At 38.1% G+C, this 71,745-nt stretch overlaps 6 protein-coding genes and 2 pseudogenes across 7 annotated transcripts in view; 7 read left to right on the top strand and 1 right to left on the bottom strand.

Moving 5' to 3' along the window:
- LOC149015534 (SKP1-like protein 1B) overlaps positions 1-195 on the top strand; it is a 3,366-nt gene extending 3,171 nt beyond the window's left edge. Inside the window, exon 2 of the mRNA XM_089156109.1 lies at positions 22-195. Coding sequence (XP_089012235.1) covers positions 22-195 — 174 coding nt within the window. The remainder of the gene's footprint in view (positions 1-21) is intronic.
- Positions 196-3,442: 3,247 nt separating this feature from the next.
- LOC149015533 (SKP1-like protein 1B) lies at positions 3,443-4,048 on the top strand. Its single transcript, XM_089156197.1, has 2 exons — positions 3,443-3,736; positions 3,875-4,048. The coding sequence occupies exons 1-2, from the start codon at positions 3,443-3,445 to the stop codon at positions 4,046-4,048; spliced, it is 468 nt and encodes a 155-aa protein (XP_089012323.1).
- Positions 4,049-28,574: 24,526 nt separating this feature from the next.
- LOC149015532 (SKP1-like protein 1B) lies at positions 28,575-29,183 on the top strand. The gene is made up of 2 exons (XM_089156107.1): positions 28,575-28,868; positions 29,010-29,183. Exons 1-2 carry the CDS (start codon positions 28,575-28,577, stop codon positions 29,181-29,183), a joined length of 468 nt encoding a protein of 155 aa, XP_089012233.1.
- Positions 29,184-31,465: 2,282 nt separating this feature from the next.
- On the top strand, positions 31,466-32,670 carry LOC149015531 (peroxidase 12 pseudogene; annotated as a pseudogene).
- A 2,309-nt stretch (positions 32,671-34,979) lies between these two features.
- On the top strand, positions 34,980-38,748 carry PUB15 (Plant U-Box 15). Its single transcript, XM_089157191.1, has 4 exons — positions 34,980-35,228; positions 35,340-35,456; positions 35,980-36,399; positions 37,696-38,748. Exons 1-4 carry the CDS (start codon positions 34,995-34,997, stop codon positions 38,746-38,748), a joined length of 1,824 nt encoding a protein of 607 aa, XP_089013317.1. The 5' UTR covers positions 34,980-34,994.
- A 7,557-nt stretch (positions 38,749-46,305) lies between these two features.
- On the top strand, positions 46,306-57,063 carry LOC149015529 (small nuclear ribonucleoprotein SmD3b-like). Its single transcript, XM_089157072.1, has 5 exons — positions 46,306-46,696; positions 53,524-53,576; positions 53,718-53,784; positions 53,875-53,931; positions 56,400-57,063. Exons 1-5 carry the CDS (start codon positions 46,538-46,540, stop codon positions 56,460-56,462), a joined length of 399 nt encoding a protein of 132 aa, XP_089013198.1. The 5' UTR covers positions 46,306-46,537; the 3' UTR covers positions 56,463-57,063.
- Positions 57,064-58,676: 1,613 nt separating this feature from the next.
- On the bottom strand, positions 58,677-59,396 carry LOC149015528 (uncharacterized). Its single transcript, XM_089156548.1, has one exon. The coding sequence runs from the start codon at positions 59,394-59,396 to the stop codon at positions 58,677-58,679; it is 720 nt and encodes a 239-aa protein (XP_089012674.1).
- An 85-nt stretch (positions 59,397-59,481) lies between these two features.
- LOC149015527 (small nuclear ribonucleoprotein SmD3b-like) lies at positions 59,482-71,455 on the top strand (annotated as a pseudogene). Its single transcript, XR_016173567.1, has 6 exons — positions 59,482-59,497; positions 60,653-60,747; positions 65,460-65,512; positions 65,673-65,739; positions 65,830-65,886; positions 68,600-71,455. The product of XR_016173567.1 is annotated as a small nuclear ribonucleoprotein SmD3b-like (transcript).
- The last annotated feature ends 290 nt before the right edge of the window (positions 71,456-71,745 follow it).

Below are 71,745 nucleotides of genomic sequence, written 5' to 3'. Positions count from 1 at the left end.
GATTATAATCTTCGATTGCAGGCAGCCAACTATTTGGAAATCCCGAGCCTGTTTGATCTAGCATGCCAGACAATTGTGGATATGATTATAGGTAAAAGTCCAAAAGAGATTCGGACAATATTCAACATCAAAAATGACTTCACACCTAAGGAAGAGGAGCAGGTCCGAAATGAGAACAGGTGGGCCTTTGAATGAGATTCTTCGAAGGATGCTGGATATGAAGTAGGATTTTGTTAAAACGGCTACTAAACCGAGAGTTGTCCTTTTTCTTTTTTTTCCCTGTTGCAGCTGCTGCTGATCGTCTGGGTTTACTAGTTATCAGCCGCAAGTATAGTTAGAAAGACTTGGAACTTTTTTTTCATTAAGTGTACATATAACAGTTTAATTAAACTGTTCTGAGTTTTGGTTCTTATTAACAGTTTAATGTCTGCTTCTGTTCATTAACCAGTTTTAAGCGTGTTGTTAAACCTCTATATCTGACTTAGACCACTGCCGTCCTTGCCAAAAAGATTACGCTATGCACTGAGAGAGTTACTTCTCAATGATGGGCATTGATGGTCAGCATCTACTGTAATTTTATGATATCAAACAGTCTTCCCTCTTCTTTCTTTCTTTTGGTACAAAACGGGGCCAAGTGCCCAAGAAAAGAAATCTTAACTACTTAAAAAAAATCTCTAAATCTGTCTTAAGCAGATCTTCCAATTCTGGTGGGGAAACTTGATAAAATGCCCATAGTTGATGCCCACAGTTGAGATGAAGACATCTTGATCTTAACCATAGAATCAGCTACTTTATTGGCTTCCCTTCCAACATGTTGGAACCGAATCTGAATATTTTCACCTACGAGAGTCCGGATCTCTTCAACATATCGCATGAAACGACCCACCTCGCAGTAAGGAATCAAAAGGTCAATGAACTTTTTTGAGTCTAATTCTATGAGCACCGGCCAGCTTGACACCTTCAAGAATTGCTGCAAGCTCTGCTTCCATCAACTGGCAGGTGGATGCGACGCACAAAACCTCCCTTATATCTCCCCTCATCATCTCTAAAGACACCGCCCACCTGTACCAAATCCCCTCCTTTACGCACCACTTCATCAACATTGCATTTCATATAATTCCCTCAAACCTTTTAACTTAAAAATTAAAAAATTAAAAAAAATTAAAAAAATAAAAGAAGAAGAAGAAGAAGAGTAATCCTGATTTTTGAAGTATTTTTTTTCAATTTCCTCACTTATAAGAAGATTAGCATGTTTAATTAAGTCTTTTTTATATTTATAACTAATAATAATGGTGTTAGGCATGGGAGATATTTTTAATATAATAAATCTCAGGAGCGTAAATGTAATAGCTTACAAATTTAGGATTATGTATGTAATTTTCTCTATAATCAATAATAAGAATATAAAATTTGAGATGCAATTCAAGCAAGAGCAACAACCCTAATCCTAGACAACCCCAACTTACTTGGTGTAGTATGAATTACAAAAATCAAGCTCTATATCAATGTCAAGTGAAAAGTATCTAGAACATCAAAACTAGGGTTTAACAAAATTAATTTACCTCTGAAAGAGTAATCCAACTATCATGCCTTCGTACACATATTATTCTTTGTTTGGAAACGAATGTTTGATACACTCATTTTGCAAGTATTTCCAATTCACCCACAATATGAAATTCTTGTTTTTGAGCACGCATACAATGAATGAGAGGAAGTTAAAAAAGTTGCAAGTCAGACAACGGGCAAGATCTTGAGATTTTCACCGATAAGACCATTTTATCAAGTTTTTGTTTCCCCTAAACCTAAAGTAAAACACATTCTTCGGGCTTGTTTTCTTTACGCACTCCTCTCTAATACAATTGTTCATGCATAGTTCCCCATTTAATATTGTTCATCCAATAGTTCCTTAAATTTGACGTGATAAAATCTCTACCAGTGACTCTTTCACTTCTCCATTCTTTTATTCCCAAAAGCCGAAGAGAAATTCACTTCTCTTAAAATAAACTCTCTCAAGGATTGCACTTGATCATCTACTTAATGTACGTGGACACCATTAATATTGGTTTATCACTTCAAGAGCAGTTGAAGAACTCAGAGATCTTTCTTAGTTGTGTACGACTATGAAATAAAGAAATAAAGGTTCTCCACCACTTTCTTTAAACTTTTTGATACGATCTGTATCTTCAAGGAATCTTCACTTTCTGTGTAACACATTCACTAATTTGATACCGATTCCTGCAGGTATTAATGCCTCAACTTTCAATTTCTCTCAAGAATTAAATGCGTTCACAGTCTAGACAATATTCTATAACACCGTGCTGCATTTACCTCCAGTGGACCAGTGCTATCAATATCCCTGTGTTAGCTGGGCTGCGAACACTTAACCGAGATTTTGATCCTGCTTATACATTTCTCAAAAGTGTAAAAATATAGTTTTCAAAAATAAACCCTCGATCTCGATCGTTTGTTGCAAGTGTTGCGCATTAATTATACAATACCCAAGCAATTTCCGTGTAAGCTCCTCGACAAGCATCACTCCTCTAATTTAAAAAGTCAAGTTCATTCAAGGGTAGTCACAATGTGTCAAATTCTCTGTTATAAATGTGGATAGATAACCTTATTACTATAACAACATAGAAATTAAATATAAATGGTTATGTGCAGTTCCATCGTTGGTTGAAGAATATTTACTCTCCAACAGATCTATTTAGACCTGTAAACGAATTAGATTAGGCTCGAATTAATACACCAGTATTCAAATCCGAATCCTGATCAAAATTGCAGTTCAGTTGTTGGTTGAAGAATATTTACTCTCCAACGATCTATTTAGACTTGTAACGGATCGGATGCGGCTCGATACACCAAGTATCTAAATCCAAATCCGATTAGCAAAACTGCTATCCGAATCAGACAGAAATTTAGAAAAGTATCTGAATTCAAAGTCGGAACTTTATCGGATATTCAACAATAATCTGATCCAATAAACTATGTGATTATTGATTGGTGACTATCATTTTTTTATTATTTTTCTTTTTCGATTTTCCATAATATGTTTTGGTAAAAATTGGAAAGTAATTATGAGATGAATATATTTTAATCGCAGGATATTTTTTTTTTTTATTATTTTTTTCCCTTCAAGAAAAAAAAAACTAAAATCGTAGGAATTGAAGAAAATTTAGACCTCTTTAAGAAAAAGGACTTTGTTTGAGATGGGGAGGTGTTTTAATTCGAAAATAACTCTAGTGCTAAAAGGTTTAGAAAATGCAAAAGAATCCTAAACCTACTGTGAAAAGGTCTGTGCAGCCGGCAAGGAGATTTATAAATAAGGAATTAACTTGCCTTCTTTTCAATCCCAATATCTTACTTACGTTGTTTTGCTTTCCTTCCTTCCTTCCTTCCCTATTTGTCTGAGATATTGGTTAATAATAATTCATTGATCATCATGTCTTCGAACGTTAATCTGATGAGTTCCGATGGAAAATCCTTTGAGGTCGATAGTGCTGTAGCTTGTCAGTCGGAGACCCTTAGACACATGATCGAAGATGATGGGCCCAACGGTGTGTTTCCTTTGCCCAATGTCACCAGTCAGATACTATCGAAGGTGATTGAATACTGTAAGAGGCACGTTGCCGCCGCTGACAATTCTAACGATCCCAATCTTGACGAACAACTCAAGAGCTTCGACGATGACTTTGTTAAAGTTGATCATCCAGAACAACTCTTCGAACTCATCCTGGTAACATTTTGCAGATTGTTTTCCATGCTGTCCATCGTTCTCATTACCTATTTAATTAGGTTTTTTTTTTTTTTTTGTTATTTTAGTCATTGATTGTTTTTCATAGTAACAATCGTTTGATTGTGTTCCCTTTTACAGGCATCCAACTATTTGGATATCAAGAGCCTGCTTGATTTGACATGCCGACAAACTGCAGATATGATTAAGAATTATAGCGTAGAACAGGTCAGGAAGACATTCAACATCGTGAATGACTTCACCCCTGAAGAAGAGGAGGAAATTCGGAAGGAGCACCAGTGGGCCTTTCAATAAGACTCTTCAAAGGGCACTGGATATGAACTAGTGCTTTCTAAAAACGGCTCTCAGTTTAGTAGATTTTTCTTTTGTTTAACAGTTATAGTTTAGTAGTTAGCAAATGCTTGGAACTTTCTTTCAGAGACTGTACATATAACAGTTGATTAAATTGTTATAGTTTTGGTTTTTATAATGATGTTTAACTTTTAATAGTGTCTGCTTCTATTCCTTCATCGTCTTTGTCTTTTAAGCGTGTTGTTAAACTTCAGCTCTTATATCATACCATGGCAGCCGCTGCCAAGTAGAAAACTCTAAGCAAGGAGAGAGTATTGATGCAGCCTTTCTCTACCTTCAAACCTGTTTTTACTTCAAAAACAAAATGAGGTTTTACTTGAAAAAGAGAGAGAGAGAGTGAAGAGCAACGTAACTGAAATTTTTATTATTATTATTATTATGTCTTTTTTTTATTAAAAACCAACAGTGTTAGGCATGGCTGGCTTAATATAATAAATCTTAATGGAATCACAAATTCATATTGTTATTGTAATTCCTCATAAAGTAAATTTGTATTGCGTTCCTGCTTGTGCGTATCTATTTTTCGTGAGGCGTCTTCTTTTTAACATTGGCAACACATCAATATTAGTTTGGCGTTTGATATTTCAGACACAATTTTGTAAATTTGAAATCTTAAAATCCTTGAATATAAAATAAAAAAATTATAATTATAATTATATCAACAAAATCTGTATCAACAATTAAGCTAATAAAAATAAAAATCTGTATCAACAATTAAGCTAATGCTATTGATACTATATTGTTTAATGTGCAACAGTACCTGCTCCAATATCGTGAACTAAAACCATGTCTCTCATAATTGGAAATACATTTCTAAAATTTAACAAGTCAACTTACATATTGTATTTAAGATACTCTAGGGAGGGTAATCTTGTGACCCAATGCCCTAACCAAGGAGGCCCAACCCTATCCGTTTCAAGCAGGATAGTTTGCCAATTAACCACGTCTTGGGTTTCTAATCTAGTTTTTGTGGATCCTTGTTGTTTGCTTGCGTCAATAATTAAGAAGTCCTAAAAAAAATTTGAAATAAATTCAAATTTTCTTTAACAAAAAAATATGTAGCTTAATACAACTACATCCCTAAGACTCAATGATACAAAAGAAAATGATCATCTTGTGCCCTGCATTGGGATTTTCATGCAAAGTATATAAAATAGTTTTTGTTAAAGGAGTCATATTCCTCCTTTTGAGGTTTTAAAGAATCGTTCAAAAGGGGAGAAGATTGAAATGCATGTATCTATAGTATGCCCTTCCCTCTCCCTTTCTATGTTTTATTGGGATAATAATTTAGCTTGAAATCCAAGAGTTGGTAAAGTTTTCAAACTTAGAAATAGAAAGCTTTTATTGTTATAAATAATATTGATTATGGATATCCATCACCCCCCAATAGACAATACTTCCAATTGAAGATCTCAACCACCTCAGCATACAATCTTGGTGATTCACATTCCCATCTTAATTGAAGATTACAATGATCTCAACACACAATGTTGGCAGTCAATATTTCCATTCCATGCACCTTCTATCTTGGGCGGTGATACGGAGAGATTATGATCAGACCGGGTTCATACCTGGTCCGACTCTCGACCCCGGTCGAGACGGAGAGAACGGACTCGCTCCCGAGTGAATCGGATCCAGAAGATGGCTTGCTGAAGAAGAAAGCTTATTCGGCTGCAAGCGCGCCCTAATCCTACTTATGGATTAGGGTAATCACCCTAATGATGGCCGACTCGAATTGACGGCTGCGGATAATCATCACATAACCTAAAGGTTATCTCAGGAGTCCTCTACTAATCCAAACTAGTAGAAGTCTATTGCTCAACGGATCTAACTGTTAAGATCCAACGACTACCCGAAGAAGGCTCAAGTGCATCCAATGAAGGAGATTCGAAGGTACACTCTATATATACCTCACTACCATACAAGGTGAGGGGATCGAAAAGAATACTATCTGACACTCAGGCTCAGATACATACTGATAGACCTAAACTATCAGCGATCTGCTATCTAGATCACCTTTCCCAGTTCTTCATTCCTTAGCTCTGCGCTTCTAGCGAGCCGTTTTGTGATTAAGTTCATCAACTGACTTAGCCTTCGGAGGTGGACTCCCGACCCCAGCGGTCGAGCCACATCTGACGCTTTCGTTTTGCAGGACATCACGAGGAGATCTAAGGGCTGAGTAGATTTTGGACGCATCAATTGGCGTCGTCTGTGGGAAACAACTTGAAAAGCCATGGTGACTAGATCAGCAGCCGCTGCACAACGCAATTCCGGTGTTCAGATCCCTGGAGTGAATAATCCAGATATTCCCCAGGAAAGCCAAAATCCTATCGAGGTAGATGGTGGCCAGGGAGGACGTAATCCTCCTCTTGATACACTCCAAGATCAATTGGATCAGGTAAAGATTCAACTCTTGGAGGTAAGCCAAGCACTCCGCGTGCTCACCAGACGAGTGGTTTTACCACAAGAACCTGATCAGCGCGATTCAGGGAGACGTGCATTACCACATGACCAGAGATTGGCTGAAGACCGGAATATCGGTCAGAATTTTCGTGAAGGAGACCGAGGACTTAGGAGGATCGATGATCAACCGAGGCGAGACGATCGGTTCGACAGACCGCAAGAGAGTACAACTGATTCAAACACAAGGTTGGATACAGGGGTAAGAACTCACTCACCCACTGTCAGAAGAACCGTTCGTGACGATCGAGCAGTTCGCGACGAGCGGAATGCTCGGGAAGGACGGGCTGTTCGTGATGATCGAGTAGCACGAGATGATCATGTTAATCGAGGTCGTGATCATATTGCTGAAGATCACCCGACCCAGATTGGTCAGGAATTGGCCAACATCAATGAGAAATTAGGGCAGTTGGCTAAGGGAAGAATAACTGAGGATATTTACTCAGTCATTCGGAAGACTCCCTTTGCCGAGCCAATTGAGGGATATCAGTTTCCCCGTAACTTCCGTTTGCCTACCTTTTCAACATTTGATGGCTCCGGAGATCCTACAGCTCACATCGGCTATTACCAATAGACCATGGCAGTTTCAGGTAATTCTGATGAAATTTTATGCATGGTTTTTGGTTCATCTCTCACTGAGCAAAGACACAAAGTGGTTTTCGAACCTCCCCTCTGGAAGGATCGTAAACTTTGATGAATTGGCGCGCCAATTCATAGGGCGATTCCAAAGTGGAATACAGGTCAAGAAAACGGAAGAAACCTTGTTTACTGTCAAACAAGGAAAGAGCGAATCAATCAGAGAGTTTCTGAAAAGATTAAACAAAATGACGATGGAGATAGAAAATTTGGATGAACAAGTAGCCAAAACTGCTCTATTCACGGGACTCACTAATCGGAAACTCCTGGAGTTATTACTACAGGATATGCCTGCGACTTATGTTGAGTTGGTACAGAGATGCCGACGGCTGAAGTCATGGAGATTCTAGATGCGCGCCAAGGAGATAATAAAGTCTCCAATAAGGAACATAAGGCTCCTGAACAGAAGCAGAAGCCAAAGAAAAATGTCCGTGATCGGGTTGGAAAATCTCAGGCTTGGCGCCAAAGGTCCCCCGGTAAAAGTGAGTACACTCCATTGAATGCTCCTCGGGCTGATATTTTAAATATCCTCAAAAGAAAAAATATTTTAAAGTGGCCGCCTAAAATTCTTTTGAAACCCGGAGAGCAACAGGATCGAGAAAAGTATTGCCGATTCCACAAGGACTATGGTCATTATACTAATGACTGTCGTCATCTGAAGGCAGATATTGAGAGATTAATATCTCAGGGACATCTGTCCAGTTTCTTTAGCAGAAGAAGGGAGGAGCCACGTGCGGCTGCTCCTAAAAGGGATCGTTCGGTTAGTTCGGAACGATCAAGGGAGGCCCCGAAATCTAAGAAGGGCAAGGAGGTGATTGAAGCTACTCGGTCACCAATCCTTACCATCTTCGGGGGACCAAAGCCCGAATCACTCCGTAGTCTGAAAACAAAATCCAAATTTGTTGGAACCGGAGAGACGCAGAAGCGAAAGAAGCTGAATGGTGAAGATTCTATCACCTTTAGCGAGGAAGATGAAAGAGATGTTTGTTTACCTCATGATGATGCTATAGTCATCAAGGTAGAGATTGCACGACGGGAAGTGCATAGAGTTTTGATTGATACGGGGGTCTGCAGCTGACCTAATTTCCTACGAAGTGTATCAAAAATTGAAGGTGGATCAGAACTTGATGAAACCTTCATCCACACATCTATATGGTTTTGCAGGGTCATCTGCAATGGCGGAAGGATAGGTCCAATTGGATTTATCCATTGGAAGTTTTCCTAAGGAAACAACTGTCCGAATCAATTTTGGTGGTTCGGGAACTGCCAGCTTATAATATGATCCTCGGGCGACCATCTTTATCCAAGATAGGTGCTATTGTTTCGACAAAGCACACGAAGATAAAATTCCCGACTGATATGGGAATTGGTCAAGTCTCCTCCGACCCGGAAGATCTCTCGGCGGTGTTATGTTGCCTATTTAAAAGACAAGGAGGGCCCGAGGAAGGTGACTGCCCTCCCCATAGAAGTTCGAGATGATCGGGAAGAGACAGAGATGCAAAGACCCGAACCAGTGGAGAAGCTGGAACAAATCCAGCTGTGTACCGAGGATGAGAAAAAGATTACTTATATCGGGTCCGAACAATTGGAAGAATTTAAAGATGAGTTGAAGTTATTTCTTCAACGAGAATAAAGATGTATTTGCATGGTCTGCTCGAGGACATGCCCGGAATCGATCGGGCCATTGCAGAGCACAAACTCGGGATAGATCCTAAGGCAAAACCAAGTGAAACAAAAAGAAGAAATTTCTCCATTGAAAAATATGAAGCCGTTCGAAGCGAAGTTGAAAAACTTAAGAATTCTGGTTTCATAGAACCAATTGAGTGCCCAACTTGGTTGGCCAACGTGGTAATGGTAAAAAAGGCGAATGGGAAGTGGAGGATGTGTACGGACTACACAGATCTTAACAAAGCTTGCCCAAAAGATTGCTACCCGTTGCCTCGGATTGACCTCTTGATAGATGCGATCTGCAGGATATGAAACTTTAAGTTTCATGGATGCCTACTCGTAGTATAATCAGATCCTTATGAATAAGGAGGATGAGAAGTATACGGCTTTCATGACTGATCGTGAAAGCTATTATTACAAGGTCATGCCTTTTGGCCTCAAGAATGCAGGAGCAACATATCGAGGGCCGTCAACAAGATTTTCAAAGAGCTGATAGGAAAGAATGTTGAAGCTTATGTTGACGACATGCTAGTGAAAAGCTTTACAAAAGCAAATCATATTACAGATTTGACCGAGGTATTCTCGATCTTGCGGAAACATCAAATGAAGCTAAACCCGGAAAAATGTGCCTTTGGAGTCTCCTCGGGAAAATTCTTGGGCTTCATGGTATCATAAAGGGGAATTGAGGCTAATCCCGCCAAAATACAAGCTCGATTGATATGGAGGCTCCCAAAACCGTTCGGGATGTGCGGTGTTTAACAGGGAGAGTTGCTTGCTTTAAATCGATTCATCTCCAAGTCCGGAGAAAAATGTTTGCCTTTCTTCAAGGCACTTAAAGACCTAAAGGGCAGTAAGGAAGCGAAATGGACCGAAGAGTGCCGAAAAGCTTTCGAGGAATTAAAAGAAGCACTTGGACAACCACCGATCCTGTCCGGACCGGAGAAGGGGGAAATATTACAGCTATATCTAGCGACGTCCCTTTCGGCGGTCGGTGCGGTACTTGTTCGGGAAAAGATAAAAAACAATGGCCAATTTACTATGTAAGCCACGTGTTGCTAGATGCGGAGACAAGATATTCACGATTGAGAAGCGGAGCTCGGGCTCTCATGATGGCCGCCGGAAGCTAAGGCCATATTTTCGGGCTCATCCAATTGAGGTATTTACAACTTTTCCTCTTAGTAAAGTTCTTAACAAACCTGATTTGTCCGGAAGGATGGTGTCCTGGTCGGTTGAACTCAAAGCAAGTTCCAAGTGAGCTTTAAGCCTAGAACTGCAATCAAGGCTCAGGCATTAGCCGACTTTGTAGTAGAAACTACAGCACCGGTGGAACCCACCATTGAGGATCCCATTATACCAACCACTTGGGAGGTATATGTGGATGGTTCGAGTAATAAAGATGGAGCAGGAGCTGGAATTCTATTAAAGAGTCCAGCAAGATTTATTATTCGATATGCTTTGAGATTCGCATTTGAAGCAAGTAATAACGAAGCGAGAATATGAGGCTCGATAGCGGGACTTCGGTTGTCAAAAGCATTATCTATTGCAGATGTTACTATTTATAGTGACTCTCAACTTATAGTCAACCAAGTCCAGGGGGGAGTATGGTATTAAAGAACCACGCTTGCAGAAATATCAAGAGATAGTGCAGGCATTTCAAAACCAATTTCGGAATTTGAAGATATCTCAGATTTCAAGGAATGAAAATTCAGTGGTAGATGAGCTATCCCGACTAGCCAATGCCAAGGAAAAGAATCTAGACCCTTCGGTCTACATTGAAGAGATAACTTTTCCAAGTTATCATGAGAAAGAAATTTCTTATATTGAAGCAGAACGTTGCTGGATGGATCCGATAATCGAGTATCTAAGGGATGACAAATTACCTGAGGATCCAATAGAGGCAAGGTTGATCAAGATTCGATCAGCTAGATTTGTCATTCAGAATGGGAGACTATACAAAAGATCTTATGCTGGACCCCTTATGAGATGTATAGGCCCCGAAGGAGAAAAATCAGCTTTGGCTGAGGTTCATGAAGGAATTTGTGGAGCTCACATGGGTGGACGGGCCCTGGCTCACAAAATTTTGAGACTTGGGTTATATTGGCCTAAGGTCCAAGAGGCTGCTATGGAATACGTTCGTCGATGTGGTAACTGTCAAATTCATGCTACAGTATCGAAGCGCCCGGCGGAAACTATGACTTCAATTCTAAATCCCATTCCCTTTGCGATGTGGGGAATTGATATCATGGGCAAATTCACCAAGGCATCAGGCGGACGGGAATATCTAATAGTAGCAATTGATTACTTCACAAAATGGGTAGAAGCCAGTGCACTGGCGGCAATTACTGAGAAAAAAAGTGGAGAAATTCGTGCTTGAATCAATCATATATCGCTTTGGGATTCCAAAGATAATCGTCACTGACCATGGTACTCAGTTCGACTGTCCACAATTTGAGCAATTCTGTGGAACATATATGATCAAGCATCGTATGTCCTCAGTGGCATACCCCCAAAGCAATGGACAGGTAGAGGTTACTAACCGAACGCTACTGGAAGGAATAAAGAGAAGACTCAAAGCCGACAAAGCTTCTTGGGTCGAAGAACTTCATAATGTCTTGTGGGCTTATAGAACTACGGTTCGAACACCCACAGGAGAAACTCCATTCAGAGTTGGCATATGGATCCGAAGCATTGACACCAGTGGAGATAATGGCGAGGACATTACGGGATCGTGAGTTCGAGGAAAAAGCAAATGAACAAGGACTGCTTGATAGTCTTGATTTGTTGGACGAAGTTCGGGCAAAGGCAATAGCACAAACTCAACATTATCAAAGAAGGATAGCGTCTCATTATAATACTCGAGTGAAGAATCGTCGGTACTTAGCCGGAGATTTGGTGTTGAGAAACACCCTAGCTTCCGACCCGCGTCACCAAAGAAAATTGGACCCTTCCTGGGAAGGACCTTATATGGTTGTGAAACCGGTCGGTTCAGGAGCTTACAGGCTGAAGAACATCAACACCCAGAAAGAGTTGGATCGTTCGTGGAATGCTAGGCATCTCAAAAAGTTTTATCCTTGAGGATGATTTCAATTTTGTTCGTGATGTAATCATTTTCAACTCAATTAATGCAATTTTTTGGCTTTCAACAAACTATCTTTTGATTGGGGGGCATCATACACCACATTCAAGAACAAGATCCAACTATAAGGCATCGGATGAAAATTCGTGTGGGTCCTTCAACACTTATGGAAATTTTTCGGACTTTCTTAAGTTGAGGCATCGGATGAAAATCCGAGTGAGTTCCTTTTGCAAGGCGTCGGTTTGAAACCCGAGTAAGTTCCTTCAAGACTTATTGAATTTTTGAATTATCCTTAAGTAAAGGCATCGGTTTAAAACCCGAGTGAGTTCCTTCTCAGACTTATTGTATTTCTCCGGAAATCCTTAAGTAAAGGCATTGTTTCAAACAACTAAGACCTAATGCAACAGCGATTCGAGTGGCTAGCAAAGTTCAAGATAAAGTTAATTTCTTATTTCTTCAAAAGATCCAAAGAGGCCAGTATCAAAACAATTACAAGAGCTGGATACAATCTTTGGTCAAAAAAGAAAGTCATCATAGGTGACTGTTAAGAAGTTATACAAGATCGACGCGACTTTGCTAAGAACAAACATATGAGTCAACCATTGGTGGGGGTTCAAGGAAAAGAAGAGCAGAAGTGAGGATTACAAAAAATATTTCGGTATGCATAAAATCCTCCGCAATTTCATACTCTTTGTCCAGCTTGTCCAGGAGAAGCATGGTCCTCGACCAAGCTCGCATTCAGGACAAGCTCGTCATAATTGACTTCTTCCAGGGGAGAATAAACAGGAGAATCTTCCAGATAATGCATAATATCTGGATCGGAAGGTGGAGGATCAATCTTATCCTTGGTCCAGTCGGGAGGAGGAATACCCGGTGTCGGTAAATACTTCAGGATGGCAAACAAGACTGTAGGGAGTCGTATCAAAATGAGGATCCTTCCTTAATATTGATTCCCATACTTCGTTCTCACCATCCCGATGCGCCTGCAAGTTATAAGCATTCAGCATATCAACAAGAGGCTTACTTGTGTAAATACTTGAAGACGCAGGCTCTGCGAACATCGGTTGGAAGGGATTCGGGCAAAGGAACGACAGCTTGCCTTTCGGTAACGTTTCAGATCCTTTGGCTCCTGACTTTCCAACTGTTCGCTCTAGTCGCCAGATCTTCTCCCTGGCATCATCCAAGTCCGACCGAAGACGACCAATCATCGAATTTTTTTTCTCCTGCCACCTCCCAAGCTAGATTCCGAAGGCGAGCAATCTCAACATCTTTAGCTTCGGAGATTTCCCGAAGCCTAGAAACTTCATTGCTCAACCTACTGAGCCTAGTAATTGCTTCCACTTGGTTGTGGAAGTTACCAGCAAGACTCCTGCAAACAACTTCCGAGTTAACGAGGAGCAGAAAAGTAATTTTTCAGAATCAAAGGATAATGAAGAAAGACTTACATCACCAGTGACTTCGTAAAGACTTCATCTCGTAAAGACTTCATCTGGAAGTTTGGAAAGAACTGCGCTCTCAGAAGTCATTCGAGCAGCAGTACACCATTCCAACACTCTGTCAAACTCGTTTGACACTAATTCAGGCGAAGGATGAGAAGGATGAGCTACACCAAGAGAAGGATGAGCTGCATCACTTGTCAACCGACGGCGCTTCCTAGTGGCAAAATCCTCCAACTCGGAAGGAGAGGAGGAGGATGCCAAACAAGCACTGGAGTTGGAAATAGGAGCAGCACCTGCTGGGACCACTCCTTCATCAAACGCCAACATAGTTGCCTCAGATGCCCGAAGAGTCTCTTTCGGGGGTGCACCAACAATCTCACCAGCAGGGGCGTCGGCAGCACCATCGGCAACGGAGTGATCAAGATCTTCTTGGGAAAGACGAGCGATCACTTTGGGCAAAGGAGGCGCAGGGACGGCATCAATAGAAATTGTGGGAATCTGACTTGAAGATTCACCGGCAGCAGCCGCCTTATGCTTGGAGGATTCACTAGCTGAAACCACCGCACTGGCCCCAACCACCACCGACGGAACGATTTTCTTGCAAGATTTTGCTCTGATAAAGTTCGGGTTGATCTTGGGAGCCACTACGCAAACAAACAAGCCGTATCAGTACAGAAATTAAATGACAACAACAAGAGGGAAAACCCTAGTTTTTTATCACTTCCAACAAAACCAGATAACTAAACCCCAAGTATAATTACTGTGCAGTTTACTCAGGGGGGAAGTGGGGAAAGAGATGAGTAATCAAGAAACTCACTTGTTCAGAAGTTGATAGAGCTATTGTTGGAGTACGAGGAATACGGAAGCAGGCCGAAGGACGAAAGGTCGCTTTAACACTTTAGCAAATCTAACTTGCGAAGCGGCGATAGATGGAGAGTACCCATGAAGGCTTTAAATAGCCTCAGGTATTAAGACGACGGTTGAAGGCTAAGGACAACCGACGACCTAGATCGAAATGACGCTTCGAAATCAGCAAAAAGCAAGATCAAAGGTCGGGGGGATGCCACATGGAAACATGTGGAAACGAGCACCTGATGCAGAGATACCTCCAATCGTCGCACCGCCATTAAAATAATGGATGTATTTTCAATTCATTGGAAACAGTGAATGGTATACAAAAGCAAGAAAACGTTTGAACTTCGCGAGAGGGAAACGTGCGGACTTTGCAATAAATGAAGTAGCGGAGAAGATTAATGCATCTTCCCGAAACGCATCTTCACAATATTTCTACAAGATTATTATTCGGCGAGGAATGTAAAGTTAAGTGATGAGTTTTATCATTAATACTTTGATATTCAAGGCAAGATTTCGGCAGGAGACGGGGAAATATAAAGGCCAACATGAAAAAGAAATGTCTATTCATTAAATAGAGGGTAAATCTTTACAAAAAGATAACTCCCTAAGCCTTTTCTTCATTGTTGCCCGAGGGACCCTGGTCGGGAGGACTTTTCTCAGGATCATGAGAAGAGCCTTCCTCAAGAATGGCATCGGCTGAGTCCTCTACAGCAGCAACTTGAGACTCGGCTTGTGATTTCTCCTCTGGAAGTGCCGGCTCGTCAGCCAGGTATGCCTCATATTGAGGGTCAGCTGGAAAAGGATCATCTTCTTCCTGAGCCCAGTCCGGGAGATCCATACCAACTTTCCCGAAGACCTCTTTGTGGCACACCTCACGAAAGGGAGCAGTGTCGAAGGCAGGGATTGATCCGAGGATTCGCTCCCAAACGTCATTCTGCCCCAAGCGATAAGCTTGAAGGTTGTAGATACCTAGCAGCTCGGAGAAAGGTACGCTGTTCAGGTATTTCCGAACACACTCCTTCCGCAGCTCTGGCTTTATATGCTCGGGCTTGCTAGGGATCGCCAACTTCAGATGTTCTTCGAGCTCCCTACTTTTGAATTCAAGCCTGTCACCAAACAACGTGGCAGCTGCTTTTTGCTTCCTGGCCTCGCGCTCGGCAGCAGCGGCACGAATCTTCGAAGCTTCGAGGGCCTCCTTGAGGGAGATCACTTCTTCCTCATGCTTTTTCTCGCAGCTCCACGGCAGCTGCGGTCAGGTGGTCTATTTCGGAATTGGCTTTGGCCAAATTCTCTTCACGGGTTTTGCGACAAGGAGCTGGTGCGACCAACCCGGCTCAATGCTTCCATGTGTTGATAAAAGCTCAACACAGCATTCCTGGGAAGGCGGAAAATATCAGAAGAAGTCATAAGAAATTATGAAAAAATAAGTAAGCAAGAAGACCGGTACCTTGTTGATTGACTAACAAGGGAGGTGTCATCCAGGGCTTCAAATTCCTGGCGATCAGAAGGAGCAAGACTGAGGGAGCTCCATTCTGCAGCTTTCTCAGGGTCCCGAGTCACCCTGTCGGTCAGCTTCAGGGTCCACTGGGGGGTGAAGACCTCCTCACCATCCGTTGAAGCTTTGGATTTTTTATTGGAGGGACCATCAATTGTGTCATGCCTCCTCTTGGTTCGGGCGGAGGAAGAGACATTAGACCTCTCTACCATCAGTTTCTTCCCTTTACCCGAAGCATCAGCCACGGGCCTGATATTCCTGATACCCCTATAAGAGGGGTCGGGAGAGGGAATAGAAGCCTCTTGATCTACGGTCAAGGCTCTGGGCGATCGTTGCTCGGCTGTCACAACGGCCCTAGCGGCCTTCACCCGCAGCTTTCGGGGTTCATTCTTGGAGGCACCGCAAAGAAGAATGACAAGAGTCGAATTAAAGACATATCACTTCAGTCAAATGAAAGGATGGTGGTTAGAAGCTCACAATGAGCCAAGCCCCAGTACTGAAGGATGGAGTTATACTCCACTTCAAGTCCATGTATCTCTTGATACCATGGAATGGATTTGATCTTCCTGACGGCCGCCTCGTCTTCTCTGGATAAGGGAAGGCCTCGGTTATTCTCGGAAGAAGAAGTACACCTCCTCCAGGTGGTTGGGAAGTTAAGATCCGATGGAGGCGCTCGACGGAGAAAAGTATCGTTCGCGCCATCTTTTGTGGTTAGAAGGGCAAGTTCCTTTGACAAGGATGCTGCCCCTCCAATCAAGTTCAGCCTTATTGCGTTTGGACAAAAAAACCCATCGGAGGATGGGAGATAGAAAGAACATGAAAATGTACAAAGAGAGAAAGAGATGGCGTAATGCCAAGTTCAAAGCACAAACCCAAGAAGCCGACGATGAGACGCCAGCTATTGGGGAGGAGCATTCCGGGACAAATGCCCCAATGATTCAGAACTGCGGAGAACAAAGGATTAAAAAAGGGAAAGCGAACCCCGCTTTCCAGTGCATCTATATACAGAGAAAATTCACCCGAAAGGGATGAATCAACCTTCTCATCAGGGTGGGGAGCCCTAACCTGATAAGAGGAAGGAAAATCAAAATCTTGGACAGCTGAAAGAAGGGTTTCCTCATTATAAATGGAGGGAATAGAGCCAGGTCCACCATCGGACCCGGAAGTTTGAGGCTGCCTAGAAGACTCGACAATCTTGGAAGATCCAGACTCGAGAAGGACAGGAGAAGTTTCGGTTTTTCTTTCTAAACCTTTTTGAGAAACTTCAGCGAACTCGCGCCAGAGGACAGTTAGGGTTTTGTTATCACTATCCGACTGTTCGGGAGCAGGAGAAGCAAAAGCCTCATTGTTACTACCAACACTGGGTACCAGAGAAGCCCTATCGTCCGCCATTACTTGTTTCAGTAAACTACAAAAAGAAAAAGACCAATAAACTTACTGATTCAATGAGGCGGAAGCTTGAGAGCAAGAAGGCGCGAAGCAGACAACAAAGGTTCAAATTCCAGACAGGAAGAATGAAACCTATGAAGACAACGAACCGCTTTTAAAACTCCTGCACGAGTTTTCGGGAATCTGAACGATCGAGATTGATTCAAAATCAGCGATCAAGATTGAAAGACGTTTTGAAAGTTTGAACTCACGAATCCGAAATAGGCATTCGGAAACCGTCGCTTGGATGACGTGAGCCACGAAAGATCAACTGCAAGGAGATATGTGGCCTTACACTCACAACGCTCGAGGAAAAGTGACCACCGCATTAAATGTGATATGACATTTAATGAAGCACGCAGAGATTATCACCTAATGACGAACCCAGTTAAAAACCAAGCCCTCGGGATCGACCGAACGCTTGGTCTGGGGGGCTCGTGATACGGAGAGATTATGATCAGACCGGGTTCATACCTGGTCCGACTCTCGACCCCGGTCGAGACGGAGAGAACCAACTCGCTCCGGAGCGAACCGGATCCAGAAGATGGCTTGCTGAAGAAGAAAGCTTATTCGGCTGCAAGCGCGCCCTAATCCTACTTATGGATTAGGGTAATCACCCTAATGATGGCCGACTCGAATTGACGGCTGCGGATAATCATTATCGAAGGGATAATCATCACATAACCTAAAGGTTATCTCAGGAGTCCTCTACTAGTCCAAACTAGTAGAAGTCTATTGCTCAACGGATCTAACTGTTAAGATCCAATGACTACCCGAAGAAGGCTCAAGTGCATCCAACGAAGGAGATTCGAAGGTACACTCTATATAAACCTCACTACCATACAAGGTGAGGGGATCGAAAAGAATACTATTTGACACTCAGGCTCAGATACATACTGATAGACCTAAACTATCAGCGATCTGCTATCTAGATCACCTTTCCCAGTTCTTCATTCCTTAGCTCTGCGCTTCTAGCAGAGCCGTTTGTGATTAAGTTCATCAACTGACTTAGCATTCGGAGGTGGACTCCCGACCCCAGCGGTCAGGCCACATCTGACGCTTTCGTTTTGCAGGACATCACGAGGAGATCTAAGGGCTGAAAGCAGATTTTGGACGCATCAGGCGGCAATCTATCTTTCCATATCAAGAATATCTTATTGTGTGCAAGAATCATATATTGTATTTCCATATCAGAGTAGATGCTCCTTCTACTATAAATATGTAATGCACTCAACTGAATGAATCACTTCTGATTGATCTTGTTCTAGTTTTCTTCTTTGTCTCTGATATATTCTCTTTATTTTATAACACGTTATCAAGACGATTGCGCTCGAAGAACGAATCCGCTCGAAGTATTGCGTTTTGAGAAGAAAGGCAACAGACTATGTATCATTATGTTTTCTATTCCAAAGTGAAAAGAATGATCGACCTCCTCGCACGTTTTTGTAAACAATGGAGTTTACCTTGTCCATCTTGAAATGTAAGTGCATCATGATAAAAAGGTATGTGTTTTATTGAATCTAAGAATCAATCAAATAATAAGATATTATGTTGCTTTAACGATTGTGGTTTTATTTATTGTATATAGTGGTTGCTAGCTTTGCACCACAAATATTGTTAAATGCACCTGAAGTTGCAAGATTTGAAATTGTAAATGAATACAGTTTTACAGATGCACATGAAGTTGCAAGATTTGAAACTGTAAATAAGTATAGTTCTGCAGATGCACATGAAGTTGCAAGATTTGAAACTGTAAATGAATACAGTTCTGCAGATGCACATGAAGTTGCAAGATTTGAAACTGTAAATGAATAAAGTTCTGCAGATGCACATGAAGTTGCAAGATTTGAAACTGTAAATAAATACAATTCTGTAGTTTTTGAAATTAATTCTCTTTTGAAATTATAAGGAGAAAATATTATTCATGAAAATATCCCAACAAATTTTCAAGTTTCAGATTTGTTGTTACAATAGTAATATTGTAAAATGAGTTTTAAGAAATACTCTGAATGATATCATGCCTATTTGTGACTGAGTAAAATAATGGACTATTAATGAAAAGTCATGAAGTTCATCATATTGGTTCTGTTCCATTCCCTGAAGTGAATGCAACAATTCATGATATGCTTGAAAGAAGGCAAAATTAAAATTATGGTCATGACTGTGGAAGAGGATGAGACAAAAGACGGAATAATTACCGTCATTATTATGGAAATAAATAAGAGAATAATAAGGATTCTCAATATAACAATTCAAGGAGTGAAGATAATATTTGTTACCAATGTGGTATGAAAGCCATTAGACATGTATCTGTCATACTCCACAATATTTAATTAAGCTTTGTCAAGCCTTAATTAAAGAAATAAAAATAATGTGGAGATAAATTAGATTTTCCAAAATCATGATACTTGAGCAATTTTTGCCTATAAAAGGAATGATTTTGATGGCCTCACATATACTACATATCTAGATGCTGCAAACTTCTTTGAAGATAATAGTTGAAGATTTGATTATGTAATTCTTTTCTCTTCAAATCTCATCTCATATGTTAGTTTATCTTAAATTTAATCTTTTTCTTCTATAATTTTTTTTATTGATTTTCTATATATCTTTTAATATATTTTGTTTCATTTTGATGAAAAATGTGAATATTCTCTTATATGCTGTGACGCATATTATACTGAGAGAAAAATATACATATTTCTCTTATTTGATGATGCAGAAGCCAATGTTCATATAAAATCGGTAGTACAACATTGATTGAAAGCTCCGAAAGAGCTAATCTATTATTATCTGGGAGATAAAATTGGTTATAAATAATTCATTATTTTGTAGTAAGTCTCAAAAAACTTATTAAGTTTCAAAGCTATTTGCCAAAATTATTATCAGATTAAGACTACAAATAATGGTATAAGTAAATATCTATACAAAGTTATTAGATATTTCTCCCAATTTGTACTACACGAATATCGCATGGTTGAAACACATGCTTGGGTAAATCAAATGAACATTGATTCCAATAATTTTATTATTTGGCATGACCGGTTGGACCATACCGGATCAAGTATGATGCGAAAAATTATTGAAAATTCAATTGTCATCCATTGAAGAACCAGAAGATTCTTCAATTAAGTGGATTTTCTTGTATTGTTTGTTCTCAAGAAATATTTATTATTAAATATTCACCAGCTAAAGTTGAGATTGAACATTCTACGTTTTTGAAACGTATAGAGGGTGAAATGTATGGGCCCATTCACCCATCATGTGGACCATTCAGATAATATATGATTTTAATAGATGCATCTATAAAGTGGTCACATGTATGTTCATTATGAACTCGCAATTTGGTGTTTGCGAGATTGTTTGCTCAAATAATGAGATTAAGAGCATAATTTATGAATTATAAGATAAAGACAGTTTGTCTTGATAATGCTGATGAATTTACATCTCAGGCTTTATAATTATTGTATAACAACTGAGATCACAGTTGAATAGCATGTTACTCATGTTTATATCCAAAATGGTTTGGTAAAATTATTTATTAATTGTCTCCAATTAATTGCTAAACCATTGTTTATGAGAACAAAGCATCATTTGTACGCATCAGGCCAAAAGGTTGTCATAAATTCTCCCTATTACAATTGGCTTATGGTTAGAAGCCAAATATTTCTCATCTTAAAATTTTTGGATGTTCGGCTTACGTTCCAATTGCTCCACCACAGCGCACAAAGATGAGTCCCAAAATAAAGTTGGGAATATATGTTGGATATAAATCTCCTTATATAATTCAATATATTGCTAAGGATAGGAGATTTATTTAATGTAATACTTGCTGAGTATTATTTTGATGAATTAGTTTTTCCAACATGAGGGGGAGAGAATAAACAGTTGGAAAAAGAGATTGATTGTATGCATTATCATTATCTCATTAGATCCTCGCACTGAGCACTGTGAACTTGAAGTTCAAAGGATAATGCAATAAATATTATAAATCAACTGCCAGATTTGCTAACCTGCTAAGAGTTACTAAATCTCATATTCCAGCTGTAAATGCTCCAATTAGAATTGATGTCCCAGCAGGACAATCTATCAGTGTAAATGAAATTAAACCACGTTTAAAACGTGGAAGATCAATCAGTTCCAAGAATAAAATCCTAGAAAAAGAAAGGAGCAAATGATCAAGATGGTCATAAAATGGAGACAATTGATTATGAAAATCCTGAAGACATAACTTTCTATGAAACCCCAGAAGAGGTTCAGGTACCTGAAAATAATGAAGAGATCTCGATTAGTTATGTCATTGCAGGAAAAAGATGGAACCGAAAATATAAAGTTGTCGACAACAATTTTTGCATATAATGTTTTTTGTTGAAATAATGCAACAAAACAAGGATCTTGAATATAAATTTGTTGATGAATATAAATCAAGAAATGATTGGCCAAAATGTAGAGACGCAATTCAAGCAGAATTGAATTCACTTGAAAAATAAAGTTTTTGGACCTATAGTCCAATATCTGAAGGTATAAAGCTAGTGGGGTACAATTGAGTTTTCTCCGAATAATGAAATGAGAAAAGGAATGAAATCGTGATATATAAAGCATGAATTATGGCACAAGAATTTTTGCAGATGCCTGGCATTGATTATATGGAAACATGTTCTCTTGTGGTGGATGCAATCACCTTCAGATATCTTATTAATCTGGCAGTATATGAAAATTTTGACATGCGTCTAATGGATATTATTACAACCTATGGCTCACTCAAGTGTGAAATATATATGAAAATCCCTGAAGGATTCAAAATGCCTGAAGCACATAAAAATTCCTAGGAAGTTTGTTCAATAAGGCTTCAGAGATGATTATGACATATATGATATAATCTCATTAGTGGATATTTACCAAATGAAAAGTATAAAAATGATCCAATTTATTACTGTGCTTTTATTAAGGATATGGATCTAATTTTAGTAAATATATATGATGATGATTTAAATATCATTGAAACTCTTGAAGAGTTTCCAAAAGCAGTAGATTATTTGAAGAAATTTGAAATGAAAATCTTGAAAAGATAATGTTTTGTCTTGACTTGTAAGTTGAGCATTTGACGAATGAAATATTCGTTCATCAATCAACTTATATAGAGAATATTTTGAAGAGATTTTATCTAGATAAAATATATCCATTGAGTACCCCAATGGTTGTGAGATCACTCAATATAAAGAAAGATTCATTTCGACCCTAAGAAAATAGTGAAAAATTTCTTGGTCATAAAGTACCATACTTAGTGCAATTGGGGCATTAATGTATTTTGCTAATAGTATAAGACCCGATATAGCATTTTCTATAAGTGTATTAACAAGATTTATCTCTCCAATACGAAGACACTGAAATGTTATAAATCATATATTTCAGTATATTTGAGAAATGATTGACATGATATTATTTTATGAATGTGGACATCAACTTACTTGTTATGCAGATGCAAGATTTTTATCTGATCTATATACAACTAGATCTTAAACAAGCTATTTATTCACAAGTGAATGTTAGCTATTTTATATTTGGTTTAGACCAATGATACAACACATTCTGGAAGCATGAGTCTTCTAATAGAAAAAAGGGGTTTGAACAATATTATATGAAGATTATGCTGCATGCATAGCTCAATTGAAGCGATGATACATCAAAGGAAATGGAACGATACATATTTCACTGAAATTCTTCTTCATTCATGGTCTTCAATGAAATGGTGAAATCGATGTTCAACAAACTCGTTTAAGTGATAATTTGACAGATATATTTACTGAGAAGTTGCATACTTCAAATTTTGAGAAGTTGGTATATGATATTGGAATGTAAGTACTTAAAGATACTCAATGATGTTATCATCAGGGGGAGTAAAATACGTGATGCACTCTTTTTCCCTTAACCAAGGTTTTGTCCCACTGGGTTTTTCTGGTAAGATTTTTAATGAGGCAGCTACCAATACGTATTATTTAGATATGTATACTCTTTTTCCTTCACTAAGATTTATTCCCACAGGGTTTTTTCTTAGTAAGGTTTTAACGAGGTACATTATCTATTGATGGACATCCAAGGGGGAGTGTTATAAATAATATTGATTATGGATATCCATCACCCCCCAATAGACAATACTTCCAATTGAAGATCTCAACCACTTCAGCATACAATCTTGGTGATTCACATTCCTATCTTAATTGAAGATTACAATGATCTCAACACACAATGTTGGCAGTCAATATTTCCATTCCATGCACCTTCTATCTTGGGCGGCAATCTATCTTTCCATATCAAGAATATCTTATTGTGTGCAAGAATCATATATTGTATTTCCATATTAGAGTAGATGCTCCTTCTACTATAAATATGTAATGCACTCAACTGAATGAATCACTTCTGATTGATCTTGTTCTAGTTTTCTTCTTTGTCTCTGATATATTTTTTTTTTTTTTTTTTTTTTTTTTTTTTTTTTTTTTTTTTTTTTTTTTTTTTTTTTTTTTCCACCACCCCTCTTTTTTTTTTTTCCCCCCAATAAATAAAAATAAAATTAATTTTTTTTTTTTTTTTTTTTTTATAATATTATAATAAAAAAAAAAAAAAAATTTTTTTTTTTTTTTTTTTTTTTTTTTTTTTTTCTATGTGTAGGTGTGTGGTTGTTTGTGCTTGTGGCGGGGTGGCGCCCACGCGCCCTGGGGGGGGGTGGGGCCTGTTTTTTTTTTGTGGCCTGGGGATTTCCCCCCCCGGCCCGCCCCCGGGGGCCCCCCCCCCCCTTTTTATCCAATGGCTAGGAATAAATCACATGATTCTACATTTTGATTTTTGAACTTTTTAAATTTACATTAAGAACTCAAAACCTTAAACCAATCACTGATCGTCACATGAGAAGAAGAAAAAAAACCCTATTTTCCCAACAATTGCCTTAAATCCTATGACAAAGAAGCTACTATAGATCTCCAACAGCGATATGAACCTTAAGTTGTTGCCTTGCAAGGAGAAAACAAAAATATATAGAGCACTTGCAGTTTTAGGTTGTGATGATTCACATGCAACAAGGTTTCCACTACTCGAGTTTTCCCGTTGGTAATTTCTTTTTCTTTTTCCCTTTTGGTAACACTCGCGGGCAATTTCACATTTTCTTTCTTTTTCTCTCTCTATGCTACTTTCCTGACAAACTATATTTCTTAGACACAATGAAGGAATATCTTAAAATCTGCAAATTTGGCTGTTCGTAAGAGTGAAGCTTCGAAAACTTGATTTGTAAGGGCTTTACCAACGTAGAGGTTATTTTTTTGATTGAACAGTCCATAGCAACGAATGGAACCACCAATTAGGAAAACATGGGTTACCACCTGTAGGAGACAACGGCAGCAAGTACAGTGGCTATGGCTATGGTTTAGAGAAAGAAAAAAAATCTCTTTTTTTTAGTGCACAAAAGAATGTTGGCCCCATTTTTGTGAATTCAGAGTTTTTTGGGATCTAGATAAAAGGGGGTTGTTCTATAAAGATGTAGTTGTAACCAATGTGCGCATATTGCCAAATTTTGGTGGTTTCGGTTCATGGCAAACCGAAACCACAATCGATATTCGAACCGGCGAGATATCGGCGATATATATGATAATTCGCCGAATTTCGGAGAATTATCCTCATTATTTAACTTGATTTTCTCCTCCTCTCCAAACCTCCCCTAGAGCTTCTCTCTCCTAGTTCTCGGCATTTTTGCCATATTTTTGTTGGATCTTTGACCTAAAACCTTAGGTCTCATTTCATCATTGACGGGCGTTTTGTTTCTTTTACCTGTTGGGCCATCCTAGTAGTATCTATTCCGCTAAACTAGGGTTTCCGTAGAAAGAAAATGTCTGGGTCTTCATTTATTAACGTATACCCTAGGATTACCGCGTTTTTCATTCACAGCTAAAAAAATATAGATGATGATTATAATCTTCGATTGCAGGCAGCCAACTATTTGGAAATCCCGAGCCTGTTTGATCTAGCATGCCAGACAATTGCGGATATGATTATAGGTAAAAGTCCAGAAGAGATTCGGACAATATTCAACATAAAAAATGACTTCACACTTAAGGAAGAGGAGCAGGTCCGAAATGAGAACAGGTGGGCCTTTGAATGAGATTCTTCGAAGGATGCTGGATATGAAGTAGGATTTTGTTAAAACGGCAACTAAACCGAGAGTTGTCCTTCTTTTTCTTTTTTTTCCCTGTTGCAGCTGCTGCTGATCGTCTGGGTTTACTAGTTATCAGCCGCAAGTATAGTTAGAAAGACTTGGAACTTTTTTTTCATTAAGTGTACATATAACAGTTTAATTAAACTGTTCTGAGTTTTGGTTCTTATTAACAGTTTAATGTCTGCTTCTGTTCATTAACCAGTTTTAAGCGTGTTGTTAAACCTCTATATCTGACTTAGACCACTGCCGTCCTTGACAAAAAGATTACGCTACGCACTGAGAGAGTTACTTCTCAATGATGGGCATTGATGGTCAGCATCTACTGTAATTTTATGATATCAAACAGTCTTTCCTCTTCTTTCTTTCTTTTGGTACAAAATGGGGCCAAGTGCCCAAGAAAAGAAATCTTAACTACTTAAAAAAATCTCTAAATCTGTCTTAAGCAGATCTTCCAATTCCGGTGGGGAAACTTGATAAAATGCCCATAGATGATGCCCACAGTTAAGATGAAGACATCTTGATCTTAACCATAGAATCAGCTACTCTATTGGCTTCCCTTCCAACATGTTGGAACCGAATCTGATTATTTTCACCTACGAGAGTCCGGATCTCTTCAACATATCGCATGAAACAACCCACCTCGCAGTAAGGACTCAGAAGGTCAATGAACTTTTTTGAGTCTAATTCTATGAGCACCGGCCAGCTTGACACCTTCAAGAATTGCTGCAAGCTCTGCTTCCATCAACTGGCAAGTGGATGCGACGCACAAAACCTCCCTTATATCTCCCCTCATCATCTCTAAAGACACCGCCCACCTGTACCAAATCCCCTCCTTTACGCACCACTTCATCAACATTGCATTTCATATAATTCCCTCAAACCTTTTAACTTAAAAAATAAATAAAATAAATAAAAATAAAAAAAAGAAGAAGAAGAAGAAGAAGAAGAAGAAGAAGAGTAATCCTGATTTTTGAAGTATTTTTTTTTCAATTTCCTCACTTATAAGAAGATTAGCATGTTTAATTAAGTCTTTTTTATATTTATAACTAATAATAATGGTGTTAGGAATGGGAGATATTTTTAATATAATAAATCTCAGGAGCGTAAATGTAATAGCTTACAAATTTAGGATTATGTATGTAATTTTCTCTATAATCAATAATAAGAATATAAAATTTGAGATGCAATTCAAGCAAGAGCAACAACCCTAATCCTAGACAACCCCAACTTACTTGGTGTAGTATGAATTACAAAAATCAAGCTCTATATCAATGTCAAGTGAAAAGTATCTAGAACATCAAAACTAGGGTTTAACAAAATTAATTTACATCTGAAAGAGTAATCCAACTATCATGCCTTCGTACACATATTATTCTTTGTTTGGAAACGAATGTTTGATACACTCATTTTGCAAGTATTTCCAATTCACCCACAATATGAAATTCTTGTTTTTGAGCACGCATACAATGAATGAGAGGAAGTTAAAAAAGTTGCAAGTCAGACAACGGGCAAGATCTTGAGATTTTCACCGATAAGACCATTTTATCAAGTTTTTGTTTCCCCTAAACCTAAAGTAAAACACATTCTTCGGGCTTGTTTTCTTTACGCACTCCTCTCTAATACAATTGTTCATGCATAGTTCCCCATTTAATATTGTTCATCCAATAGTTCCTTAAATTTGACGTGATAAAATCTCTACCAGTGACTCTTTCACTTCTCCATTCTTTTATTCCCAAAAGCCGAAGAGAAATTCACTTCTCTTAAAATGAACTCTCTCAAGGATTGCACTTGATCATCTACTTAATGTACGTGGACACCATTAATGGTTTATCACTTCAAGAGCAGTTGAAGAACTCAGAGATCTTTCTTAGTTGTGTACGACTACGAAATAAAGAAATAAAGGTTCTCCACCACTTTCTTTAAACTTTTTGATACGATCTGTATCTTCAAGGAATCTTCACTTTCTGTGTAACACATTCACTAATTTGATACCGATTCCTGCAGGTATTAATGCCTCAACTTTCAATTTCTCTCAAGAATTAAATGCGTTCACAGTCTAGACAATATTCTATAACACCGTGCTGCATTTACCTCCAGTGGACCAGTGCTATCAATATCCCTGTGTTAGCTGGGCTGCGAACACTTAACCGAGATTTTGATCCTGCTTATACATTTCTCAAAAGTGTAAAAATATAGTTTTCAAAAATAAACCCTCGATCTCGATCGTTTGTTGCAGGTGTTGCGCATTAATTATACAATACCCAAGCAATTTCCGTGTAAGCTCCTCGACAAGCATCACTCCTCTAATTTAAAAAGTCAAGTTCATTCAAGGGTAGTCACAATGTGTCAAATTCTCTGTTATAAATGTGGATAGATAACCTTATTACTATAACAACATAGAAATTAAATATAAATGGTTATGTGCAGTTCCATCATTGGTTGAAGAATATTTACTCTCCAACAGATCTATTTAGACCTGTAAACGAATTAGATTTGGCTCGAATTAATACACCAGTATTCAAATCCGAATCCTGATCAAAATTGCAGTTCAGTTGTTGGTTGAAGAATATTTACTCTCCAACAGATCTATTTAGACTTGTAAACGGATCAGATGCGGCTCAGATACACCAGTATCTAAATCCAAATCCGATTAGCAAAACTGCTATCCGAATCCGACAGAAATTTAGAAAAGTATCCGAATTCAAAGTCGGAACTTTATCGGATATTCAACAATAATCTGATCCTATAAACTATGTGATTATTGATTGGTGACTATCATTCTTTTATTATTTTTCTTTTTCGATTTTCCATAATATGTTTTGGTAAAAATTGGAAAGTAATTAGGAGATGAATATATTTTAATCGCAGGAATTTATTTATTTTTTTTATTTTATTTTTTTCCCTTCAAGAAAAAAAGAAACTAAAATCGTAGGAATTGAAGAAAATTTAGACCTCTTTAAGAAAAAGGACTTTGTTTGAGATGGGGAGGTGTTTTAATTCGAAAATAACTCTAGTGCTAAAAGGTTTAGAAAATAGCAAAAGAATCCTAAACCTACTGTGAAAAGGTCTGTGCAGCCGGCGAAGGAGATTTATAAATAAGGAATTAACTTGCCTTCTTTTCAATCCCAATATCTTACTTACGTTGTTTTGCTTTCCTTCCTTCCTTCCTTCCCTATTTGTCTGAGATATTGGTTAATAATTCATTGATCATCATGTCTTCGAACGTTACTCTGATGAGTTCCGATGGAAAATCCTTTGAGGTCGATAGTGCTGTAGCTTGTCAATCGGAGACCCTTAGACACATGATCGAAGATGATGGGCCCAACGGTGTGTTTCCTTTGCCCAATGTCACCAGTCAGATACTATCGAAGGTGATTGAATACTGTAAGAGGCACGTTGCCGCCGCTGACAATTCTAACGATCCCAATCTTGACGAACAACTCAAGAGCTTCGACGATGACTTTGTTAAAGTTGATCATCCAGAACAACTCTTCGAACTCATCCTGGTAACATTTTGCACATTGTTTTCCATGCTGTCCATCGTTCTCATTACCTATTTAATTAGGGTTTTTTTTTTTTTTTTTTTTTATTTTAGTCATTGATTGTTTTTCATAGTAACAATCGTTTGATTGTGTTCCCTTTTACAGGCAGCCAACTATTTGGATATCAAGAGCCTGCTTGATTTGACATGCCAGACAACTGCAGATATGATTAAGAATTATAGCGTAGAACAGGTCAGGAAGACATTCAACATCGTGAATGACTTCACCCCTGAAGAAGAGGAGGAAATTCGGAAGGAGCACCAGTGGGCCTTTCAATAAGACTCTTCAAAGGGCACTGGATATGAACTAGTGCTTTCTTAAAACGGCTCTCAGTTTAGTAGATTTTTCTTTTGTTTAACAGTTATAGTTTAGTAGTTAGCAAATGCTTGGAACTTTCTTTTAGACACTGTACATATAACAGTTGATTAAATTATTATAGTTTTGGTTTTTATAATGATGTTTAACTTTTAATAGTGTCTGCTTCTATTCCTTCATCGTCTTTGTCTTTTAAGCGTGTTGTTAAACCTCAGCTCTTATATCATACCATGGCAGCCGCTGTCAAGTAGAAAACTCTAAGCAAGGAGAGAGTATTGATGCAGCCTTTCTCTACCTTCAAACCCGTTTTTACCTGAAAACAAAAGGAGAGAGAGGGTGAAGAGCAACTTAACTGAAATCCCTGTAATAGTTTACAAATCGATGCATACGCATGCAACCCTAATCTGGACAATCCATACAATTAAATTCCCACAATTGCACCAACGTCAAATGTGGACTATTTCATGCCTCAGTACACTCCATTGGTTAATCAATCCTCAATCCGAATTCACCAAGTATTAAAAGGAGTTTCCATGCCAATTGAAAATGATTTGATTTTAATGATTATGTTGTGGAACAGAAAAAGAAGTTTCAGAAACTTTTAAGTTGAGTTAGAATTTCGTTTGAGAGAGGATTCTTGTATACTATAATTCATGAGTAGGAGATGTGTACTAATATTATTTGAATTACAATTCATATTATTTGAATTACAATTCGAATATTTGAATTTGAATTACAACATTTTTACAATCAAACGCTATAACTTGTTGATATTTTAACCATAACGCAATCTTTTCTTGATCGATTGGTTCTTGATCGGTTGGAGATAAGATAAATCGACAAATCGACGATAGAATTAGTTACGGTGAATTTGAATTTGAATTCAGAAACTTATCATTTACAAGTTATTAAAGTTTTGACATTAATGAGTTATAAAAGTTTCCGGAGAAATTTTTTTGTAATTGTCAAAAGATATTTTATTTAATAGAGTGGAAGTGCACTGAGACAGTGAGACCTACTATGGTTAACCAATAGACTTTTGTGTGATGGAATATCTTTTCCACCTAGAGTAGAGGAGAACAGATTCTCTAATAAAGTTGACCAAGTGGGAGATAACTTTTCCAATGAAATTATTATCCAAGGCTGACCACAAAAACCAGTGGTCTCCCACTGGTGGAAAAATTTTTTTTTTTCTAAAAAGCGTTTTTCACCGTGGGCCCCACTGATCTTTGTGATCAAGAAGCGTCGGGGTTGTGCTGATCCAGACTCCCAAGCGCATAACTTCTCTATTGAAGTGAAATGCAAAATCAAGGTGATACATCCATGATCATTAAACTTAGGCTATTGAAGAATAAAGATCCCCATGTAAAGGGGGAAAACCACCTAATTCATCAAATTATGCTGTGGAAATATGGCTCCTTAATTGTCTCCTTGACCCTAAAGAGCTAGGGATGCATCTCTTATGGTAGCATAGCCTTTGGTATTTTTATGTTTTTTAGGTTTAATGAGGCTTTATTAAAGCCGGGGATTGGGATATTAATATGTCTCAACAAGAATCGAACACACGACCTCTTCACTAAGAGGTGTTGGTTTCAACCACTAAAACAATTCTACACTGGCAGCCTTTGATACTCTTTTATTCTACGATAATTGGAACTTGGAAGGACAGGTCAAACTTTTTTTTTTTTTTTTGGGTAAATAGGTCAAACTAATTCAAAACCCTTTTTTATGCATTTCTTAGTATCAACTTTATAAACAGAAGTAAAAAGAAAATCCAGAACCCAGAAATGGTTCCAATAAATCTATACACACGTCAAGGCTGTGGCTTAGATATATAATGCAATAGACTCTCTTAGGGATGAAGTCCCTTACCTTCAGAGACAAAATGAGCATAAAATGATTGACAGGATTTTTTCTTTGTTCAACTTTTTTTAAAGGGTTTTGTTATAAGAATCCTGTTAAAGAAAATTCGGTTTCCATATGTCCCATTAGTAATTACAACTTTCGTGCATCACCTTCAAAAGAATTTTTACTAGGATTTCAATACTTGTAATCAGTCTAGAAAAGAAAGAAAATTTGAGGAGCAAGAGCTTGCGTGAATGTGTTCAAGTTCTTCCCTAGTATTTAATTTATATATAAAAGGGTAATTTTCATCTGGACCCCCTGAGGTTTGGTCCTGATCACTTTTAGTCCAGTTTAAGTTTTCTTTTGCATATGGCTCCCTTGTGGTTTCAGGAAATGATTAAATGAGGACAAGTTTAACAGAAACTGTTAGTTTAATCATTTTTGTGACCAAAATACCCTTTTATATTTATTTGTTTTAATTTTTTTAATAAGTTTATTTCTTTTATTCAAAGAATAAATGTAAAAATCTCATTTTTTTTGATGGTGAAAAGAATCTCTTCACACCTCTGGCATTTCTTCCCGTTCTCTTTGTCTTCTCTGTAGTCGGGCCAAGAACTTGGCCGATGCTCAGCCGGGAGAAAACTCCTGAGAGCTAAGGCATTCGAGATCATCAACGACCTCCAAGCCCTCGTCCAAGAGCACTGGGGCGTCGTCGTCTCTTGTGCTGATATTGTCGCTCTTGCTCCCTGTGATTCCGTTTTCTTGGTAAAATTTTATAAAGCTCATCTATAAAAACAAAACTCTTCGGCTTTTCATCGAGCAATTCACATGCAAATGCTAAACCCTAAATATTTGCTAAAAATGTGCAGTCAGGGGGTCCAGATAACAAAGTACCCTTAAGGAGACAATACAATGTGAACTTTGCCACAAGGGAAGCAAGTCTAGCGAACCTGCTACCTGCTACCAGCAACACAAGCGCAGTGCTTAGCTTGATGGCCAGCAATAACTTGGATTCCTACGACGCGCTACACTCTCTAGTGGCCATACCAATTTGGCCACTGTTCTTTCTTCACCAACCGCCTATACCCAAACCCAATATCCTACCCTGGAAGACGAATTTGCAGAGGACCTGAAGAGCATCTGCCCAGAATCCGGTCCCAACGTCACCACCGACATAGATGTTCGTACACCCAACTTCTTCAACAACAAGTATTTCGTTAACCTGGTGAAGCGATAGGGGCTCTCCACCTCTGATCAAGATCTTTACACAGATAGTAGAACCAAGGACATCGTCGTCAGCTTCGCAAAAGATGAGGAACTATTTTTCGAGAAGTTCGTTCGAGGCATGATTAAGATGGGTCAACTTAATGTCTTGACGGGGAAAACCGGAGAGGTTCGTGTAAACTGCTCCACTCTCAACTCGCAAACTCAGCTGACTTCAGTGGTGGATGGAGACGAAGACGAAGAGAAGCGCGAGGAGTTAAGATCAATTAAATCTTCTTCTCATCTAATCTGGAACTTTTTGAAGACGATGGAGACGCCGACGTCGACGACGGACGAAGAGAACGAGGAAATAGAGGGTCTCACTCTCACCTCGTTTCGTTAAGAGATTATTTTCACTATCATAAATGAGAGTTTTATATTTATTCTATAAATAAAATAAATAAACTTATTAAAAAAAATTAAAACAAATAAATATAAAAAGGGTATTTTGGTCACAAAAATGATTAAACTAACAGTTTCTGTTAAACTTGTCCTCATTTAATCATTTCCTGAAACCACAGGGGAGCCATATGCAAAAGAAAACTTAAACTGGACTAAAAATGACAAGGACCAAACCTTAGGGGTCCAGATGAAAATTACCCTATATAAAATCAAATCTTAGTTTAGAAAAAATTTCATAAATTGATTTACAATAGAAAGGAAAATTACATATTGTCCATATTCTCTAAACTCATACAAAAAAGGAAACTACCTTTGGAAAATTAGTTTCAACTAAACAAAATTAAGCCCAAAAAAAAGAAAAAAAAAGCAACAATAAAATTAGAAAGTGGCCAAATAGAAAATAACTAAAATAGAAATCCAAGCAAAAATAGAAAGTGGGATATCAACTCTCCTCCTCAAGTTAGGGTATATTGTTATACATATCAAAGGCTTCAACTTAAAATAAAGAAAAACATTTATTAAAAACTTATCAATCTTGAGTACAAGTAACACTATAAACACTTAAAGAACCACTTCTTAGTGGAGAGGTTATATGTTCTATGCTTTCTATGGTATATATGTTAGTCCCCACCTAAAGGTGTCAATTCCAACCTGGACCGTTAAAACCAAACCGAACCGACCCATTATAGTGCAAATGCCAAAGCCGAACATTAACAGGCCATGTTTGGGCTGAGGAGCCCTAGCCTGAACTGCTTCGTGCCAACTCGTTTGTAGCCCGAACCGATAGGCCTGAAATAGAACACAACTTGTTAAGCCATTAGGCTAGTGAATCCCTAATTTTTTACGGTTTCATCCTTTTACAGTTTCACGCTTTCAAATTTCAATTCACTTTGAACTAAACCCATGATAATTAAACTTAGCCTAACTTTTCACTTATTAAGATAAATTAGTCCTAAGAGTAAGGGATGGAAACACTCAAACAGGTAATCATTATCACCTCAATTTCAGTTTATAACCGATTGAAATTTTATTTCATATCTCTGCATGGAATTTCTTATTATAGGAACCATAAATTACAGGAACCCCATTGCCATACCTTGTTGAAAAGAATTCTAAGAACTATGATATTTCTATAGAAATACGTGTCTTCTCTACAAATAATTCAGATTTATTGCACGTAAATTTATCCAATGCGATGTATTATTTGGTATTAATTTCCCAATCTAGATGTTAGAGCATCTTGTTCAGTTCTGGAGACAATTTATTGGGTTTATCACTCATGATTGTCCTCCCTCTTTTGCTTTAAGGTTCAGATTAATCTGGTAGACAAGAACCTGATATGGTCAATAATGTGAAACATGCAAAGATTTCTCATTTTTCCTTGTATTTGATACATGGCTGGAATAAATGACCTTATACAGTTAGTCTGCCTTAATCTAACAGTTTGTAAACCCAATTTTAAACCATTTGTCCAAACCATTAGTTAACCCAGAACCTTAACCGAATTGAAACCGGTCCTAAACCGTTATTTTACTAACTGATTGTGCTTGGTTTTTTTCAGCCCGAAACATTTAGGCCAACCCCAAACCTGCCAGCCCAAACCGTTGACATCCCTATCTCACTCTAAGGACTACTAATTTAAAATAAATAAATAATTCAAATTTCCAACGAGGACTTTAAAAAGAAATAACCAGGAAATTTCTTTTGTAGAAACGCGTAACACGTGGATGAGGTTATGGCCCTTTATGCGTCAGAAAATCGCGCAGTTACCGTTAATGCAAAACTGATTTTCAAAAAATAGAATGAAAAAAAATAAAAAAATAAAAGTTTTTGCCTTGTCTGAAAAGCGAGGACCACCAAAACCCGCGAAGTTCACTCTAATCAATTCTTCCCCAAAAAAGCCGCGAAAACCTTCAATCTCAATTTTTTTTTGGTAATCAAAACCTTCAATCTCAATAAGAAGCACAAACTGCTCATCAAAACTATGGGTTTGTAAGGTTAGGGCATAATTTTTCTTCGTTCCGATACTGCTTAGCCTCTCCACATTCTGTATTTTCTTCTCTGTGAATGGCTCCCCCCACTGAAACCCTACAATTTAGCTAAACAAAAAAGAAACTCCACAGAACACGAAATCAATTTTGTAGGGAAAAGAAAATGGAGGAGCAAATCATGATGGATGCAGGAGGGGGAGGTGGTGGAGAAATCAAAATAGAGAAAGGGAATATCTCGAATGTATCACGAGAGGATTATTTGATTCAGGAACTGATGGATGTGATTGAGACTGTTGGATTGTTTACAGACTACAGAAGGACGCAGAGAAAAGAATGTTTGAATCTTGTTAGGCGCATGAAGCTCTTGGTGCCTTTGTTGGAGGAAATCTCTGAGTTTGATGGACCAATTCTGGATTCTGCCATGAGATGTCTTAACGACTTGAAGAAGGCTCTTATTTATGCAAAGAAATTGTTGAAGTGTTGTCATGATGGAAGCAAGATCTACCTGGTTAGTTTTAGTTCTTCGCTTGCATTTGAATTGAATGGCTTTCTTGATTTTGATAGCTATTACTGAGAAGTTTTTGTGCCTCTTCTTTTTTTTTTTTTTTTCATTTTTTAGGCATTTGAGCATGAGGCTGTCATGGCAAGATTTCATGCCAACTATGAAAAAATAAACCAGGCTTTGGATGGTATGCCTTATGATGAGCTTGGGATATCTGATGAAGTGAAAGAACAAGTAATCCCTCTTCCTTATTTCTTAAGATTTTGTTGTTGTTGTTTTTTTCTACCTGGTTGTTTTTTTAATAAAAAATCATATGCTCAGGGAGGAAATGATGCTTTGATTTAGATATTATGTTTCCTTTTTTCAGGAATTGCTGAATGCAATTGTGTACAGAGTATTCAAGGATCAGTTTCTATGAGTTACTTTGTTTGGGGAAATATGTGGGGCAGGACTTGCTACCTAGGTTGAGGAAGGACTAATATTGATATGATTTTTTCATATGTTTCCCTTTGTATGTGAGAAAATGATTGATAATTTTGTTCACTCAATAGTAATTCTAGAATGACTTTGATGACTTCAATAATGAAGAGATTTCATCTCCATTGTAGGAACTGTTCTTCAATGTAGTAGAATTCTATATAGGTAGTCAGACCACTTGGAGAAGTAGGACTGATGCCAAGTATTGCAGCTTTCTTCCAATTAAGTCATACTCTTGATTTATACATGACTCCCATTCACTTTGTTTTTGTGGATTTAGGTGGAATTAATGCGCAAACAGCTTCGAAGAGCAAAGAAGCGGACAGAAACTCAAGATCTAGAGCTTGCTATGGATATGATGGTTGTGTTCACTAAAAGAGAAGACAGGAATGCAGATAGTGCCATACTAGAAAGGCTAGCACACAAGTTGGAGTTGCATACTGCTACAGATTTGAAGGCAGAAACAATAGCCGTAAGGAAACTTTCCAAAGAAAGGGCTGGGCAAGATAGCACTCAACAAATAAACGATCTTCTGGTCAAATTCAAACAAATTGCAGGGGTTGAAGAACAACACCTGTTTAAGGAATCATCAGCGCCTAAAAAACTTGAGAAATCCCCTTCTTTGGTGATACCTTATGAATTCCTTTGCCCCATATCGCTCGAGCTTATGACAGATCCTGTTATTGTGGCCACTGGACAGGTACACTCTGTTGCACTAGTTAACCTACTTCTATGGATAGGCTTATTTCTAACATATAATGATAGGCTTATTTCTAAGTGTCATGTAAAGATGAAAAAAATTCAAGTGAATAGAGACAATAAGCCTTATCCCAACTAAATGGGGTCAACTACATGGATCCTTGCACTCCAATCAGCTCTATTCGAGACCATACTAAGTACAAGGCCTAAGCCATGCATATCCTTTTTAACCACTTCTAGGGTTATCTTAGGTTTACCCCTACCTCTTCTAGTTCCTTCGATTCGGATTAAATCATTTCTCTATACAATGGCATTAAAGGTCTCCATTGAATGTGGCCATGCCACCACCTCAATTGACTCTTCCGTTAAGCCACTCTTATACCATTTATTCCGTTAAGCCACTCTTAGACCAGCTCTTATATGATAATTCCTTATGTTATCCTTCTTAGTTTTGCCACTCATTCATCATAATATCTTCATTTTTGCAACAATGAGTTATCTATATGATGCTTTTTAACAACCCAATACTCTGCATCATGCATCATAGCTGGTTGTATAATAGTCCTATAGAATCTTCCTTTGAGTTTTAAAGGAATACATTGATTACATAAGACCCAAATGTACCTCTCCACTTCTGCCATCATATTTCGATTTTTGGGAAACTTTATCATATATATGACTTCTTGAATTTATGATTGAGCCAAGGTACCTAAAATAATTGCATTGTAGAATTTGTTCTCATCAAGTTTCATCACATCATCACACATCTGATCACTACCAAAGTTTCACATTATATATTGTGTCTTCAAGCTACTTAGTTTAAAAAGCCTTTTTTAATTCCAAAGTTACTTTCTATGATTCTAACTTGGTATTGATCCCTACTTATGTCTTATCTACCAAAACGTCATCAACAAAAAACATGCATCAAGGAACCTCTTCTTGAATGTGTTTGGTTAAATTTCAAGTAAAATCCTTTCTTTTTTTATTTTTATATACAAATCTTCCTGTTACATGCTTAGGATAAAGGCAGTTTAAGGTGGAAAATTTTTTTTGGTGAAAAAATGTGACTAGAAAAATTATTTAAAAGTGAACCAGTAAGTTAGGACCACATATGTTTGAAGATATTATGCATTTGTCCACTTCAATAGTATGACATCTGTATGACAATGGATATCATCTATAGATTCATCATCTTCAGTTTCTAACATCAATGTCTAATCTTAAGATATTTTTAGTTTCAGTAATTGAAACAATCAATGTCACTAATCCTCTGTATTTATTTTTCTATCTAAAACAGACTTATGAAAGAGAAAGCATACAGAAATGGTTGGATACCAACCACCGAACATGCCCAAAGACTGGACAGATTTTGGTTCATTTGGCTCTTGCACCAAACTTTGCCCTCCGCAACCTTATTCTGAATTGGTGTGAAAAAAATAATGTTGATTTACCTAAAAAGGAAGTGAATTCTGGATCTGATAGCTCCAGTGAACATAAAGAAGCAATGATTTCTTCAGTAAAAAATCTATCATCAAGTCAACTAGAGGTGCAAAGAAATGCTGTGAGTACTATCCGCCAGCTCTCTAAAGAAAACCCAGACAATAGAGTATTGATTGCAAACTGTGGAGGAATTCCCCCTCTAGTTCAGCTTTTGTCTTATCCAGATTCAAAAATACAAGAACACAGTGTGACAGCTCTATTGAATTTGTCTATTGATGCCTCAAACAAGAGACTGATTGCCAGGGAGGGAGCCATTCCAGCTATAGTTGAAGTCTTGAAAAATGGAACCATTGAAGCTAAAGAGAATTCTGCAGCAACATTGTTTAGTTTGTCAATACTGGATGAAAACAAGCTGGCCATTGGAAGTGCAAATGGTATTCCACCTTTGGTAGAACTCTTACAAAATGGTACAGTTAGAGGTAAGAAGGATGCTGCCACAGCACTTTTTAATTTATCTTTGAACCATGCAAACAAGAGTAGAGCTATAAAGGCAGATATTATTAAGCCATTGCTTCATTTACTCCATGACAAGAATCTGGGCATGATTGATGAGGCTCTTTCAATTTTCCTACTCCTTGCATCACATCCTGATGGAAGGATTGCAATCGGAACACTCTCTTTCATTGAAACTCTTGTTGAATTCATTAGAAATGGAACCCCCAAGACCAAAGAGTGTGCTGTATCAGTTCTTCTTGAATTGTCTTGGCACAATTCTTCTTTTGTTCTGGCTGCTCTTCAATTTGGGGTCTACGAGTCTTTGATAGAGATTTCAAGGACAGGAACCACCAGAGCCCAAAGGAAAACAAATTCCCTTCTGCAAGTAATAAGCAAGTCTGAACAGATTCCTTGAAGTTTGAAAACAATAGATTTTATGTTGTAGCAGAGTTCCATCTCAAGTTGGATTTTCTCAGTTCCACTTCTTCTCTGCAGTTAAGTTTTGGACTCCACTGAAGTGTATGATGCCTATAACTTTACAGCTTATATGTATTAACACGTGTTTATATTTGGTGTAAGAAAAATAACTTTTAAGCAAATTTGTATAAGATTATTGTCAGTAACTATTTTGTACTACTTTCCTGTAAATGATAAAGAAAAATATAATAATGTTTGATATTATAACTATGCTTCCCTTCCTTCTCTTTCTTTTATTAGATGTGGCTCCTCCTCCTTTGAACTGAATTGATTTTTAAAATGTGTATCACATTGAAGAATCAAACTGGGGAGTGATCTTCATATGAATTGAATTTATTTTTAAAATGTTAACCAAGCTCAAGCTTCAGCAAAGGTTTTAGACCTGGGAATCAGGAATTGAATCAGTCAGAGACTAAGCTATCTTATAGTGCCCTTGGGCTATCCATGTCCCATCTATTCATGGATTAAAATGTTACCCATGATCGAGGGTGGAAGGGAATGTATCCCTTTGGTCCAACAGTTCCAATCTGAACACCTGGATCAAGAACTTAGCCATCTAGTAAGTCCAAACATAAATAAAAATAATATAAAACAAGACCCTAAAATTAGAAAATTAATTTTAAAACCAAATCTTGGAACAATGAGTTAAAAACCAAAATTGGACAAATAAATTTAAAAATATCAAAATTGAGAGAATGAATGAAAAATAAAACAAAAAAATCAAATTGGAAAAATTGAGCTTGTTTACTTGATGAAACTTTTTTCAGATCCTATGATAATCTCCCTCCAAAGAACCATTTGACAAGAAGATAACTAAAAAGTTTTCAGACAATCACATGAGAGAACTTAAAACAACTAAATAGTTTTCACATGATTTTCAAAATTATGATTCTCAAATTCATGTTTTTTTAAAAACTGCTTTCTTCAAAATTATAGAAAATGTAAAATAAAGTAAGATATTACTTTGTCATTTCTTTTAGAGCAATCATTGACCCAAAATGAGTTTTACACACACCCCACTTTATGTTTAAAATACGACACCCATTATAACTCTGTCCTTTTGTCCTTTTTTTTTTATTCAAAATACCCTTCTAATAAAATATCCATCGTCCTTCCGATTGTTTTGGCTTTCGTTTTTCGTTCTTTCTCGATATTCCTCCCCCTCTCCTGCCCCTGTCTCACTCCCCCTTCTCCCCGGCTTTCCTTTTTCCCTTGTCCCTCCTCCGTCTTTCCCTTCTTTCCTTCGTCCTGCTCTCCGTTGTTGTCGTCGTTTCTCTTTCTGTTCCTCTTGTTGTTTTCCGTTTTTTGGTTTACCCCTTTTCCTCGCTGTTTCGTTGTGTGGTATCTTTGGGTTTTGCTGGACCCTCCTTCATCGGATTCTTCTCGTGTTCTTGTTCTCGTTCTCTCCCCCCTTCCTTTCTTGGGCATCCCTTTTGGGTTCTCCTTGGTCGTCCCTCCCTTTCCGCTGGTGCCTTTGGACTTGCTATGAAAGAAGGTGAATTGGCGAGAGATAGCGAGAAAGCCGAAAGAGAAAGTGCCGCTACAAGATTTCCAATTGGAATTGGAGTTTGAAGGGCTTATGGTTGTTCCTGGTGAAATATTTACGGGGGGAAAAAGGAGAGGGGGGGGGGGGCGAGAAGAGATCAAAGTTAGAAGCAAAATTATGGGTTTTCCCATTTCTCTCTTTTCCTGCCATGTGCCTCTCTCTCCTCCTCCTACTCAAACATATAAAGATAGGAAAGAAGAGAGATTGTAACAAAATGGTGTTCTATGGCTGTTGACAGGCATTAGGGGAAGGATGCATACGAAAGACCGATCGGTTGAAGAACGATGAAGCTAGAATTTCTGATCGGTTGAAGAACGATGTATTTTTTTTTCTCTTAGATTTTAGTAAGGGTATTTTTGGAATTAAAAAATAATAATAGTGGGTTAACAGTTTCATTAACAGAATGGACTAGTGTGTTTATTGAATTGGGGTGTTTGTGTTTTTTAAACATAAAGTGGGGTGTCAGTACTTTAAAACCTCAATTTTGGGGTGCCAGTGCAATTTGCTCTTTCTTTTATGCACAAGAGTCTTCAAGGGTTTAACATAATTCACTATAAATGGGCAAAAACTCCTTTACAAGATTCATGTGGTCCATTGAAAGAGGTAGCTGCCACAATCCTATACACCTTTCAGCTATTCTATGGGCCATCCCATTTCCCAATTAATTTCAACCGATGTTTACTTTTTCCGAAGTGGGGTGGGGAAAAAGTTTGAAATACTAAACTTTTCCATGAATTTCAAAATATGGTTTGTTTGATTCAATAAGGTAAGAAAATAGGCAGACAAGTTTCTTTAAATTAATGATACTTGTCTATTGATGTGTCATGTTATATTTCTCATCCCATCCCTTTTTAAAGTCCCACTAAATTGGTGGTTCTTTGTGAAAAAAAGTGGGATGCAACAAAAGTAAGACTCACATTTAAAACTTTTTTACAAAATATTTAGTTTCATTTCCTATTCCTTCACTCACTACATATGGGTCTCACATGTTTATTTTTTTTATATTCATTTTTTTCCACCCCACTTCTGCAAACAAACGGTGCTCCTTAAAAGACAAAAGCCATAAAAGTGTGTCATCTAATATCTATTAGTCTTGTGCATAGTACCATACAAATTATAGCAAAATGCCTGGTTATTAGGTTAAAACCTTTTCAACAGTCCATTATTTGCCAAACATTCAGTCTAGAAAGGCCCATTTTGGACAATGTCTACTTCTCTTATGAATGTTTACACTACATGGAAAAATCCAAATCAAAGAAAGGGGTATGTGGCACTCAAATTGGACCTATGCGAAGGTTATGACCAACTCAATGGAATTTCATAAAAGCAACCCTAAGGTTTTTAGGTTTTGTTGATCAATGAATTAGATGGATCACACAGTGCTTCACTACAGTTGAGTATTATGTGAAGGTTAGTAGACAATTAGGTTGTTTATTTTATTTGATGTTTTATCTGTAGATTGTAATCGTGGTTTTCCTTTTTAATCAAGTATTTTTCCTACCAAAAAAAAATAGTAGACAATTAATACAAAAAATTACACCTTATAGGGCAATAAGGCAAGGGTGCCCTCTCCATTTTCATTTTATGTTATGAGGCACTTTCCTTGAGACTCTTATCTAATTTAAGTATTCCAAAACTCCATGATATTAATCTCTCTTTTTTTTAGATGATTATATGTTGTTTACCCTCAGCTCAACACCAAAGTGCACTTTAGATTTTCCAAATTCTCCATCAATATGCACAAGTGTTAGACCAACACATCTTAATCCTCCATTACTTTTAACAAAGGCACCCCCCCCCCCCCAACCATGCAAGAGACACTTATTTCCATACTTGTTATTCAAGATGTTGACACACAAGGTCCTTCCTTTGACAATAGATCAAAAGAGATGAGTTATACTAAAGGAGGAAGTAACTAACCTTAGGATTCATGTTTAAAACCAGGATAACTTTCCAGACGATCTCCACAATGTTCTCCTTCTTTGCAACGATCTCTCTGACATGGTCTAATGTCCTCTAATGGCTGAGTCGAAAATCTCATTAAATAGGTGTCTGAAACACAAAATCCCGAAAATACCCATTTCTTAGTCATGGGCACTAGGTAGGGTCACCCAGGTAGTGTTGCTCGAGAGACCCATACCCAAGAGACCCTACTCCTATAAATTACTCCATGAGTGAGTTTCAAGGGTAGTTTCATGTGGATCTGCTTCAACACTAAACCCATATATTAGAAGGCTCTTACCTGATCTTTAATACCTTCTAAAAGTGTTGGCAATGAAATCTTAATCCATTTTCCCAATCCTGTCAATGTTCAAGTTAGTTCTTCTTCCAAAATTTAGCAAAGCTCTAAATTCATCATCTTCAACATCCACTACTATTAGTTCATGTTCCAATCCAATGATATTTATTTGGCCCACAACTATCTTCTACTCGTGTTACAGGTTCCTGTACCTACAATATGAATTTCTGGGTTAAGATCATAGAAGATTTCACACACGGGCCGGATTTCTCAACTTCTACTCTAGAACTAAAAGCGATAATAGATAGGGTTCAACTAGCCCTCCCCTTTCAACTGCTTTGAGTAACAATCTTTTTAAATTGTATTAATGCTATTTCACCAATAAATGGATAGGAGCAAACACTTGATTGGCTTAGTTCCAGCATGGCAAAGGAGATCTTGAAGTTCTATGTATACTTTGATAGTTTAAAATTTAGTTATGTAAATAGGTATGAGAATAATTTTGCTGACTATCTTCGTCGTGGAGCTAAAACGTTTTCTTCCATTCTCTTGTCATTAAGAACAGTCTGTAAACTGATGACATTGTGTCTTTCCAGTTTTCAAACCAAAGTGATTGTTAGTATTGATTTAACCTTTAGTTGAATTACTTTCTTTTCTACCCTTGATAAATAATAGGTAAATTTTTACCAAAAAAATAAAATAAATAATAGGTAAAAAAACTTTTTTCTGGGTACAAAGATAAAAATAACTTACCTTTCATGATTTTCCCTAAAATTAAAGTTGGCACCAAAGCTGATAGTTTGTCCATAACTCAACAATGAGGGCTAAATTGTAATTTTACATATATAATTTTTCATTATAATGACATGCAAAGTGAACCTTTTGCATTGACACTTGAATTAGAAAAGTAAAATAGTTTTTGTCTACTAACACCTTCCTGCCACTTAACACCGACCGGACTTTGAAGTGAGGGAACAATAGTAATTTCATAAAGTACAAGAATTGAAATGCAATCTCACCATAACGGATGGGGCATAAGTAATTATTCGGGTAGTTTTTATCTGGACCCCCGAGGTTTGACTCATGTCATTTTTAACCCAAAAAAAATGCTGTCTAGCATCTGTCTCCCCTAAGGTTTACAAAAAAGTCAATTTAAAGACAAATCAAAATTTTTATGACTAAAGTACCCTTGTATATGTTTGAATTTTTTATATTTTTATATTTTTATGATAATTAGAACTTCTTTTTAACAATCAATGGGTATATTAGATATTAAATTTACAAAAATAGACCCTTGGGTGAAGCCCAGTAGTCCTCACTTAAACCCATCAAAGCTGTTGATATCTCCATGTGATTACAATAACGAAGATCAGTTAAACAAATCACTAGAAAAAGCCAAAACCACCACCTTCGTTGCTGGCGTTAGTACTTTTACTAGAATCTGAAAGAGGCTTGAGCTAACATTACAAAAAAAAAAAAAAAAATCAGTTTTGGCTACCTTTTTTTTGTAACTGTTGCCATATATGTATTTTTCCTGACGCTTTTTGGTAAACCGTCGCCAAGTAAAGCATTCAGCAATTGTTTATAATAAATGTAGCCAAATAAAACATTCTCCGACGATTTCTCGAAAACTGTCAACAAATAAAGTATATTCATCGACGGATTACAATGAACCGACGCTAAATATAGTATCATTAAAAAAAAAAACATTTTTGGTGACGCTTTTTTTTTTTTTTTTTTTTGTAACCGTTGCCATATATGCATTTTCCCCGACGCTCTTTATGTAACCATCGCCAAAAATGAATATTTATGCTGCCCTCCACTGTCTCTCTCGCTCACGCTGTCTCTTGCTGCCCTTCCTCACACTGTCGGTCTCACTCTCTCCCTCGGTCTCGCTCTCTCCCTCTCGGCTCGGTCGTTGCCAGACTTGCTCACACTGTCTCTTGCTGCCCTCTCTCACGCTATCTTTGCCTCTGGTCGATAGCTCTCTTGGCTCACAGGTCTCAAACGTTTATGGTTTACAATAAAAAAATGGTATTTTGGGCGACATTTTTTTTTTTGTAACCGTTGCTAAAAATGTGATAAATACCTAATAAAAAAATATTTTTAACTGTCACCAAAAATGTGATTAAAAATTTGATTTTCGGTGACTGTTTATGGGAAACTGTCGCCCAAAATTTTGATTTTTGGCGATGGCTCATTTTTGGCGACGGTTTATGAGCAACCGTCGCCCAATAATGTGATTTTCGGCGATGGCTTATGGAAAACCATCACCGATGAATGCAATTTTAGGCAATGGTTTGCGAGAAACTGTCGTTGATAAATGCAATTTTAGGAATATTTTTCCAATTGAACCTAAAAAACCGTCGCGGATTTTTCGCAATGCCAATATAGGCAGCAACTGTAAGAAATGGTAGGCATGTATTTTTGGTGATGTCTCTGAGTTTTTGGCTATGGTTGCAAACCGTCGCCAATATTGGGTTTTTTTGTAGTGTAATGATAAAAACCCATATCACGTTTCTCATAAGCAATAGGATTCCAAACTGCATCATTAGAGAAAACCCACCTTGGTTTTACTTCTCCGTTGAACATTAGATAAAACCCACCTTGGCTTTGTTGTAGAATAGCCAAGAAAAAGAAACAAAGAGGATTTGAAAAGATAAGATGGAAATGGGAAGCAAATGAGAGTGAGAGAATAAGGTGAAGAGAGGGTGTTGAAAAACTTGTTGAGGAATCTGCAAATACACTTGAATGCTTGTTCTCACCCCACAATCAACCCCCTTCGGTTGCCCCGTCGGTCGCATGAAACTACCAAAGGTACTTTCTTTAAAGTATTTAGATACCCCGATAACCCCCCATAAAGGTTATTTAGGTATAATCAGGTTATGTTCACGTTTCACCGCATGGGCTCAACAAGCCATGGGATTAAGGCCTATGACCCGAGTCCCAAGTCCCAAGTCATATAGATTTGTTAATACTATATAATCATGGGATGGTCACAACAAGGTTCAAGCTCAATTCGTGTCACACAAATTAATATTACATAGGCCCTTACCATATATAAACGATATAATAAGCTCCTCTCAACCCGATGTGAGACTAAATAAAAACCATCGAATAAAAGACCCAATCAAAATATATAAAAATATTAAATAAGTTTTAAACATTTTACAATAGACAGTGATTTATAGGTAAAAGTAAGAGCAATTAATGAGGACAGACAATTCTTGACCAGCACCACATTTTGCTCTTTTCTCCATTGTTTTTCCTTTAAGCTTTATAACCATTGAAGCCTACTATTCATTGCCTTCAGTGGTCGTTGAGAATTCAAAGTAAACCAGGAAAGCCATGAAAGAAAAAGGAAAAAAACCTCTGGTGAGAACTCTTAGTTTGTGGATGAATTTGAGTGAAGACTCTTGGGCTTCCATCTAGTTTCACTCAAGAATCTGATTTTGTAAATTTAAAATCTATAAAACCTCTTAATTGTAAAAAAAATTTCAAATTGCAAGCATGCCTTAGGTTTTTTATTAGGGTTGTCCAATCGACTTAAAAAAAAAAACCACTTTAGACATAAAAAATTGATCGTCCTGACATTGATCTTTTTGAGAATTTCAGAGGAGGCAAATACAAAATATTATTTTTTCGGTTAAAAGTGACCTAAATCAAACCTCTCGTTCTAAATGAAAATTACCTTAATTATTCCTATAAAATAACACATGCTAGATTGCTAGGACAGTTCGGTTCTGGTTTAACATTGTTTGTTTTTTGGGTAATCGGCTCTAGGTTTAACTTGAATGCGATCTTAGTACTGTTTAGGGCTGGTTGAAGGTTTTGCAGGGAAAAAAACTAAAGAAAACCAGGGAGTGAGAAAAAGGAAGAAGAAAGAGGGAGGTTCTATAGGGGAAGGAGCTAGGGAAAACCGGAGAAAGGAGGAAAGCAACAATGAGTCGAAGCTTGGGTATACCGGTGAAGCTACTTCACGAAGCAGCAGGCCATATCGTCACAGTGGAGCTCAAGAGTGGAGAGCTCTACAGAGGTAGTATGATAGAATGCGAAGATAACTGGAATTGCCAGCTCGAGAAAATCACCTACACAGCTAAGGTATTACTGCTTCCTTTTCTGTCTCGTAGGTCTTTGCTAGGGTTTTGGTTTTTGTTTCTGCATTTCATTTCCTATGTTCTATCTTTTATATAAATCTCAACATCGAACCGTGATTAAAGTTGAGGTCTCTGTTTTAAAACACTTGACTTTGGGGAATTAGATTAACAATAACTTCAAAACACTAGTAGTTTGATACAGTCTTATCGGTGGACGCTGTGTGTGTGTGTCTTTGTGTGTTTTGGGGGATGGGATGCGTGGGCTGGGAGTTGCGCGTGGGATGGGTTGGGGGGGGGTGTGGTGGTTTGGTTCTTGTATTTTTGGGTCAGTTGGTATGGGTATTTTCTGTGATATCTGTCATGGTCGTTTGAAAAACGGGAGTGCCTGTGAAGAAGAGGATGGTTACTTTCTTCCCTCTAGCTCCATTGTAGGCAACTTAGTGTAAACCTAAATTTTCTTGGGAACGTTTTTCTATCCGAAGCTTAGAACTCCCCAAAACCCGTACCTGCACCAAAAGAAAGTGAAAGAAAGGAAGAACAGGCTTAAAATCCACCTTTGCCATTCCACTAGCAGGCACTATGCAAACTAAATATTAGAAACAACATCTAAGCAGTAGTGAATATATAACTAGGTCGCTCAAGAACATCCCAGAAGACCTCTCCCATGACAAAAAGAGGCATGAAACCTTGCTGCATATTTTGCTAGCAAGTCAAATACTGTTTTACCCTCCCTTAAACAAAGAGTAAGTTTGTTTCCTAGGGCCATAGATAATAAATACCTAGTATGCATCCACTTTTGGAGCAATGCCCAAGGGATAGACCATTTCTTCAAACTAACCAATATTGGGGCAGAGTTGCATTTAATCCATAGCTGCAAAATCCCTTTCTCCCTAGTCAATTGAAGACCATTTATGAAAAGTTTCAGCACAATAATCTGACTGACTTCCCATGTATGCCACAATGCTTGCAATTGAGCAACTTTCATATCTCTGTAAATGCCACAGGCATCACCATGTCCCACATTACCAGTGTACATCTATGATTATTAATCTATCAATAATCTGCTTTATATCATATTGCATCCACAAATAATAGCTGGTGCAATAAATGGTTGGAGGGGAGCTCCCATTCACATGCATATTGGAATATCTCCCAATAGCTGAACGTGGTATCTTTGTTAAAGCATGAATAAAGTGTTTTCTTACAGCACAAAAAATCACATGAACTGATCTTGAATTCCCATAGAATCTTCTTTGATCCTGCTTCTTTTTGAATCTGGACTAATTATAAATCAGGCAACCGAAGGCTTCTAATAAAAATAATGACACATTGCCTTTTCCACTAAATGAAAATTTCATTCAGAGATGAAGATGGAACACCCAAGCCAATGTTGACCTAGAATTACCATAGAACTCCTCCAAATTGTAATAGACAAAGGGCATTCCATAAATATAGGATGGAGGTTTTCATATGCAGAATTAGAAAGATTATACCTCAAGATGATAATATGCTCCTCTGAATGATCATGCCATCTCTAGGGAGCTTCAAATGTATCAGCCACCACCCAAATACTGAATGGTGAGGTCGATTATGTTGCCCAAATCAAGGAGTACCATGAAACTCTTGGATTCTGATTCTCCAATTTCATCCTAAGAAAATGTAACCCAAAAATACCTGGGATGTGTTAAGTCACAGAAAAACATGTCATCTACTTGCATTTGATGGAGAATGATGCTCTCAGCTAAGGTGCAGATGTTCTGCTTAAAACTTGATTTAACCTGAGGGAAATACCAGCAAAAGTCAAATAAAGTCTAAAGCCTTTAACCTTGAATATTGAAATAACATTGGATCAAGGCTTGAAAGATGGATGAGTCATATTTTTCCCTCATAGAAGCACGTAAGATTGATTAGTCATGCTTAATTGACCAGCTGAGTTTGCACAACAAATACTTATTGTAGTTATTATCTCTGACAACCTATGGCCCTCCAAACCCCTTTTCTTCTTTGATTTACATTAAGAGCCCCTGATGTAGTTAAATGAGGGTCAGTCCTTTTAAGATCTTTAAAGATAACCAACTTAAATGGGACCCAAAAAAGGGTTTATTGATCTTAAGAGGTATCTGGTGAATACTTAGAGATGGGGGACTGAGGTTTCTAGGTGTTAGAATGGGTTGAAACTTGGAGGGGGTAGGTAAGACCTAGGGATATGATCTCCCAAGTTTGGTTGGGTGGATGGCTCATGGCTAAATTGGAAAACATGAGGGTTCTTGTTTTTGGGGTTTTAGGGAGTGCATAAGTTCAAGATAATATCTATACCTTGAAATAAAATGGTCAAAATAGGGTCAAATTGGTATATAAGGTCCCTAAGGTTGGGAGGATGGTGTACCTAAAGTGTGGAACAGATCTAACAGTTAGATCAGTGTAGATTTGACCTGGAATTTTGGGTTTCTTGGAAGGTTCGAAAATTAAAGAAAAGTAAAAATGCGTGATACTAGAAAGGAGATGGAGTGTTGGCTGTTAGAATGTTAGATACCTGGATAGGGAGCCTTTGTGATCTGAATGGTTTCTCAAAGACTGTCTATTCAACCACGACAAAGATCTTGGCTTGACCTCACTTTAAATCTTTAAGAGTCTCTTCAATCTTGGTCCTTCACTGACCAAATTGAACAAAAGCAATATGCATCAGCATAATACAAGAGAATTGCTAAACCTGAGGAGCTTTATTAGTTGTACCCAGTTGAGTGGAAGGGTTTATCTGTACATATTAAGCTGGAGTTCTGATCTGATATGAGTTCTTAATTGAACTCCAACTCAATGTAGAAACTAATTCACTTAGACTGGGACACCTAAAACTGAAACAAAAACACGAGAAAAAAATTATTCTCTCCTTATAACTGAGGTTGTAGAATTTACATCACTAGACCAATTAAACTTATTAACTCACCTATTTTCGTACTTGGCCTGGACATTTAACTTTTGGGCCCAAATAATAGGCCCATGACCACATAAACATGTTAAATGAAGGCCCAGCACCCATATATATCCACCCTAGGTTGATTTCAAAGGAAAATAGGCTTTTGTTATTCTGTCTGCATTGGCCCCAGCTCACCACCGTTGCTCATGAGATTTCTGGACCAGAAGACCAGATCAATTTTGCATCACATTATATCAGATTAATAGGAGATGTAGACCACCAGTAAACAAAAAAATTGTGATTAGGGAGACTGAAAAGGAATACTTTTGCCAGTTGGACTCTGTCTGCCATAGGTTTTAGTCTACCATTCCACCTTGAGAGCTGCAAATGAAATTTGTCAATCATAGGATAATTGGTGAACAAACACTTGCATAGTGTTAGGCTTGTACTGTATGACTTTGAATACAGCTGATTTGAGAGAAAGGATGTGTAAATAGAGCTGTAAATGAGTTGGATTTGGCTCGGATGCCACTCTCCGCATCCGAATCCGATCTGATGTCCAGCGGAAATTTACAGAAGGTATTTGACTTTGAATCCGGAACTTTATCGGATATCAATAATTATCCGATCCGATAAATTATCCGATTACTAATTGCTGATTGTCATTTTTTGTTTTCTGATTTTCGATTTCCAATTTTCTGGTTGCTGGTTACTGGTTTCTGAATCCAATAATCAGCCATTTTTAGAGGCAAAAATGTTTAATCTAATGGTTTTTCCATAGTTTGGTCAATTGGCTATGGATAATCGATGGGATTTAGGGTGAGTTGAACCTATTAATTAGGGTTAGCCGGTTCAACTTTAGTGAGAGTCAAAATGTCACTTGGTGAGATACCATTTAAAACTTAAACATACTATATTTAAAAAAATGTTTTACTCTAACCTGATAAAATTTTAGCCAGATATTGTCTGATTTGGTGAGCAATTATCCGAATCCGAACCAGTTACTTATCGGACAGATACATATATTTTCCGGTAAGAAAAATTCAGGATTCAGTCACCCTTAAACAGATAAGAATACAAATCGGAGAGGATTTCGGCTATCCATTTACAGGTTTATGTTTAACTGATGTTTTGTTTTGACTTGGCTATGTTGTTGTCATTGATTCGCGATTACTAAGAATCGATATCTTTTGTCAAAACAAGTACTGGCTGAATCCAAAAATCCCTGCCTCATTGGAACTAAAATTTTCCAGGATATATAAAAGGAAATCTGATGCAAGTTTTCTGTATGGTTTAGGACATGCTATTTTAATATCATTGATTGACCTTAACACTTTATCTGCATAAAGTCTGCTAACTCCAAGGTCAGACTGATGTTTGAAAAAAATATCCTTTCCCCTTTGAAAGGCCACTTTGTTCATCAATATAAACTTCGGATGCAAAGAAGATAGCCTTGTAGTCATGATTTTTGGGATCAACTAGCAAAAGAAAGTACCCAAATGGGTAGGCCTAAATTTGCCAAGAGTTATACCACCCTCAACTTTGGGCAAATTGAAATAGTTATTGACATCTTAGTGACGATCCTTCTCCTTCCATTGATTTAAAGAATAAAAAGTAAAAATAAAAATTTCAGTGGGCACATTACTTCAATAATGTCCCAACAAAACCAGAAAAGATGCTCCTGAAAGCCTTCTGGACCTGTCGCACCATCTGGTTTAAATCGGGAACAGTATCCATGATCTTCTCATTGATTGGAAGTGTCACGTTTATGAAATGTCATCAACTCTTGACATACTTAGGGGATAACAGTCTAAAATCTGGGTATCTCATGGTGTCAAATTTCATTTGAAATTGCTCATAATAGTCTTCTGCATAGTCGTACCCTATTTGATTGTGATCCAATAGTTGCATACCATTGTGTTCAGAACCTTTATCCCTCTGCAGTAACTCACCCTCTTGATTTGCAACTAACACCAACAGTACAGCAAGGAATTGATTGCCAAACATGAGTTAACTTCATTCATTATGCTGCTGACTTGTTACAGAACATGGTGAAGGAACAACAAACTAATAGAGGAATGCTGAATGATAGTACCCTGAGAGGTAGCCACATGAAGGGTAGAGAAAGGGGGCTAGGGGTGATTGAGGGAATTATAAATAGGAGGGAATTGAGATGAAAAGGGATCGGGTATGCGTGTTTAGCAAGGAGGTCTTGTTAGGGAGAACTCAGTTATCAGGTGAGTGTTAATGACTACAAGTCCTCTTATTGTAGTCCAGTTTTGAGTTAATACCAGTAGTACAGAGGCAGCCCCAGCACTCAGAACAAAATCCCAGATGCCCTCTCATCTCAATTCCCTCCTATTTATGATCCCCTCAATCTCCCCCTAGCCCCCCCCCTCTCTCCCCCTCCATTTGGCTACCTCTCAGGGTCATATCACAGAACTACTAGTATTAACTCAAAACTGGACTACAATAAGAGTAACTGCAGTCATTAACACTCACCTGAGAACTTTCTCCCCAGCGAGACCTCCTTGGTTAATGACAGACCACACACATAAAACCCCTCCTCTGCCTCTCTCCCTTACATAACCCAAAACCCCTTTTCACTAACTGCTGTACCCTACCCAATACTGTCTTTGCCATCTGGACAACATTCTCTGTCCCCTGTCATGAGCTAAAGTTAAGGGTGCTGTAGTGAAGGATTGTTGTATGGAAAGATCCAATGAGCCCGTTGCAGCTTGAAGCAACTCATTGTTGTGTCAGTTGGGTCATCAAATGAACCGGAAATTGGCTATTTCAGATAGTCCTCTTACACATAAAGTAGGGATTCGAATGGTTGCATACCTGACTTCTTCCCTTTAACTGTAAACTGTACCACAGTGAAGCCATCAACTCCTCCGGGAGATGAAGAGAAGCTAATGGAGAGGCAAAAACAAACTAAGGTTGGAGAACTCCAAGAAAGATGGCCAATTGATGAGTCACAACCGCTCACCAAATCACACTCCCAACTCAAATGGTGGTGTCATTCTGCTTAAAGAACCAATCTCCTCTTTCTACTTTTCCCTCCCAACTGAGTGTATCTCTTAAGTGTTCAGCTGGGGATGATCCCCTGTAGCTGCTGATGGTCCTGTGTTGCTCCCTTCTTTTTGTGTTTATACACTTGAGCCACTAGGGGCTTATCACATTGCTATTTTTCCATCTAAGAAATCATGTACTTGGAGCACAATTTAGTAGATAAATAGAGAATTTGGTGTTATTATCACCACTGCAAAACCATCTAGCTTGAGTTTTCTGCAGATCCAGAGTTTTCTTATAAACTGATCCGACCTTGATTTCCTGATCAATTAGAGTCATATTTTACCCGAGACCTTCAATCGTCTCATCAGCATCTTCAACTCAACCTTTAGTTCTATTTAATGCTGTGTGAACATTGGGGAAAGATGGTTGAGACCAAACATGAAGATGAAACAAAAAGTGCCATTCGTTTGAGTAACCATTAACAGCCGAATAATACTCTTGAACCCTCAAGATACATCCAATTTGGATACATAAGGGAAAATCCTTCGCCTTTCGAACTATAGCTGAAATGATAATGATCCGAAGGCAGTCTGGGAAAGGTTTTCTAATAGAAATCATCAGAAAAATGAAATCAAGCCTCAATACAGAAATATTGATTAAGAGTGGCCATCATGTTTCCCTTCTGTATGAGAGGCCAGACTTATTAGAGAACATGAATCATAGTTGCAAAATAGATTTTCAGGTTATCCTTTTCATTTGTATTTATATTTGGGATTTACATTCTGATGCATTAGGTCTCTAAGGATTTGTAACCATACATTTTGCACTTTTAGTATGATATTTTTTTCTTTGTTATAAAGATTTATAATTTGTAGCTGGTGCCATGGTCTGATCTATAGGATGGGAAGGTCTCTCAACTTGAGCATGTTTTCATCCGAGGAAGCAAAGTCAGGTAACTTTATTATTTATCATTATGATAAATTTACTTGTTGATTATTTGATTAGATTGGAACTACCCCATAGTCAGAAACAAAGGTATCTAGAGCAGACCAAACTTTGTACCGTAAACTAATTTGAGTTATAAATTCATCAGGTTTATGATCATACCTGACATGCTGAAGAATGCACCAATGTTCAAGAGGCTTGATGCTAGAATCAAGGTATTCACACCAGACACACATGATTAATTTTCATTATTTCATCATGTATAAAGTTCTGTTGTTCTCAACCATCTCTGTTTACTCTTACAGGGGAAGGGCTCATCTCTTGGAGTAGGTCGCGGTCGTGCTGTTGCAATGCGGGCCCGGGTAAGTTAATCTTTTACTACGCACATATTTTCATTCTGCTGGGCCAGCATCCTTTTGAGGTAATCCAGGGCCATTTGGGTTCTTCTGGTAGGTATTCCAAGAACCCTTGTGATGGAAAGCAGGTCTAGGGTTAGGGGTATTTTAGTAATTTTCCTAGACTTGGGGTTTGACCAGGAAATTCCGCCCAAGGGGGAGACTGAAACAGGGGGCATTAGGTTATATTAAGCCTCTAAAACCCTGCTGTACTTGGTTATTGAGATCTGAAATTTATTGAACTTAGGGTTTCAGAAGCTCTTAAAATTCGAATTCTTCAGGCAAAGATGATGAAGTGCAGGATTTTAGAACTTTAGAAAAACAAGGTTAAATAAGAAGGGAACTGTAGGGTTAATACCTAAAGGGTGATACGACCTAATTGGAGTGAAAAGGGTGGCTTAAAGGGGCTGGGAAAAGGAAGCTGCAGGTATTGGGTTTTAGGGTAGCCGTAGGGAAGAAGGGGAAGTTGGGGAGCTCTGGTTTTAGGGAAGAGTTGGAGGAAGGGCCTTATAGGGTTGTGGTAGGGTAGGGGAGAGACAGGAAGTTATGGGGTGTGGGAAGACTGCTACACTGGTGTGGCAGCAAGGAACAGGGGTAGGGGAAGTTGCGCAGAAGAAGGGAGTTGCAGGGTATGGGTGCGATGGCTTAGGGGAGGTGGGGAAGGGGTGGGAGAAGCTCTGTACTTGAGGCTGCTGGTCAAATTCTTGAAGACTTCTGTAAACTTGATTGCTGTGATTGAATGCTTGAATACTTGAAGAATGTTGTTGATGATTGAATGCAGAAATTTAGAATGCTCAACTTGACAACCGCCGGGTCCCCCTCAAAGGAACCCTGCCACACCTTGGCAATAAACACTCAATGATCTTTGTTCATCCAAAAACTGAAAATTACATTCAATGAATATGCTACTTATAGCCTTAAAGCAAGAGACTCTGAATGGGGTTGGAAATCCCTAATTGATAAGGATCCCAACACCAGACCAAAACACTCAAAGGGATTCAAATTATGCAGCCAGGCCCCAAGATCCTTAGGTTGCAAGTCCAAGACAACCAAGAGGGTACTTGGGATGGGGGTGCATGGACTTATATGGAAGAGTTTGCCATTAGGTGGGAGAGTAAATTGTTAGAAGATTTGCTAGATTTCATATCGTCAGAATTGTCACATTATTCTTCCAGGTGGTATGACAAATGTGCTTGTTCAGCAGTTTATTTCCTGGTTTTCCAACCAAAAAAATTGTCATCTTCTATAACTAATTTATTGCTTGTTATGCAAGAAAAAAGAAATTATTTCTAGCTTTGACCAACAGAATGAAGGTTGCCAGTAACAAAAGGGAGAAGACAAATTAATGGAAACCTGTTTTCTTGTTTATAGAATTTAGAGTCTAGTGGTTAATGCGACTAAATTACCTAATACAAAGAATTTGTATCCGTATATGTTCTCTCTAGAAATTTAGAATTCTAATGATAAGCTGACTAAAGCATCTGCTAAAATGAATTTGTTAGTGTATGTTTGACTTTAAGAAGTCATGGTTTCTACTGATTTCGAAGTATATCCTTTTGTAAACCAACTGATCTAATCTTAATATGGCGCTGTTTAGACTTCTTTTGCCACCTGATTACATCATAGAGTTGCTCCATGCTCTTTCTTTGGTGTATGGAGTGCAGCATCCATGCTGACTATGTTATGCACCATAGTAATATATTGGCAAATCTAAAAGAATGCATGTAAAGGCTTATGCCAATGTAGCATATTTATTTCATGATCCTCAATCCATATGAACTTGAGCCACATAACTTTATGATGTACCAAAAGAAGAGAGGGGGAGGACGAAGAAAAACATCCATCTGTGGTTACCTTATACATATGTACTAATGTACTTTATATCCTGTTTGCAATTTTATTTGGTATATAGAATCTGTGGGTACCCCTAGTGTTTCATGAAATATTGTTTGCCTCATTTGCAATTTACTGAAGCTGTTTGTGCTTTGAAGGTGTTTTAGTTACATGTGTAGGACTTCAATGTTCACTTCATTGATGGTGTTTTCATAGAAAAGGAAGAAATGATATTGTTCTTTCAAGTCCAGCAAATGTGGTTGATGAACACATAAATAAGTCCTAGGCTCCTAGCAATATTTGTTTGTTCCAGAAACATTTCCATAATAAGTACAATGATGATGCTTTAGGTTGGTTGCATTTATCTCTTATTTGGTATGAAACTAGTTCTTGGTGTACTGATTCTTGAGATAGCCTTTCTTACCTGTTACCATATTAAACATAGACATGAATCCAAGAAGAATTTCAAATAAACTTATTTGCCATTTGGCACTTAGATCCTTTGTTACTGATTTAGGGTACTTGAGTGCAAGTTGGAGGATCTGTTAACCATATGATTAGATAGAATGTGGACTAAGACATATTTACTTGCTCATCTGCAGGCTCAGGCTGCAGGACGTGGTGCTCCTCCTGGTAGAGGTGTTGTGCCACCTGTACGGAGGTAACCTGTAATTTGGGAAGGAATCCTGGCTGCTTAGTTCCTTGATGCGGAGTTAAGTTCTCACAAGTATACTGTCTTCATTAGCGTAAGAAGAGGTTGCTAAGGAGTGGTGGTGCAAATGGTTTTATTGGTAGTTGATGTCATCTGGTTTTCACCCGAATTTCTCCCCGGATTCATCTGGAACGAATGACACCTAAATTATGATTGCAGAACCTGTGTTTTTGCCTATGCATTCCAATAGGATAGGATGTTCTAGACACTGCTCCAATGTTATGGAATAGTTTGTGGTATATGAGTTGAAACTTTCGTCACTTCTATTTACTCCATTTCCTCTTTTCTCTGGGTCATGCATTTGGACTGCAGACTTGATGTGTATACAAAGCTTGACTGGGTTTGTTTGGATACTTTGAAGATGCTCACATTTTAAGCGGAAACTTGGACATGGGCTTAAATATATTCAAGATTACATAGGCTGTATTGGCTGAACTTGGGATTTGCCAGGAGCAATTCAAGTGATAATTCAATCTGCATCCAATATTAGGCAAACAATGGTTCCTCATTATATTGGCCGAGCTAACAGGAATGGTAGAAATATTTTGTTTATGAAATATACGGATGTGGGATTCCTTGCACGTTTATCCTTTCAAAACACTATATAGAATTGTTTTGGAACCTGTGACGTGTTCTATTGAAAGTACAAAAAATGAAAATTTAGAGCCACTGGGCAACTGTGAGGAAAATGGACCTTGCTTGGGTCATGTGTGCGCAAGACCATCAAGCCAAGCATTTCAAAGTCGATTGGAATTTCGGTCGAAATTTCGATATCGACCGTTGAAATTCAACGGTCGAGATAGAAATTTCGACTTGATGGTCATGTGCATTTAAGGCGCATGACCCAAGCAAAATTAGAGGAAAATGAGCCTCCGAAGGAATGGGTTGCTTGTTACGTAGTTGAGCGCTGAGCGTGCTGCTTGCCCATTTTATGGATCGAATGCTCTTTCTAGGGATAGATTCCTACGTGTTACTCATTGGAAGTGTACTGAAGTACAGTGTTCGTTGACACGTTTGTTTGATAACCCATCAAAACAAAACACTTTTATTAAACAGTTTTCCATCAATTCTTTGTTTCTTGAAGCGATAAATACCATTTATTGGTGGGTTATCAAACGAGTCCTAGCCATGCCTGTGACCGGCAGGTAAGAAACCAATCAAAAGCGTCTGTTGGGGGATTACATCCACAAGCACAATGCCAAGGTTGCTCAATTGTGAGAGTTAGCACAGGGTCCAGAGCAAATCCCCATTAGGGGAGGCGTGTCTCGCTTCTTCACCACATAATAGTAGACCCTTGTGAGACTCATTGGAATTTCTTGTATTTATTGGAAAAACATGAGTAGAATAGATATAGATGCAAACTCCTTAAAACCCCCAAGGGCTGACCAAACATGATTCCCTTCCCAGTTTGAATCTAACGAATATGGAGGATGATATAGATTCCTAAATCAATCTGATGGTGTGATTGCCCCTTTCTGTTTTAGTTAATTTCATAGGACCTACTGATAATACTATTCACCGTTGTTCTTCAATGGTTTTTAATATGCAGTTCTCCAGGATCTTGGGAATTCTGTGATGAACCCACGTTGAAGCAGTCGATAAGATTGAATTCTTGGAAATCCAACGCCAGCAAATATGGAGAAACGATAAATTGATGGAGAAAAGAAAAGATTTGATGAGAAAATTAAATGCCGATACTGAAGATGAATAACTCGTTTAAGAAGCATAGTTTTCAGAGAGACGATGTGTTGCAAAAAGACGTTACTCTCTCTCACCCTCTCACCGCCGGCGAAGATCAACCGTAGTTTACTCGCTTTCCTTTCTGAAAAACTAATAGCAACCCGTGATTGAAGGTTAACATAATTAATTAATGAGAGGAAAATTAAAAACTTTCTTGGACGATTCAGATAACAATTCCTACCAAAAAAACAAAAATCAGATAACAATTCACGCGTTTTGAACCAAAATAGAGTTTTCTTTTCTGTAACCGCCATCAACTTTGTCGCGAGTGAAAAAATAACAACGGTTACACATAAGACGCAAACAAATGTATTGACATATTTGATTTCATTAATATGTAACAACTTACAAGATTCAAGATTCAAAGAGTTATTGTTCTACTCACAAGTAACTAAAATTTACAAGGTCTTAATGAGACCACAAATAATCAAGATTCAGATTGTTTTGGCATTGTAAAACGACACAATGGGCACGTGTTCTTGTACTCCAACCACTTGATGATGCATTCGCTGTGAAAAAAATGTGAACAATCCAACTTTATGATGTCAGCTCCTCCCACGTAATCATCCATGCAAATCATACACAAGTCTCGAGAAGAGGTATCATGTAATTTCTTCATCTCCAAAGCCTCAATAGAAGATTTTGAAGCGAGAAGCAAGCTAAAACCTTCATCTCCATTCAAACTGGTTTCAAATTCTCTAATTTCTTGCCAAATATCTACATACTCTACCAAACAGACGTCAATAATTATGAAGATAGTCAGCTCTCCATCATCTTTGTCGGTTTTGTAGAACTCTGCCTCTTCAAAAGCATATGTAGATATCTCTTCTTTCAATCTCTCAACGCAGACAGAAGGGATCTCAAGTTCTGTAAGCATAGTGTGGATATGAGACTTACTAACTTGAGGGATGAGGAGGCTATGAAACTCAACGTCCAATTGTTTCACCGGTAAGAGATTAGTTGTCTGCTCAAGAATAATTGAATCGCCATCATCGTTTGGAAATGTTGCCCTAACATCCTTACGTTCAACCACGAAATAGATTTTGACTCCGATTTCAGCTTCAGCACCGACTCCGACTTCAGGTATAAACCGGGAACTGAGACATGAAATAATTGCCCGACGCCTTCGACGCAAAAAGTGAAGCATGATTGAGTGACCCGGCCGTGAATTTCAAAATCAAAAGGAATTCAGACAAAAGAAAACGAGATAGCAAGAGAAGGAACACCGAAGAATGGCAGGACGAGATGGTAAGTAAGAGAAGGGGCTTGCCGCTCGCCAGTTATATATAAGAAAAGACTCCTAGTCCTAGTGGTATACCACTAAGTAATCATATTAACAATTTAACATTAGAGTTTAACTAGGACAACTACTAGTGTGTTTCCTCACTAGTTCCGTTTCTACTTTCTAGTCTTGCTCCATGTAGGTCATTTTGTTCGTTATGATCTGATGGTCCCCAGTGGGAATATGCTTCATCTGATCGGTTATTGTAGATGATCAAATTAATTTGATCGATTTCCTTAAGCGTAGGTCTCTTCCCACTCAATTTGGTAATATTCTTCTATTCAATTAGGAGAGCCTATTATAAAGAGATACCTTGACTTAAATTGGGAAAGCTTGTTTACAAATAGTTGATTGCCCTTCATCTCAGATATTTAAGGATTAAGTAATGTTATGGTTTGAATTCAAGTTTTTAATTTTGAATTCAAATTTGAATATTGTAAACGAATCTTGTAAAATAGTTATGTTTTTTCTTTGCATTCTTTCAGTATTGCTAAAAGGTGTTCTTCTCGTTTGTTTGCATCTCTTTCTTCAACTTGGTGTCTCCCTGGTGGAGGAATCTGGGTTTCTGATCATCTATCAGATCAATGTGATCCCTCTCTGGGTTGGGTTACCATGTGTTTAATTTATTCGTTTTTACAAGTTCAAATCAACTGGGAATCTCTGAGCACTTCTTCAAATTGGTTTTCTCGAGTTCAAGTTCAACAAACTGTCTCGTTGTATAATGTATTATAAGCTCCAGTGATGGTAACTGTGATGTGATGCAATTCTATTAAAATCCATGGAGGAGCGCTATGGTTGCCGGTTGGTACTCGTCAGTGTAAGGGTAACCAAAAGTTTCTGCAGTTGAATCAAGGAGTTGGAGGTTATTACATTAAACAACAATGGCTTCCTCGTGCAAACAATAATGGCCCAAGAGAGCATCAGGAAAATGTTGATACATGGTGAGGCTGTCAAACAACAATTGAAAATGAAGATATCCTTACACGCGAGGTTCTGAAAACATGAACATTGGACAACTTGAGTCGATACAACTCATTTGAACACATCCAATTACGGCTTCCAGTGGAGATTGGAGCCATATGGATTACAGCCTAATATAATTAGAATTTAGAATCCAACAGTTTGTGAAGCCAATGGAGAGCTCTACAGAGATAGCATGATTGAATGCCAAGATAACTGGAATTGCCAGCTCGAGAGAATCACCTACACAGCCAAGGTACTACGTTCTATCTCGCATCTCTTTGCCATGCTTTTGGTTTTTGTTTCTGCATTTCATTTCCTATGTTCTATCTTTTATATAAATAGGTTGTTAAAAGGAATTATATAGATAAACTCAGTGTAGCAGAAATGAGGATGCTAAGATGGACGAGTGGCAAAACTAGGATGGATAAAATAAGAAATGATCATATTAGAGTTGGTCTAGGAGTTGCTCCCATAAGTGATAACCTTCGAGAAAGTCGTTTGAGGTGGCACGACCACGTTCAACGGAGACCTATAAATGCCCCTGTACGGAGAAGTGATATAATCCATATTGAAGGAACTAGAAGAGCTAAAGGTAGACCTAAGATAACTTTAGGAGAAGTGGTGAGAAATGATATGTATAGCTTAAGCCTTTATCTAGCATGGCCTCAAACAAAACTGATTGGAGGGCAAGAATCCATGTAGCTGACCCCATTTAGTTGGGACAAGGCTTATTGTTGTTGTTGTTGTTGTTGTTGTTGTTGTTGTTGTATCTTTTATATAAATCCCAACTCCTAGAAGGCGACAAAACATCGAACTGTGATTAAAATGTGGGTCTCTGTTGTAAATCACTTGACTTTGGAGAATTAGATTAACGAATAACTTCCAAACACTAGTAGTTTGATACAGTCTTATCAGTTGTGTCTGTGTGTGTTTTGAGGGTTGGGGTGGGTGGGTGGGCTAGGAGTTGTGTCTGGGATGGTTGGGGGTTTGGGTCTTTTATTTTTGGGTCAATTGGTATGGGTATTTTCTGCGATGCCCTAGCCCCAGAAGACTTCTCCCATGACAAAATTCGGATGATCGTTCCAGAGAGAGGGAGGTATCGAACCTCCAGCTCTAGTCAAATACTGTTTTTGTCTCCCTTAAACAAAGAATAAGTTTGTTTCCTAGGGACCATAGAGAAAAATGACCTAATATACATCCACTGCTGGAGCAATGCCCAAGGGATAGACCATTTCTTCAAACTAACCAATATTGAGGTAGTGTTTTTTCAATCCGTAGCTGCTAAATCCCTTTCTGCCTAGTCAATTGAAGACGGTTGAAAACTTCAATAATCTGACTGACTTGCCATATATAAGAAAACTTCAATAATCTGACTGACTTCCCATATATGCCACAAAGCTTGCAATTGAGTAACTTTCATGTCTCTGTAAAATGCCACAAGCTTCACTATGTCGGTATGTCCCACATGACCAGTGGGCATCCATCATTATTAATCTTTATCTACCCGTAATCTGGTTTATACCATATTACCTCCACAATAGCTGGTGGGTAACTCCCATTCACATGCATATTGGAATATCTCCCAATGTCTTAGTTGAATATGTCATCTTTGTTGAAGCATGAATTACATATTCCCTTATAACACAAAAATCACATAAACTTGTCTCAGATTTGCATAGAATCTTCTTTGCTTCTGCTTAGATTTGAATGGGAACTAATAATAAATCAGCTAACCAAAGGCTTCTAATAAGAGGAATGTCAATTTCCTTTTCCGCTAAATGAAAAATTCATCCAATGACGAAGATGGAACACCCAGCCAATATTAACCATGAATAACAATAGAACACTTCCAAATTGTAATAAACAAAGGGCATTCCACAAATATAGGATGAAGGTTCTCTGATAGAACTCAATCTACACAGCCCTGAATCCTACCAATAACCTCACTAACAGCAATTGCAGAGTTTCATTCATTAACCTAGAAACAGTGATTTCAGCAACCTGAATTTACTCTGTTTATTCAATGTTACTGATACTCATTCATCAAGGATACATACAGCTATCACTAGATGAAATCGTTTCTTGGAATTGAAATACAGCAAGTAAACCATGACCTCTCCTCCTATTCAGATTCAATGGTCTCCTTACATTACCATTTCCCTAACTAGAGAGGTGCTCCTCTCCCCAGCAAGCCCTTCGGCTGCTCCCTTTCTTCCTCCTCCCTTTTCTTTCTCCCCCTTTCCTCCTTACATACTTTTCTTTAGGATCCTAACAAACTCCCTACGCATAAGCAATTTTCCCACTCTCAGCCAATCACTTGTTGCCAGCTGGATGGTACCTTCTGTTCTGCTGTCTACAGTAAGTTAGTGGCTGCTGTCCACTTGGGTGTTGCCAGCTGTCTTCTCTTCAGCTGTATCCCCTGTAGTAGCAGTAGGTTGCATCCTGTAGTCCCTATTCTTCTTTCTCTTGTACACCTTGACGATTAGGGGCTTATCATTCTCATATGCAAAATAACAAAGATTATATATCAAGATGATAATATGCCCTTCTGAATGATTTTGTCATCTCCAGGGAGCTTCAAATGTATTAGCCTCCGCCCAAAGACTGAATGGTGAGGTTGAATACGTTGACCAACTAAGGAGTTCCATGAAACTCTTGACTTCTATTCTCCGATTTCATCCTAAGCAAGTCAAAAATACCCATGATGTTTAAAGTCACAGAAAAAAAATGTCATCTACTTGCATTTGATGGAGAGTGACGCTCTTAGCTAAGGTGCAGATATTCTGCACAAAACTTGATTTAACATGAGGGAAATACCAGTGAGTCAAATAGAGTCCAAGGCCTTTACCCTTCAGTATTGAAATAACATTGCATCAAGGCTTGAAAGATGGATAAGTCATATTTTTTCCTCATAGAAACACTGAAATTTGATTATTCATGCTTAAAGACCAGCAGAGCTTGCACAAGAAATATGTATTGTACTTATTATCTCTCTCGACCTACGCCCTCCAAACCCCTTTTCTTCTTTGACTTACTTTAAGAACTCCTGAGGATGTAGTCTTGATTGATTGAGGGTCAGTTCTTTTAAGATCTCTAAAGAGAACCAACTTAAATGAGACCAAAAAAGGTTTCTTGATCTTAGAGTTATGTGATGAATACTTTAGAGATGGGGAACTGAGGTTTGTACGTGTTAGAATGGGTTGAGATCTGGTGGGGTGTAGTTAATGATATATGGATATGATCTCCCAAGTTTGGTTGGATGGATGGCTAAATTGAAAAATACGAGGGTTCTTGGTTTTTTGGGTTTTTGGGAGTGCATAAGTTCAAGAGAATATCTATACCTTGAAATTGGATGGTCAAATAGGGTCAATTGGGATAAGGTCCTAGGGTTGGTGGGATGATGTACCTAAAAAGAAACATATCTAATGCTTAGATTGGTGTAGATTTGACCTTTGATTTTGGGTTTATTGGAAGATTGAAAATTCAAGAAATATAAAAAAGGGTTATACTAGAAAGGAAATGGAGTGTAGGCTGGCAGATAGCTGGATGGGGAGACTTAATGATTGGAATGCTTTCTTAAAGACTGTCTATTCAGCCATAGCAAAGATCTAGTCTTGAGTTTCTTGACCTTGCTTTAGAACTTTAAGAGTCTCTTTCAATCTTGGTCCTGCAGTGACCAAATTTTACAAAAGCAGTATGCATCAGCATAATGCAAGACAATCACTCAAACCTAGAAGCTTTATTGATCATATCAAGTTTGGGACCCTTTCCATCAAGTGGAACGGTTTATCTGTACATAATAAGCTGAAGTTCTGATCTGATTTGTGTTCTTAATTAAACATTAACTCAACATCGAAACTAATTTAAGGTAGAAACCAATTGACTTAGACTACCTAAAACTGCAACAAGAACACGAGAAAAGATTATTCGTACTTTAGCCTGGATGTTTAACTTTTGGGCCTGTAGAATAGGCCCATGAATGCATAAACATATTAAACAAAAGCCCAACACACATAAATATCTACCCTAGGTTGATTTCAGAGGAAAATAGGCCAATTTGGTGTTAGATCTGCATCAGCCCCAGCTTACCACTGTTGCTCATGTGATATTCAGATTGGAAGCTCATGAGATATTCAGATTGGAAGAGCAGATAAATTTTTGCATCTAACATTACATCAGAGTATCAGATTAATAGGAGATGTAGACTGCTAGTAAATCCACACACAAAAAAAATAAAGGCAGGAAAATAATGGGGAGACTGAAAAGGCTACTTTTGCCGGTCATTAACACTCACCTGAGAACTGAGTTCTCCCCAGCGTGACCTCCTTAGTTAATTACATACTTCATACATAAAACCCCTCCTCTGCCTCTCTCCCTTACATAACCCAAAACCCCTTTTAACTAACTGATGTACCCTACCCAATACTGTCTTTGCCATCTGGACAACATTCTCTGTCCCCTGTCATAAGCTAATGTTGAGGTTGCTGTAGTGAAGGATTGTCTTATGGAAAGATCCAATGAGCCCGTTGCAGCTTGGAACAACATATGTTGTGTCAGTTGAGTCATCAAATGAACTGGAAATTGGCTATTTCAGATAGTCCTCTTACACATAAAGTAGGGATGCGAATGGTTGCATACCTGACTTCTTCCCTTTAGCTGTAAACTGTACCACAGAAATCATCAGAAAATGAAATCAAGCCTCAATACAGAAATGTTGATTAAGAGTGGCCATCATGTTTCCCTCCTGTATGAGAGGCCAGACTAATAAGAGAACATGAATCACTCATAGTTGCAAAATAGATTTTCAGGTTATTCTCCTCATTTGTATTTATATTTGGGATTTATTTCTCACACATTAGGTCTCTAATGATTTGTAGCCATACGTTTTGCACTTTTAGTATGATACTTTTTTTCTTTGTTATAAAGATTTATAATTTGTAGCTGGTGCCATGGTCTGATCTATAGGATGGGAAGGTCTCTCAACTTGAGCATGTTTTCATCCGAGGTAGCGAAGTCAGGTAACTTTATTATTTATCATATGATAAATTTATTTGATGATTATTTGATTATATTGGAACTACCGCATAGTCAGAAACACAGGTATCTAGAGCAGACCAAACTCCGTACCATAAACTAATTTGAGTCATAAACTGGTAATTTGAGTTATAAATTCATCAGGTTTATGATCATACCTGACATGCTGAAGAATGCACCGATGTTCTAGAGGCTTGATGCTAGAATCAAGGTATTCACACCACACACACATGATTGGTTTTCATTATTTCATCATAGATAAGGTTCTGTTGTTCTTAACCATCTCTGTTTACTCTTACAGGGGAAGGGCTCAGCTCTTGGAGTAGGTTGCTGTCGTGCTGTTGCAATGCAGGCCAGGGTAAGTTAATTTTTTATTATGCATAAATTTTTGTTCTGCTGGGCCAGCATCCTTTCGAGGTAATCCAGGGCCCTTTGGGTTCTTCTGGTAAGTATTCCAAGAACCCTTGTGATGGAAACCAGGTCTAGGGTTAGGGTTATTTTAGTAATTTTCCTAGACTTAGGGTTTGCCCAGGAAATTCTGGCAAATGGGGAGACTGAAACAAGGGGCTTTAGGTTATATTAAAGCACTAAAACCCTGCTGTACTGGGTTATTGCGATCTGAAATTGATCAAACTTAGGGTTTCAGAAGCTCTTAAACTTCGGCAGAATTCTTCCTACGAAGAAGATAAAGTGCTGGATTTTAGAACTTGATAAAAACAAGGTTAAATAAGAAGGGAACTGTAGGGTTAATACCTAAAGGATGATACGACCTAATTGGAGTGAAAGGGAGGCTTAAAGGGGCTGGGAAAAGGAAGCTACAGGTATTGGGTTCTAGGGTAGCCGTAGGGAAGAAGGGGAAGTTGGGGAGCTGTGGTTTTAGGGAAGAGTTGGAGGAAGGGCCTAATAGGGTTGTGGTAGGGTAGGGGAGAGACTGGGGAATATATGGGGTCTTAGAAGACTGCTACACAGGTGTGGCAGCAAGGACAGGGTGTAGGGGAAGTTGCACTGAACCGGGGAGGGGCAAGGTATGGGTGCGATGGCTTAGGGGAGGTGAGAAAGGGGTGGGAGAAGCTCTGTACTTACTTGGGGCTGCTGGTTGAAGGCTTGAAGACTGCTGTAAACATGACTGCTGTAAACTTGACTGCTGCTGTGATTGAATGCTTTAATACTTGAAGAATGTTGTTGATGATTGAAATCAGAAAATTAGAATGTTCAACTTGACAATCGCCGGGTCCCCCTTCAAAGGAACCCTGCCACACCTTGGCAATAAACACTCAATGCTCTTTATTCATCCAAAAACTGAAAATTACATTGAATGAATATGCTATTTATAGCCTTAAAACAAAAGACTCTAAAAGGGGTTGGAAATCCCTAATAGATAAAGATCCCAACTCTAGACCAAAACACTCAAAGGGATTCAAATTAGTACAAGACTACAACCCTAAGATTGGAATCTTACTAAAACACTATAATTTAACTTAAAAGAACATGCTAATTATGATAACTTAGAACTTAGTTACAACTTCAAATCAAAGTAGAATTCTCTAAACAAAACCAAACTCATAAAAGATAAGAACCCTCTTGGATGAGTAATCTTATCTTATCCAAAACTAACTTATAATGGACTTTTACTCTTCATATCTCAAAATTTACAATCCCAATAAAAAACTAAAATTAGATCCATAACCTTGGATCGAGGGGTTTCAATCCAGACCCATATTGAGCTTTAAAAGGCCTTAAAAATGACCAAAATGCCCTTGAGCCTGATTCAACTAGCTTTAGATTAGCTTCTTTGGTCCGAGTTTTAAGCTCAATTTTATTATTATTTTCTTTTTGGGGGGCGGGGGGGGGGGTTCAACCATCACATCACCTTGTAAGCTAAATTGCTTGAACAATATCAAAGCCTAAATGCAAGTTGACTTGTGATTATCTGTAATGGAGGGGATGCTTAACGGTTTAGTACAGTGGTTTCATGCATGGGGACTAAGAGGCAAAAATGGTGGGTAGGCACCAGATCTACAACATGGCTGATGGGCTGATGGGTGAAGCTGAAATTATGCAGTGAGGCCCCAAGATCCTTAGGTTGCAAGTCCAGGACAACCAAGAGGGTACTTGGGACTGGGGTGCATGGACATATATGGAAGAGTTTGCCATTAGGTGGGAGGGTAAATTGTTAGAAGATTCGCTAGATTTCATATCGTAAGAATTGTCACAGAATTCATCCAGGTGGTATGACCAATGTGCTTTTTCAGCAGTTTATTTCATGGTTTTCCAACCAAAAAAATTGTGATCTTCTATAAATAATTTATTTCTTGTTATGCAAGAAAAAAGAAATGATTTCTAGCTTTGACCAATAGACTGAAGGTTGCAAGTAACTAAAGGGAGAAGACAAATTAATGACTGTATGCATGGGAAACCTATTTTCTTGTTTAGAATTTATAGTCTAGTGGTTAATGCAACTAAAATACCTAATACAAAGAATTCGTATCTGTATATGTTCTCTCTAGAAATTTAGAATTCTAATGTTAAGCTGACTAAAGCATCTGCTAATGTTAGAATTTGTGGTACCCCTAGTATTTCTTGAAATATTGTTGCCTGATTTGGTTATGCAATTTACTGAAGCTGTTTGTGCTTTGAAGGTATTTTAGTTACATGTGTAGGACTTCAATGTTCACTTCAGTAATGGTGTTTTCATAGAAAAGGAAGAAATGATATTGTTCTTTCAAGTCCAGCAAAAGTGGTTGATGAACACATAAATAAGTCCAAGCAATATTTTTCTGTTCCAATAACATTTCCACAATAAGTACAATGATAGTGCTTTAAATTGGTTGCGTTTATCTCTCATTTGGTATGACACTTGTCCTTGGTGAAGTGATTCTTCAGATAGCCTTCTTACATGTTACATATTAAACATAGACATGAATTCAAGAAGAATTTCAAATAGACTTATTTGCCATTTTGCACTTGGATCCTTTGTTACTGATTTAGATTACCTGAGTGCAAGTTGGAGGACCTGATAACCATATGATTAGATAGAATGTGGACTAAGACATTTACGTGTTTATCTGTAGGCTCAGGCTGCTGGACGTGGTGCTGCTCCTGGAAGGGGTGTTGTGCCACCTGTACAGAGGTAACCTGTAATTTTGGGAAGGAATCCTGGCTGCTTATTTCCTTGATGGGGAGTTAAGTTGTCACATCCACCCAGCCGGTACCCTACCTGGCATACCCTAGTGTGTGATCCACAGCCCCGAAGACCAAGTATCGAGGTAATCAGCCTCCCACATAGACAATAACATAATCATAAACAATAATAATCAATGTGCAAAAGATAAACCAAAGATCCAAATAAGGAAAGGATAAATCATATATAATCAGAGTACAAAAGATAATCAGAATGTCAAATCAATAAAGTAAAGTGAGGCGGAATCCCACTCTACAACCAGCGGAAAAGTAGTACTAAAAGATAAGGAAAAGGAATGAAAACTAATCCCAATAGCAGGTACAATAAGTAACTAAATTGTTCTCAATCTTATAGACGACATCTCTATAAGTATAAATCTTAAAAATGGCGCAAGGGCGCTTCCACTCTATGGTCGGACTAAGCATCGTATGCAGCATAACCACCCGCGGAATCTTCAGTGTAATTGTCATAACCGCAATCACCTTCATCGAGATATGCCTCTTCTCTTTGCGCTTCTTCATACGAGCAGTCATGATACTCAGAACCTGTAGAGTAGTCTAACAAAACATTATACAAAAGGAATGAGTTTCAAAGAAACTCAGTAAGGCAGTTAATCCATAACAACATAAATGGCAGGATTTCAAAGCAAAGTAAAATGCTATATGATATGAAACACATGATGTAATAAGATTCTAACTCTATGTATGCTGGTCTCTATTGGCAGACATATTTTAAGTCATAACACCGTACTTCTTTAGGAAGGTCTCATCACACAACGCCATTTGGTAGTGGGTCTGGCATCCCTCGGGACATTCCATGGTTGGGGCTATAGGTCACCACTCTCTCACATCACCATTGGTCTAAGTACCGGCGCATGTCAGGGTCAAAGCCTAGCCAAATGCAAGTCTCCTACTCAATTACATCAAGTCAGATTCAGATACGTCCATTCCTCGCCCTTGGCGATCCTTTCCGGTATCCTTCACACTAGAGTCCACATAGTCCCTGACTATGGACTCATCAACCCTATAGGTCATCCACATATGGTAAACGGGAAGCTCTCACGTCCCCTCACGGGTTGGTTACCGGTCTTGAGCGCCCATGAGCCCAAGTCTAACCATATGCAACCCTGCCAATAAATGGTCCCCACAATGTAATTCCTGTCCTCTCACGGATTGGTTACCGGTCTTGAGCGCCCATGAATCCCCATTGCTACCACGGGTCATTCGGTCTCAATACCCCTCCAATTAGGGTCTGACATAACGGGACATCCTAGCCAAACACTACTAGACAATCCTAAATATGTCATCCAACAGTTTAGGAAGGTGTCCAAAGGGCAACTCCGGAAACATCCCATAATATTCCCGTAGTAGTCCAAGGACAGAAGTGTCAAAAGGACACCTCTCCTTTCCAAACCATACTTAATCATACACAAGCATCAATCCATATCATCACATATATGGTAACTTCATATATGGAAAGAAATCAATAATAATACATAACTTGCATATATTTGGTAAGTAAATCATACATGAATCAATTTAATATAAACAAGTAATGCTACTGAAATCAAGATAGTACAACAGTAGTATAACATTGTAAGAATCTAATTAAAGAAATAAACTAACAAGATTCAAATATAGAAACTAAGATATGCAATCTATGTAGTTAAGGAAGTAACCATCCTTACCTTTTATAACTTGCAAAGGAATCTTAAGAAATCAAGTAAGATCTTGACAAAACTTGAGAAGAAGGTCCTAAACAAGTGTATACAACATATTAGGAAAGATACCTAGAAGGAAAGATATCAAAACATCCAAAACAGACCAAATATGGAGTTTCTGTACTCATTGGTCGATTGGATTGGTCTCCTGTCTCAGTCGACCAATGAGTCGACCAACCGAGACAGTGGCCTTAAAAAATCAGAATTTTGAGAATAAAGAACCGAATTTGGTGGTTCAAAAGGGTACTAAACAAGGGGTAAACTACAATGGCAGTATCCTAGTATATAGAGAACTTCAAAACACTAATCAAATCACGTTTTCAAGTTACAAATTAGGAAACAAAAGTTACCATAATTAGATCAATCATGGTTCTTGAAGAATTCATAGTAAAAATCATGGACAAGAACAATAGGACGATGGATCACTAATTGTGCTAAAGGAATCATGAATAGCATGCATGGATTCTCAAAAGAAATAGAGCTAAGGCTGAAGAACATCAATCTAAATAAGGAAAGAGAATGAATACAAGCTTTCCTTCAAAAGCGAGTGATGATCTTGATGAAGATCATCCACCAAGCTTTAGATCCTTAGGAAAAGAGAGGGAATAAGTATAATGATGGTTGCAACAGAGATACAACATCACTACTACTGTCCTCAATCAGAAAAGGAAAGAAAAGTAACGAAGAATCAAAGATGAAACACAGAAGAGGATGATCACATACCTTTTTGTGTAAGAACACAAGTTTTGACGAAGATCCGTTAAGATAAACACCAAGGACACAAGGGAGATGACTTGTAGAGGGCTCTGGTACGTTCCAAAGAGTTTGGAGGCAGAAAATACGAAGTAGACTCGAGATTGAACTTAAATAGAGCAAGCAAGACCTAATTAGCAAAAACATAACCCATTGGTCGATTGGATTGGTCGACTGGTCCAGTCGACCAATGAGTCGACCAATCAGAACAGCAAGACCAAAACAGGGAAATGAAGGCTCAGATCAAATCCAAACATCAAGGGGTTTTGCACACACACCAAATGACTTACCTAGTAGGTAGAAATGCCTTCGAACCATGACAGAGAGCACTCCAAGTCCATCAACTAATCCGATCTTCATCAGGATACAGTTTCCATAAATGGAACACTGACATCAACACTCATGGATTCAAAGCCAGTCACCAAGTCTTCCACTGGGATGGCCCATAGTTGACTTCTTGCTTTACTTCGGGTTGTCGGACCTACAGACAACAGGGTTTCCGGGTCAAGGTTAGGGCTGGGTTTCACATAAGTTCTCACAAGTATACTGTCTTCATTAGTGTT

The sequence above is a fragment of the Hakea prostrata genome, chromosome 5 (assembly GCF_041222555.1).
Source record: "Hakea prostrata isolate BN-2017 chromosome 5, UWA_Hpros_2, whole genome shotgun sequence".
NCBI classification, from domain to species: domain Eukaryota; kingdom Viridiplantae; phylum Streptophyta; class Magnoliopsida; order Proteales; family Proteaceae; genus Hakea; species Hakea prostrata.
This window is presented reverse-complemented; position numbering and strand designations above follow the sequence as displayed.

Excerpts from the sequence above, each read along its gene's own strand:
- LOC149015533 (XM_089156197.1), top strand. The coding sequence starts at position 3,443 with ATGTCTTCGAACGTTAATCTGATGAGTTCCGATGGAAAATCCTTTGAG. Across the intron at positions 3,737-3,874 it reads AACTCTTCGAACTCATCCTG|GCATCCAACTATTTGGATAT; the intron begins GTAACATTTTGC and ends TCCCTTTTACAG.
- LOC149015532 (XM_089156107.1), top strand. The coding sequence starts at position 28,575 with ATGTCTTCGAACGTTACTCTGATGAGTTCCGATGGAAAATCCTTTGAG. Across the intron at positions 28,869-29,009 it reads AACTCTTCGAACTCATCCTG|GCAGCCAACTATTTGGATAT; the intron begins GTAACATTTTGC and ends TCCCTTTTACAG.
- PUB15 (XM_089157191.1), top strand. The coding sequence starts at position 34,995 with ATGGATGTGATTGAGACTGTTGGATTGTTTACAGACTACAGAAGGACG. Across the intron at positions 35,229-35,339 it reads ATGGAAGCAAGATCTACCTG|GCATTTGAGCATGAGGCTGT; the intron begins GTTAGTTTTAGT and ends TTCATTTTTTAG. Across the intron at positions 36,400-37,695 it reads TTATTGTGGCCACTGGACAG|ACTTATGAAAGAGAAAGCAT; the intron begins GTACACTCTGTT and ends TATCTAAAACAG.
- LOC149015529 (XM_089157072.1), top strand. The coding sequence starts at position 46,538 with ATGAGTCGAAGCTTGGGTATACCGGTGAAGCTACTTCACGAAGCAGCA. Across the intron at positions 46,697-53,523 it reads AAATCACCTACACAGCTAAG|GATGGGAAGGTCTCTCAACT; the intron begins GTATTACTGCTT and ends TCTGATCTATAG. Across the intron at positions 53,932-56,399 it reads CTGTTGCAATGCGGGCCCGG|GCTCAGGCTGCAGGACGTGG; the intron begins GTAAGTTAATCT and ends GCTCATCTGCAG.
- LOC149015528 (XM_089156548.1), bottom strand. The coding sequence starts at position 59,396 with ATGCTTCACTTTTTGCGTCGAAGGCGTCGGGCAATTATTTCATGTCTC.